Here is a 72089-nt window from a genome sequence, read left to right as displayed (position 1 = left end):
TTCATGATGAGCAATAAACTCATCACACTTGTACCATTGTCACCAAAACAGGTTTATGAGGATCAAGTGAGGAGAAGAAAGATGAATGAATAAAAAAAAGAAAGTAAGAGCAAAAACAAAAGAAGAGAAAATATGACTAAAGATGAGCGAAGAAAAAGTAACACCGAAAAGAGGAGAGAAGAAAAAAAAGGTCAGATTCGACCATGAAAGAAAAAACATGAGAGAAAATAAGAAGCAAAAAAAAAGAGTTTTTATAGGAAGATGATTGATGTGAGGGCTACTCTTGTGACTAAACAATGTCCATTATTGTTAGTTTACAAGGAAAACTTTTTATCTTTCACTAATGCTAACAATTCTCTTTCTATTTTATTTGTTTCTCTTTTGTAAGAGTTTGAAGATGTATTTCTTAAGGAGATTCTCGATAGACTACCTTTAATTCATGGGATCGAGCATCAAATCGACTTCATACTTGGAGTAGCGATACCCAACTGATCAGCCTATAGAAGTATTCTTGATGAGACAAAAGAGCTTTGAAGGCATGTAGAGGAGTTACTAAAGAAGGGATACGTGAAAGAGAGCTTGAGTCCATGTATTGTACCAATGATTCTAATACTTAAGAAGGATGAAACGTGGAAAATATGTGTTGACTATTGAGCCATCAAAAAAATAATTGTAAAATATCTTTATCCCATACCTAGGTTAGATGATATGCTCGATGAGTTGCATGAATCATGTATTTTTTTCGAAAATTGATTTGAAAAGTAGGTATCATCAAATTAGGATGAAAGCAGGTGATGAATGGAAAACTACATTTAAAACCAAGTATACACTATATGAATGGTTGGTAATGCCATTTGGGCTTACTAACACGCCTAGTATATTTATGAGATTAATGAACCATGTCTAATGTGCACTATAGGCAAGTTTGTAGTCATTTATTTTGATAATATTCTCTTTTATAGTCGTAGTCTAGATGAGCATATAGGACACATGCGTGATGTTTTGCTTATGCTTAGGAAAAAGGGGCTATTTGGTAGTCTTAAGAAATGTTCCTTTTGCACTAGCCAAGTTGTGTTGTTTGGATTTGTTGTTTCATCTAAGGGGATTAATGTTGATAAGGAGAAGGTTAAGGGTATTTGAGAATAGTCGACACCTACTTTCGTGGCCAAGGTTAAGAGTTTCCATGGTTTAGATAGTTTTTATAAGAGATTTATACAAGACTTTAGTACACTAGTGACACCATTAACTAAAGTTATTAAAAAGAATGTACGGTTTAGGTGGGCTGAGGAACAAGAGTGTGCATTTGCATTAATTAAAGATAAGTTAAGTTTTTTACCTTTACTTGTTTTGCCTGATTTTTCTAAACCATTTGAGCTTGAGTGTGATGTTTCAGGTATAGGTATTGGAATTGTTTTGATGCCGGAAAACAAGCCCATAACCTATTTTAGTGAGAAACTCAATGAGCCTACTTTGAACTACCTTTCTTATGACAAAGAGTTGTATGCTTTGGTAAGAGCGTTGAAGATGTGGCAGCATTACCTTTGGCTATACGAGTTCGTCATCAGGATAGATCTTGAGTCCTTAGAACATCTAAAGGGACAAGGTAAGTTGAATAAGAGACATGTGAGGTGGGTTGAATACATTGAAATTTTTCCTTATGTCATTAATTACAAGCAAGGCAAGGAAAATGTTGTGGCAGATGCGTTATCACGCAAGTATACTCTAATCTCGATTATAGATACTAAGTTACATGGTTTTGAGTATGTGAAGAATTTGTATGTGAATGATTATGACTTTTCTAGTATTTATGAAGCTTGTGGGAAAACTATATTTGGTAAGTTTTATAGGCATAATGGTTATTTATTTCGAGAAAATAGATTATGTGTGCCTAAGAATTCTTTGTATGAATTGCTTGTGCGGGAAACACATGAAGGGGTGGATTAATTGGTCATTTTGGTATAGCTAAGACTTTAGATGTACTATAAGAGCGTTTCTTTTGGCCACATATGAAACGAGATGCAGAACATATTTGTACTCATTGCATTAAGTATAAGTAGGCCAAGTCTAGAGTTTTACCCTATGGTTTATATACACCTTTACCTATACCTACTGTACCTTAGGAGGATATTTCTATAGACTTTGTTTTAGGGTTACCTAGGTCTAAGAAGGGTAGTGATTCGGTTTTTGTCATGGTTGATAGGTTTTCATAGATGACACAATTTATTTTATGTCATAAAAAGAGGGTGGCCATATATGATGCAACTTACATTACTGATTTGTTCTTCATGGAGATCATATGTCTGCATAAAGTTCCAAAAAGTTTTGTATCTGATCATGATGTGAAGTTCTTAACCCACTTCTAGAAGGTATTATGGGGTAAGTTAGGTACTAAATTATCATTTTCTACAACGTTTCACCCACAGACGAATGGATAAATAGAAATAGTTAACAGAACTTTATCTTAGTTATTACGTGCTGTGTTAGAAAAGAACTTGAGAACTTGGGAGGATTTACCACATGTAGAATTTGCATATAATAGGGTTGTGTATATATCTACTAATTATTCACCTTTTGAAGTTATTTATGGTTTTAATCCACTTACACATTTCGACTTGTTACCTTTGCTTGTTGAGGAACGTACCAGTTTGACAATAAAACAAAGGCAAAATTAGTTCGACAACTTCATGAGAAAGTTAGGCAAAATATTGAGAGAAGAACTAAACAATATGCCAAACAAGCTAATAAAGGAAGACACCTGGTGGTATTCCAACCAAGTGATTAGGTTTGGGCGCACATATAGAAGGAATGATTTCTATCCCAACGGAAATCTAAGTTACACTTGAGGGGTGATGGTCCATTTCAAGTGCTTGAACGTATCAATGATAATACCTGCAGACTGGATCTTTTAGGTGAATATAATATAAGTGTTACTTTTAATGTTTCTGACCTATCTCCATTTGATGATGTAGATTTGAGGGCAAATCCTTCTCAAGAGGGAAGGAATGATAGAGGCATTGTGGGAGCATTGAGCCATCAAGGAGATTCGCTACACATTTCGATTGAGCCAACTACGAGGAGTAGAGCTAAGAAGGTGATTGGGCTAGACTTTAATGGATCCAATTGTCATATTACATTTTAATTAGAGTTTTAGGTAGTTAATTAGGTAATGGGCTTGGGAAGTTTGGAAGTCTATTGGGTCATCGGTAGTTTTAGGATTAAGTTGACACAATGTAAACTTAATTTTTTATCATGAATAAAGAATTTTTGGCCAACTTTTTGCATAGCTTACCTACTATTGAATTACCAACCTTTTGCATTTATCAAGATTCATCTTATGGCATTCATTATTGATGATACCAAAGTTCATTCGATTCTATATCAATTCGGGTCAAAGGTCATCTAAGTGATGAAACCGATTCAATCCTGAGTAAAATATCTTCTTGAACGTGGGTCTTACGTCATATCGTCAAGGTTCGCATCAATCCATCTCACACATGCAAGGACATATGTCCACATCACTACTCATATGAATATAAACCCTAATTCCACACTTTCATACAATCAAAAGACTAGACATGCATATATAACTTATCATAATTGCATACAAAATCAAATACATCATATAGATTATCACTGTTATGTCTAGACAACCCTAGATCATGTGTTTAACAATAAAACTCTTAAAATTTCATGATCAAACAAGGGAAGCTGCATCATTTACTTGGCTTCCAATGATCTTTTTTCTCTCTTACGCAACAATGATGTCTCTGGTGATCAACAATGGCTTCTTCGATGACCATAAAACTCTTCCCTCTCCGCTTTCTCAATCTATGCGACTGGTGTATGCAAAGAATTAAAAGAATTAGGGTTGATCTCGTTTTTATTTTAATTTCAAGATGCGATACACGAGCATGTATAGGTTATACACAATTGTATATCAAGTTGCATAACTAGAATAACTTCCTATTATATTGGGATTATAATCCAATTTAAAAGTTTGACTTTCTAATGACTATACAAGACTGTGTATGTCTACATATATAGGCTTGTACCTCTAAAAAATCATTAATCATTGAATATAAACTGGAGAAGAAGATTGAAATGCCTTTGGGTTTACCTGTGGGTGTTACATGACATTTTGCTGATGCAATCTTTAAGTTTTGTCAAAACTAACACCATGTTGAATGATCTTTCTTTTGTCCAATGCTAAAAACTATTGGGTAGATTTGGTTATTACCATCTAGGGTTATGACAAGAAATAAATGTCTAAGATATTGACCTTTTTAAAAAATAATGTCAATGCAAATAATCGGTTGAAGATATCATCAAAATATAAGGATGGAACAACCCAATGCCATAAAAGCGATACTCCTCATTTATTTGTATATATGTCACAATACCTAGATTAGCAAACTTTAAATTATAGTAATAATCTGATAAGAGCATAAATAACTCTTCTAGTTAGCCTTTTAATAACTACATTGTCTAATTCTTTGCCTACCAAGCCTGTGAATATAATATATCAATTTTATATCTATTGGCGATTCAATAAAGATCTCCTTAGGCTGATATATATGATTAATCAACAAGAACTTCAACTTTATTGGTTGACCTAAAACTCAAGCCCTAACTTGCTTATGTGTGACTTTATCTAATCTGATGTATATTTGGCTACCTCTCTAATTTCGGCTTCCAAGCCTTCATCAACCCCACTTGTCACCTAAGAAGCTAAGGAGAATGAATGTCCAACAATGCACCAACTTAAAGATATCAAATTTCTTCACTTTTGGTCCAAATCCACTTTTAGGTATAGTATCATTGTATACACCTAAGGTCCAAGTGAATAAATTAGTCTCATTGGCCCAAAAGAAAGCTTCAATTAGGAGATTTATTAAGGCCCATCCATCCAAGCATCATTTTGAAGCCCAAAGAGCCCATTTTGTGTGTTTAGTTGACTTGTAACTAGATGAGAGATTGGTTGATTTAGTTAGGAAACATAATTTCTAAAGTTAAGGAAAAAACAACTAACCTTTTTGTCTTTAACTAATTAATAGGTATGGGTTTAATTTAGAATGAAAGGCTTAGCTTAATTCATGTAATTTTAGTTGATTTTGTTAAATCTTGTTAGATCTTACAGCCACCCTTTTTTATATAAAGGGGTGAGCCTTCATTTGTAAAGTTTCGAGGAGCTTGTTTTTTTTTTAAAAGATAATGAAATCTTTGTGAAGTACTTTGAAGTTTTCACTTATCTTTCCTTTATCCAATTATCTTTAATGGAGATTGGTGGTGGAAAGCCCCAAGGTTAGTGGATCTCTTTCCTTTATGCCTTAGTTTTCATTATTGTGTTCCTTAGAATCCAAATTGCATGCATGTGAAGGGTTTTCAATCTTATGATAGAGAGTTGTAGCATAATTACCATTTTTGCCATTGCATTCTATTTGTATTTTGATTGTTTTATTCTATACCAATTGTGTATGTCCAGAGTTTGAAAGAAAGTTTATTGTATTGTGATTATGATGAAATGAATTCGGTTGGATTTGAAGTTGATTTGGTTGGTTGAATTGCAAGAACAAAAAAATTGCACATACCAAATGAACAGTAAAAACTGATTTTGCTATTTGGATGTCTATTGCATTGTTTGATAGGAAATACACCATTTGGTATCAGAGCCTAGGTTGTTTTTGTGATTTGTTAACTGTAATCTTCTTCCTAAAGCAACTGTTCATAATAAAAAATTACTGTTCACAAAACCTTAATTTTGCTTAAGCATTTACCAATACTCACCCCACCCTTAAACACTTTTAACCATTAGCCTTCACAAACCAGTCACTACCAAAAATGTCTTACAAGAGAACTTCATCCTTCTCCTTTTCACCTCTATACCCTTGGGAGTTTGGCCAAAAAAGATTGGAAGGAGAAATCCAAGAACTCAAGAATAAATTTAGAACCTAAATGACTCAAATGATGTAATTGATTAAAGACTTGGCTATCACTAAAAACCAAGTAACTTGCCCATTAAACCAAACCCTACCTCTGCCATAACCAACCCTACAACATCATCTAATGAGACACAATAGACCTTTTCCTTTTCCTCTTAGACATCATGGAGAGAAATTAATTCTCCCTAATGGTTCAAGTGATGAAGAACATGAACGACCACCAAGGAGGAATAATGATAATGATAAAGGCCTAAAAATTGAGATTCTAGAACTTGATAAAAGTATAACTCTGAATGACTTTATTGATTGGCTCTATTCCATTGAAAGGGTATTCGAATTCAAGAACTACTTGAATGAGCATAAATGCAAACTAGCCATGTTAAAATTCAAGGATTATACATCCTTGTGGTGGGAAAAACTTAAGAAACAAAGGGAAAAAAACGATATAGAAAACGTTAGATTTTGGGAAAAACTTAAGAAGCTTATAAATAGGAGATTCTGTTCTAAAAACCATAGATAAGATCTATACCTCTAGTTGCATACTTTGAAGCAAGGAAGTGATAGTGTTGAGCACTATATTAGAGTATTTGAGAAGTTAATGATGAGAAGTGAGCTATCAAAGGTTAAAGAGCAAACAATTGCAAGATTTCTTGGTGGATTGAACCAAGACATTGCTAATCTGGTGGAATTACAACCTTATTGCACTTTTGAAGATGTATACAAGTTGGCCATTAAGGTTGAAAAGTAAAAGAAGGCCCTGAAGCCCACAGTTTCCAAGCCACTCTTTAAAGGGATATCATTTAACAAAAACATATTTTTTACCAAGAAAACTACCTTCCATAAAGGTTCCCCATCCTACACAAAAGCTATCGATTCTTCCTCCAAAGAGAAAGGCAAGGAAAAGACGATAAAAACAAGTAAAGAGAAGCCTAAAATAGTGAAGACCAACCTCTCCAACAAAAAGTGCTTTAAATGCCAAGGCTATGGACATTTCCAATTTGAATGCCTTAATAGGAGAGTTTTATCCTTAATGGAGATTCAAGCCATTGAGGAGTCTTTTCAAGAAGAAGAAGAAGAAATTCTACAAGGAGCTGATGAAGAATAGTTGCTAGTTATTAGGAAAATTTTGCATGCCAAGCCTCTTTTTCATGAAAAGTAAAAACTCTACATTTTTCAATCAAGGTGCACCATGGAGGTAAACTGTGTTTTTTAATTATTAATAGTAGAAGTTGTGTAAACATGGCCTCATCCACTGTAGTTGACAAACTTAGATTATCAACCATACAAACTACAATGTGGAGTAATAGAACCAACCTATAAGTTGTAAGGCAAATGCTTATTTTTTTCTCCATTGGCAAGTATTATAATGATGAAATTTTATATGATATGATTCATATAGATACTTGTCACTTGTTATTGGAAAGACCTTGACAATTTGATAGGGAAATGAAACATGATAACAAAAAGAACACTTACTCCTTTAAATTCAATGGCAAGACTATCACTTTAACTCCTCTTAGCCCAAAACAAGTTCATAAGGCTATCAAGGGAAAAGAAATCAAGAGAGAGAGCTTTTTTATGCATGGTCAGCAAGTAGAGGATAACCCTTTTGAGGATTTGAGGGCAAATCCTTTGCTACTTAAGGAGGATGATGTATATTTGGCCATCTCTCCAATTCTAGCTTTTAAGTCTTCATCAACCTTACTTGCTGCCCATTAAGCTAAAGAGAATGAATGTCCAGTAATGCACTAACTCAAGGACATCAAATTTATTCATTTTTGGCCCAAATCCACTTTTGGGTATAGTATTATTGCATACACCTAAGGTCCAAAAGAATAACTTGGTCTCATTAGCCCAAAAGAAAGCTTCATGAGGAGATTTATCAAGGCCCAACCATCAAAGCATCATTTTAAAGCCTAAAGAGCCTATTTTGTGTGTTTAGGTAACTTGTAACAAGATGACAGATTGATTGTTATAGTTAGGAAACGTAATTTCTAAAGTTAAGGAAAAAGTAACTAACCTTTTTATCTTTAGCTAATTAATAAGTATGGGCTTAATTTAGAATGAAAGGCTTAGCTTAATTCATGTAATTTTAGTTGATTTTGTTAACTCTTATTAGATCTTGCAGCTACCCTTTTTTATATAAAGGGATGGGCCTTCATTTGTAAAGTTTTGGGGAGGTTGTTTTCTTTAAAAAGATAATGAAATCTTTGTGAAGTGTTTTGAAGCTTTCACTTATATTTCCTTTATCCAATCATTTTTTGTGGAGATGGGTGGTGGAAGACCCCAAGGTTGGTAAATCTCTTTCCTTTATGCATTGGTTTTTATTATTATGCTCCTTAGAATCCAAATTGCATGCATGTGAAGGGTTTTCAATCCTATGACAGAGAGTTGTAACATAATTATCATTTCTGCTACAACATTCTACTTTATTTTGATTGTCTTATTCTGTACCAATTGTGTACATTTATAGCTTGAAAGAAAATTCATTGTGCTGTGATTATGATGAAATGAATTCAGTTGTATTTAAAGTTGATTTGGTTGGTTAAATTGCAAGAACAAAAAAACTGCACATACCAAATAAACAGTGAAAACAAATTTTGCTCTTTAGATGTTTGTTGCATTGTTTGACGGAAAATGCACCATAATCTCTTGACATGTGTGCATGGGATTCATAGAATGGATTTAGAATACATCACTTGGTTTTATTCTTCTTTTTTATAGATACCATTCGCATTTCTCATCAATGCACTTAATCTTCCATCTCTCCGTGTTTGACTTGGCCACTTTGTATTGGAATCCTTTCTCCACTGCAAATTGAGCCACTGTATCTTTTAAATGTTTTTTTATTTCTAAAAATGTCACCAATTTTTACAGCTTCTGCTTTCGCACCAATCTTCTACCACTTGATGTTGTTGAAGGTTGTGAAAGAAAATCGATTAGTTATTTGAATGGATCAGTGGGGATATTATCAAAAAATGGACTAACATAATTCCCGTCACCTTGAAGAGGATTTTAAAGAGATAGTGTAATTTGAATATTAAGAAAGATAAGACAATTTTGGATTTTGAGAGAATTTAAATAAATTAAGAATATTGTTATGAAACACATTTTGGCATAGTGTAATTTGAATATTAAGAATGATAAGACAAATTTGGATTTTGAGAGAATCTAAATAAATTAAGAACATTGATATAGAGCTCAAAAAATCAATTTTTTCCTCTCCCTCGAGTTCCCTCTGGGCATGCCTTGGTTACTGTTCCCCCCCGAGGTTTCCCCATCATCTCCTAGGTCTTTACTATTTCAAAAATCGCATTCTCCCTTGCCCACGTGATGTTGTTCCAACTCAAGAAAGATTTTATTTTCCCTGGGGAATCTCGAGGTCCTTTGGGGCGGATCTCCGATCAAACTAAACCATTTTTGGCCAAAAATCATCATTGTAGTCTCTAATTTCAACAAAAATTAAATCTACACATCTTATAACATAATAGCCCTAAAAAATCGATCAAAACAAACAAAAATCAACACATTTTATGCATTGTTAAAACCTGAAACCTTAAATATTCAACGCTCAAAATCTTCATCAAATCAGAATAATCCTAACAATAAAATGATTCAAACAAGAGCAGAGATGATATATACAAGGGCATTTTAGTTATTTTTGATAAATAAAGCATTGTTGCTTAATCTTTAACTTTTAGAGCGATTTCACTCAGACCCCTAATGTTTAAGCTAATTAATTTAATTTCCCAAAGTGTAATATACTTTTGATTAATAATTATTTTATTGGCCAAAAGAATTATTCCTACTTAAGGTTTAGTTCATTGATAAAGTTTCATCTTTTAATTTTTTAAAATCCAAATATTACTTGTCAATTGTTACTGTCAGTGAAATTTATTAATAATAAAAGTTTCATTGTTCTTGTATTTAGTAATATTAAAAAAAAAAAATTATCCTTTTTTTCAGCATAGTTATAGAAACCGACATTTTTCCCAACTTAGTTTTGAAAACTAATTTTTTTCCTTGCCAGGGTTTTATTTTTTCTCAGTACAACCACCCTTTATCTTTCAAAAAATTTTAGCGATACCCTCACAATTGTATTCTCTCTTTACAGTGATGGTTCTTTTGACTAATTCTCTTAGTTGTAGTCTCCATCTTGTACACCGTCTCCTTCCCTTATGATATTTAATCTCTATTGAGTTTTTTCCAATGAAAAATGAATGAGAGATTCACTCTTTTGGCTTGATATTTTGGCATTGGCAATCCTCTCCTTTAGTAGTTGACAATGTCGTAGTGAAGGTGACTTTAATTTTTTTTTTTAATGCGATTTGAATTTTTTGAGTTTCATGTTTTCAATCAGTTGACTCACATGCGGTAATTCAAATCCATGCACAAATAATGAAAGAGCTCTATGAAATGCCATTTTTGGAATGAAAAATGAAGAAAACCTGAACCTAAACCAAACTTTAGAAAAGAAACACCAATTAATTTTGGTGTATCTTTCAAATCGTAATCAAACTTGTAAACTCGACTCACCCGACTTATCCATCTCCTCTTTCCTCTCTCACTTAATGAGTCCAAAAATTGTACCACTTCTCAACTCCAAACCATTGTTAACCCTTCTCATTTTTCTAACATCTTTGTCACCATCTTCACTCTAAGAAAGCTCATTATAAAAAACTCCTACTCTTCTCCTATGAAGTGAAATCATCTCGTAAATTCATTTCCCTCCTCCTTTGCCACAACATCGTCGACCACCAAAGCATTTAAATCGTTACTGCTCTTTTGTTTCTTTATGCATCACAATTCCCAAATTGCAATACACTAAATTGTAGCAATAATCTAGTAACAAACATAAATGACTTTTCCAATGTGCCCTTCAATGCTTGTTATGAGCAATTTCTTGCCTTTCATACCTGTGCATATGATATATCCATTTTATATCTATCGATAATATCAATAATTGTAACATCCTTTCTAGAAGTACTGCTCTCCAGAGGAAGACATCACTAGCTTATACTAATTGACCATACATTATAATAGCAAAATAATTAAAACAACATTCATAATCACATCTTTAGCAAAATACACTTGCATTAATAATCTACGGAAATGTATCAAAGGATGTCCCATTATATCATAATAATAATAGAAGTAATCTTCATATAATAAACATAATGTGTAGTTGAATACATCATATGAAATCCCTAACATGAATATAACATAATAAACAAGAATGCCAAAATTACCCTTTTGCTAACTTTATGCTTTCAAACTATCGCTCGCCCTGTAGCAATCACGATCGTTTGTTCCTATACATATGAAAGTAGGGTGGTGAATGTTAAGTCACTTAGTTAGTAGGAGACTCTATTACTAACTTTTACATCATAGTCAAATTGCTCTTGGCTTGACGCACCATAACTATATCATCTAAAGTCCATCCTTAAACTCTTATTAGGATGATTACGACTCTTATACCTAATATTTGTAACTCATATCTAAACTTGAGAATCTCTATATTACATAATATATCTCTTGGGTCTATTATGTCCTGCTAGATCACAAAGAAATCACTCATAAGATCTCTCACTAGTATGATTATATCATCTTTCGGTGAAAAAACATTAACATTTGGAAGTTATGTCCCATAGTTGTATGCTAGGTTGATCAGATTGGATTGAATATAGAGATTTAACAAATTAGCTATATCATCTCTCATTAGTGCTCGTTGTGTAGTCTACTCATATACAATACTGTCGGACTATCGAACATAATCATATTTAGGCTTTATTGTGAGTAGGTACCCCATTATAGATATGGTGTTCTATTACAGATATGTCTTACTATGGTCAATGTAATGAGTGTGTACTTATAATGTCCCCTTGTAATCACCCTATGATGTCTAGCATACATCTTGAGCCTTAGATCACCTTAGGATCACCTTAGCTTTCACCTTAATTATGAACTTGTGCCCTAACATGATTTTATTTTTTATACACATGAGGTACTACTATATGACCCAAACATCTTTATTGTCTTTCAAGATGACCTATAAACTTCTAACCTAGTTTTCTTTTTTTCTTTCTTTACTTTTCCATTATACACAAAAATCCATCTTTATAATACATAGGAATTTATTTTTCTTGTGTATGAGACATAACTACCTCTTAAAGGTGTGTCACTTTTGTGTAACACTCATTTTCATAAACATACCTCTACCTAAAATATAGACCTAAAGAAAGGTGTCAAATTAAAACTTTTTCCTAATTGCATACAACGAATAATTAAATCATTATAACATTCAAACTCATATAGTGTGCAAAAAGGTGTTTAGACAAACTAAGCCACCTATGTCTTGATATCATAAATGATCCAACTTCAAACATCATAAATCAAATCAAAGTACCCATATGTCTTAAAACCATATTACATAACCAATAATGTATAAACAATACATAAAATAAACATAATGACGATCCACAAGCCCAAATGAATAGAATACCCCTTGCCTCATGTAATATCCTGAGTTGACTAGTTAGTTCTCTCGTCGTCCTATTGCTCTACATACCTACTTGTAAAATGGCATCATAGATGTTTATCATAAAAATGCACCTAGTACACTTATTGGTCGGGCTTCAAGTTAAAAAATATCCTATCATATGAGTAATAAGACTTCGGGCCTTTCTTAATATCACACAAGATCTCATATGCTAAGACGCCCAGTGTTAGTGTGTGAATGAGCATCTCAGATGCTAATACGTCCAATGTTAGTGTGTGAATAAACATCCTAGATGCTAAGACGTCCAACACTGTTGTATAATAATCATATAGGTATCATGGTCATACAGACTAGCCCTAATGCTTTCATTATCATACTACATACATCTCGGTGGCTAAAATAAGGACATATATTGTTTCTTGTTTTTGAATCAAAATCAATAAGATGGGGGTACGTGTCATCATCCGTACAGCTAGACGCCCTTACAATACTCAACTAGCTTATTTTGCCTTCGTTAGAGCCATAATAATATCCTTCCCCTTGTTCTCCTTACTTAGAGATACAATTGTTGAGAGATATTATTGACGAAAGAATTTTATTGCAAGTGACTGTGATGTTATAAAGGCTTAAGAGATATTTGTTGACACTTTTTCAATTGAGTGGCCATGATGTCTTCTTAGAGGCCAATTTGGTTTGGGCCTAGATGTGACCTATCTAGACACTATTAACTCAACAGAAAGCTTATGAGTTACATGCACATAAAAGTTGATTCAAACTTAAAGGTAACGGTCATTTAATGATAATCTTGGTGCTTAGAAATGATGGTGAGACTGCGAATGGATTAGGCTTGTCCAATAAGATTAAAAAAGCATAGTTTGACTTTTCCTTGACGATACACAATTGTGCATTGTAAGTGTCAACCATGTGCCACTGTAAGAAAAGGAACGACATTTCCATGTTAAAGGTGTCATAAAATTAAAAATAGACACACATTCATGACAAATAAATGATAGAGAGTTATTTTCATAAACCCTAGCCATCATTCTCCTTCCAAACATATCCATATTCAATTATAGAGCCTTTACAACCTCTTATGATTGAAGAAGCCTGCAATCAAGTTCGTGCTTTGCATGGATACCAAGGTGTTACCTTTCGTGGTTAGATATTGTCTTCTCTTGCCCTGATAAGAACGAAGGAGACATCTAACATAGGTATAAATTATATTAACAACTTATGTATGTTAATGACATGTCCGTGAGTTGTATTTTCAAAATGGGATTCTTAGCTTAGGTTTTTGGTATTGTCTATTTTATAAAATTTTAATTTTGTTGCACTGTCTATTATCGACACCCTAAAAACTCGACATATATTACCCTTGAGACATACCGATGTGTGTTATAATAATGATCTTTTTAGGTCAATACCCACAATTAACCAATACAAATCTCATCCTTAATAATTACCTTAATGCTCGAGCCCCAACTTGCCTATAATGTGACATTATCTGATTTTTGAGACATGTGTAATTGGTTTCTATACAATGCAGTTCAAAGTAGTCACTGTTTTCAATCTTTGTTGCCCATGTATGCCATTTACATTGCTTATGGAGATATTTAAACTCCTATTTAGATTTCGTAGACTTGTACACTCTTTACTGTTATCCATTCTCTATAACATGTTGATTGAATGTATTAATCGCATTATTTTTACTTCAAAATATGTTACCAACTTTAAGGGAATCTCCATCCTTTTACACTATTTGGTTAGTGGATGGTTGGTTAGGGAAATTGGGTAACCAATGAAATGCGTCTTGTGGAATATTCTTGACATCTAGTCCTTGATTACCTATGGTACTATATAACGGATTTGCATGTTGGAACTACTTGTAACTCTTGTACCATAGTTAACATGTCTCTTCTCCTTGAGTTTCAATTCATTAATAGGAATATCATCCATTTCATCCCAATCAAAGGCACCTTAATTTGGAACTTTTTCTTTGTTGCTAGGAACCTATTCCACTGCAGTATCCAATACATCAACATCATGAAAATTTGTAAAGTCTTTCTCATCAAATTCTTGTTTCAGATTGAACCTAACATTTTGAACGTTTGTTAAACCATCATCATGATTTTGTACATAACTATTTGACTTGACTCCTTGTAAACTATCATTGTGTTGTACATCATAATCTTGCTCCAACCCTTATACATCATCATGTAGCTGCTGAATATAATAATTACTAATTTTTGCTTATACATGTACAAACTTACATGTGGTTCTAGCATAAGCTAGAACACATTCGCTATTAAGGTTAGAAAGGCTATTGAGAACCTTGACATGTTCATTATGTTTGGAATTGACAGGGATGCTGCTATTAAGATTTATCAATTTCATGTTTAGTTAAATGTTGTTTGCTCAACATTTGAATTAATCCCTCTAATGTCATGTTCTTTGGAATTCTAATCACTATTTGTTGACCTTTGACATATTTCATTCTATTTTCATCATTTTCTATCTATTCCCCTTCATATCGAACCAAAACAAAACCCATCATTTCGATCAATCCTACAATGGGAGATATTGATAACAAAATTTATCAGAAAATTTCATAAAAAAGTGTACAAAAATAACCATCAAATGCCATGACTTAAAAATCAATTTAAGGGTTTTTGTGTATTAGGGTTAGTATGGTTTTAGGGTTTTAGTTTTAACGGGGTTTGGATTACATGGTTTTAAGGATTTACAGTTTCATGTAAAATATTAATTACATCTATTCTGATTATACCTATTCTAAAATTCTACTAGATATTATAACTAATAAAATACTCTAGTAATTTGATATGAATTTTAAAAAAATATTGATTTACCCCTTACTTTATATCTATTACACTTATTCGAAAGTTTCTCCATGTTTCATAACTAATTGTATCTCAACCAGAAAACACATGAAATTTAACAAATATCAATTTAGCCCCTAATTTTTGAATAAAATACTATCTACCTTTTACATTGTAAAATATTAAGTAACCCCACATTAAAAAATATCACTTCACCCCATGCATGATCTAATATCTAATAACATCCCATATTATAAAAATATCATTTCACCCCCTCTGGTTATAATTTCGAATTACCCCCTATATTTTTCTAGCATTGAATTTTTAGACAATTCTAACCTAGTATTTGACACACCATAAATTGTTGCATACTAGATAAATAAATAAAATTTTGAGTTAATGTTTATATAGATATCTTAATATTATAGGTTTTTTTCCTTTGAATCGAAATTATAGTGTTAGATATTGAGTAAGACTGCAAATGAAAATGCATTTTTTCTTATGTAGGGATAGAGTTTATGTAGAATACATGAAAGGTAATGTTGGCATTTAGTTAGATATTTGGTCTTTTTTGTTTAACTGAAAAAAAATGTGGTAAATTTAGTTTTGATACATGAGAAATGGTTAATTGATTAATTTCCCATGAAGTTGCATATTTTAATCGTGATTATAATTTATTGAAAATTTAATATTTGAGAGTACAAACCGTAGCTTGGGGCGCTAAAGGCATGTGCAGGGCGTGTGGTCAGACTCGAATTAAATTTTAAACGAGGGCAAATGAATTTGTTGGTTAGTAGGGTGTCATGCGTGTGTTAAGTTAACGGGCCAAACTGGCACGTGTACATATGATGCCGATTTCGGTCAAGTGGTTGGTATCATGCAAGGCCACGTGTATCGTCAAACTCACATTCTTTAAAATTTCGGTGTCTTGACTGAAGAAGGTTTTCGCCATCAGAATTAACGAAGTTGGAGAATGATTAAGGATTTGATAAAACAACCCAAAAAAGAATGCTTACAAAGACAGCCTTTGACGGCACCGTTTCTTTCCATAATTTGAATATTTATTATGTTTACTAAAACTAATGATTACTAAAAAAGAATGCCGAGTTCAATGATTACTAAAACTAACGGCAGTACTAAAATTTTTAAGGCACAAATTTTTATTTGAATATTTATTATGTTTATGAAACTTTAACTTATTTGATATAATAGTTATAAATTTGAGTATTATGCTTTAATTTTACTCATTTAACAAATACGGGCAGTCCCTAGTTACCAAAAAAAAGAGCCTTTTTTCTGGCATTGAATTATCAATGATATTAATTTTTGTAAAAATAAAATTGTGATCATCAAGATTTTATTTTTCAAAAAAAAAAAAAAAAAGAGTCGGATTCTTCAACAATTACACACCACTCAAAACTAAGGCCTAAGTGGATCCGGCCTACAAAAACAACAGAAGCCCAATATGAAACCCATTTTTAGGCCTAAGGGGCAATCTCACGGGGAGCCCAACTGCGTAATGCTGAGTGTTAGCTATGAATATCTTAAAAGAATGCTAGTTCTCCGTGGTATGTTTGTCACAATTGGTTGCTTTAACTGAATGTTCAAGCTAACAAGTAAAAGTTTAATGCTGTTTTGTTGAGTTGCTTAATCAAAAAGAAAGGTTACACCTCCTTTAGTGTAACTGAATTTTTTTAGTTTTTAGTGATGATTCAGGATTGTGGGGTCGTCTAATATTAGAGATATTTCGACTTCATTCAGTCCTTTGGACTATATTGCTATATGTGCAGCAGATGCTCGAATCAAGGTACTTAATTTTTTTTTTTTTTTTTAATTTTTGTGTTTGTTTATTTGTTGTTTTTAGACAAAGGTTCTTCGGGTTTTGCTAGATATGGGATACTTTAAAGGGCCATATTCAGACAGAATTTGCAGACATTGCATCAACTAAAATGACTAGTTTGTACACTAATAAACTGGAAAGAGGCCATCTTTCGGTTGATCACACATGTATGAAGTGGTTGGCATTGATAGAAAGGTTGATTGAAATCAAAATGAGTATTTGCTTTGTGCTTACATTTTGTATCTTTCATGTTTGAAAATAAGTTTTTGCAAATTTATTCCATGATCGCAGCAGAAACGAAAGCTTGGGAGTTAATTGTTAGTGTTAGGAACTGGTTGAAGGGATATTTTAGCTCTTGATGTAGCTGGTGACAAGTTGAAGTGGAGAATAAGCTACTGCCATTCTGGGTGAGTCACTTTTTGAACCAATCATTAATTAATAAGGGTGGGTGTGGTGGCCATAAATATATGCTCCAGCCTCTAGATATTTATAGTGGCATTGAAGGGTTTTGAAACTTACTCAAGACTTTAAATCTAATGGGAATATCATAAGCCAGACATGTATTGGAAAATGAAGACATCTTGTTGAGCCACCATAACAAGAAGCAGTTATTTCTTGGAAAAAGTAAGTTTACTTGTATGCTAGCCAGAGGCTATATCGCCTTATATTTTTTCCATTTTGTTTACTAGATGCCTCATGTGATGGATAATGCTATGTCATGTCTGATTTCCTACCAAAAAAGGACAATGTTAGTTATGTACGAAATATTAACTTGTATTTTTAGATATCTTAATCACTCTTTTTTTTCTATTTTTCCCTTGCATACAGAAGGGTGTTAGTGATATTTCCTTTGCTACCTTTGGTTCGTGTGTTACAGTGCCGGTGCTGATGGAATAATTTGCAAAATTGGTTCACTGACAGGAACTCTGTTAGGGAAGCTCAGAGCTTCCATGAATAAAATATCCTGCATGGCTGTTTCTCCTGGTATGTATCTTTTACTGTTTTTGCTGTGCTATTCCTTTATGTCCACAAAATTCGTTCATGCCTGGATCTCTGCCTGAATTAATTATCTTGGGAAGCATTCAGTCTAGAATTGTGAAGTTATGCAATTAGATGAGTTATCTGTTGTTTATGCTATTGAATTGAAGAATAAGCTCACTGGTTTCTGCTCCTTATTATATGAAATTTATTTTGTCACTTTGTGGCATCAATTTTTTCTTTTGTTCTAATGCCATTATTGGATGGCTGTTCCTCAATGGTAGATGGTAAGATGTTAGCAACTGCTGCTGGACAATTGAAGATTTCTTAACTGTTCCGACCACCAAAAGTTACAGAAATTTTCTTGCCATCCTGTGGGTTTTATATGAATCTCATGTTTCAACTATTCAATTTCTTAACCAGTGATTTGATCTGCATCTGGTCATATTCTTTCTGTTGATGTTCTTGGTAAAATAATTGTTTTTTATACTATATTTAATTGGGAGCTTTTCACTTTAAGATGTTTAATGAAGATGGGAAATATATCCTCTTGTCCGCCATTGGAGAAAGATTCATTGCACTATGGAGAATGGATGGTGGAAAAAGACAGTTAGGTAGCTGTGTTCTTGTAATGGAACACCCAATTGTTTTCATTGATAGCTGGTGCACTGATAGCAGGGAAGTTGATGGCACAGGTCTATGTATTTTGGCTATCTCAGAAACTGGTGTTTGTTATTATTGGTATGGACAGAATATTGATGAGTTACGCAATACCAAGGCCACAAAAATTACAATTTCTTCTGAAGATTTTATCACTCAAAATTAGAAGGGTGCATTTCCTTCAATTTTGCTGCAAAATTACAAGGCATTGCCAAGCCAACTTCTGCGCATGCATTTGTTGCACATGGCTTGCTAGTGAACCATCATTTCAGAAGATTGTTGTGTGTTATGGGACGGATATAAATTTGCATACTTCTCAGGATGGTGTCCTCCTGCCAATCAGCCAGTCTGGCATCAAATCCAAGTAAGGGCTATTTGTACAGAATAGAGGTCAGCCCTGAACATGAATGCCAGTCTTTTTTGAATTATTATGTATTATTAAAAGAAAATTTAGCAGCACATAAAAATATTTATGTTATCAAACATTTTCTAGTTTTAATTCTATGAAAATTTGGATATTTCTAGTTCAAGGAGGTTTTTTCTCAATATCAGAATTTTTTTTTTTTGGCAATAATGTAATGATAGCAATTTTTATTTTTTGTTTGCTTTTCAGATTTTGCACATATTTGTTGGAATATCTGTGGACTTTTCTTTCGTTCTTTTTTATTATTGGTAATTTTCCTTGTGACACATGCTCTTGATTTGGAAAGAAAGAGTAGGTTCTTTGTGTCTAATGAGAGTATTATTAAGATGGATTTTCAAGTATGCAATGCTAATACTTACCCAAAAAAAAAAAAAAAAGGAAAAACGTATACAATGCTAAGGGGTTGAATAGTTGTGAGTGGAATTCTTTTCCCATGCCTTAGAGTATTTTTAATTGGCATCTTGTTATTAAGGAGGAGGATAGTGAAGGGATGGATGTGGAGATGAAGAGATGGTTATTGGGGAAATCCCAAATTTGTAGGAATTTTGGTGTAATATTCCATTTACTTCTTAGTTTTTATTTAGTCAGCTTTTTTCTGTAATAAGAATTATGCCTCTATAGAATTTTGTTTATGTTTGGTAGGTTTTTTTTTTGGTATTATGAATTCCTCTATAGAATTCCAGGGGGAATTCTACCTTTAAATATAATTCTAATTTGAATTCATTTTTTGGCATGAATTCTTCTATGAAGGTGTTTAACCATGGAAAAATAATAATCTTTTTTCTTATTTATTTATTTATTTTCTCTTTTCCTTTCTCTTCTTTTGGTGGTTTTCTGTTTTTTCCTTTTTTTAAATTTTTTTAACAAAATATTTTTTTTATTTTTTCCCTTATTTTTAATCATAGAAATTTTTTCTCTTTTCCTTCCCCTTCTTTTGATGTTACTGCACTTTGGAGCTTGATTTGAAGTTCTTTATAAACTTCTATTAAGCAACAAAACTTCTGAGGCTTGTTGCTGTTTTCAGTTTTAAGGTTCAAAAACTATATATGGTTGTGCCCCTTGTGTTGGTTTAAGTCAGAGAAGCTTTGTCTGATGAGGGCTAGCTGTCCATCATTTTGCACCAGCTTGTTGACTGGTCTTGGTGGTGCAATTTTGGTAATGTTCAGCTTTCCATGGTCTAGCTCTGCAAGGCTCTTGTCCTATTCCTATTTTTTCTTAAAAACTGTATCTATTCTTTTTCTGTTCACTAACTTTTATGGATCATGCTCATGGGGCGAAAATTCTTCTGTTCTTCCGGGTAATTATCAACAGAAGGGTAGATGTAACTTGAACAGATTTTTCCTTTTTGAATTTGTTGTCTCATTGCTGTAACCTTTTTGTCCCAAACACAAGTGCCAGTGTAAGAGAGTCCTTTTGTTATGAGATACACAAGCCAAGCATTTTTGCAATTTATTCTATCACTGCTATTGTATGTGCTTTCCTGTGTTTAGTGCAGCCGTGCATACCTGAAGCCAGTTAAGTTGGGTTTCTGCACATTCACTTCTTGTTGAGGGGACTTTATTAAAAATGGTGTAAGAAAATTTTATACTTCGTCAAGTAACCTACAAGATTAGGAAGTGCACACATGTCTTTTTGTCTTTGTACCATATTTTTATGTGTTTCTGCTTAAGGTTTTTGCTGAAGGCTTGGTCAGTTTGTTGAATGCTTGTAGTTGGATTTATTTCTCTTTAAGTTCTGTGTTCTTGAAGCTGCATACACCTGTTTAGAATTACATTTTTTGCAGTTTATCTAATGTTTTTTTATATCCACCAATGTGTGAATTAAGAATATATGTGGTGTTTGGTTCATTTTTGGTGTACTGGATTCTTGTTTTAGTGCTTGTATGAATGTGAATCCAAAAGTGAGGAGGGAAGAACATGCTGTTTTATAAATAAAGGACGGGAAACACTGATTTTTAGTACCTTTTAGTTTTGTGGTTTGGATCTGGTTGATACTTAAGCATTTGCGATCCTTGAAGCAAACTCAGGGTCTTTAGAATATTAATTTACATGATTCCTCCATTATTTATTTTACCCTTGTCAACATCCTACTCTTGATCCGCTTATTAGTGTTTCTGAACACTGGATTCCACCATGAAGATTTACCAATTTTAATTGTTTTTTCTTTGTGTAATTATCAGTGTTTCTCTTGGGGCAGAATTGTTTTGCCTTTCAAGTAGATAAACAACCCTGCTACAAACCATAGGTAACAAATGTTCACAAGGCACTGCAGCAAAACAATGTTCTTGATCCATCGTCTACATAAAAATTGTTGCAGTGCCTTATATAACATGCTTTCTTAAATATCTGTGCCCAGTTTTGATTAGATTGCTTCTGTTTTAAATAATTGAAAATTCTGTGATATGGGTTCCCTTTTTTTTCTTTAAGTTTTTATGATCATCTAGCAAAGATTGTTGATGCGAAAATTTAATTGAGAAAAATGCTGAAAAGAAGGGGGTGGGGGGTTTGTGTGGGGGGGTGTGGAAGCTTTAGGGATTACTTGTTTGAGAACAACACAACTTTGTTTTGGAAGGGCATTTTATGAAAACATTTTTATCTTTATGGAATCTTTTGACATGGCAGAAGCATGGAGATATAGATGATATATAATCTGAAGGATGTTAATTTTTCAAAAATGGAAGGCTGATCAGTGTTTTTGTAATCTAATAGCATCTTTAATGAATTCTTCTACAATAAAGAAGTACCTAGCCAGGGGTGTCTTAGTCGTTGGCTATGTCAGAAGTAGAAAGAGGAATCAATTCTCCCAGCACTTAAGAAGCTTAGAATCTCATTCTTCCCTAGCTAACTAAGTATTTTCACATGCTCATTACAAAACATTACTTCCACAGGACAGTTTTATCATTTATTTAGGTATTCTTTTTCAAGTTTCTCCCTCTGAAGCAAACCAACCATAAATCAGCTATGTGTTCAGACTGATCATCAACCCCTAAACCCTTCTACATTATCCTACATGCATTCGGATATTCATTGCTAAACATTGATGTGATAATTCCATTGTTGTGATAGCTATTGTTGTTATGATAATCTTCATTGTAGTGGTCCACCTGGCTGTAGTTTACACATCTTGGTGGTGACCTGACATATTCATATTCTGTGACATAAGGTGATGGCTTATAAGTGTTGTAACTGTGAGTGACGTAGATGGGTTGTGGATCTTGAGGTGCAGCTTGTTGAAACCTCTGGCCATTATTGTATCTGTTCCAGTGTCCACTGTAGCTGGGTGCGTAACCATATCCGTAGGTGTAGTCAGGAGGGTGGTGGTGTATAACATGAACCTCTCCGATATCTTTTGGCCCGGAGGGACCTGCTTTTTGGCTGGTGTTGGTTTCTGTTGCAATGGGTGAGGGATGCACCTCTGGGGGTGGTGGCAGATTCTCTGGTGGAGGTGGCGGATTCTCTGATGTTGGTGGTGGTGGTGCTTGATCTTTTGGTGGTTCAGGTGGTTTTGCTGCTTCTGCTGGTGGATTGGCACCCTCTGGTGGTGGAGGGGGAGGGTTTGCTGCTTCAGGGGTTGGTCCACCACAGCTACCCTCTTGGGGTTGTACTGGTGGCTGATTGCTAGATTCTGCTACTTCTGAGCGGGAACATATTGTGGCGATCTTCCTTGTTTTCTTTATCGCTTTCATTATCCTTTCAGGGTCTGCCCACCCTATTATTGTTAATTTTTGTTGGGGGAAATCAATATAGAAATCATATATACCTGGAAAGAGAAATGAGTTTTCATAATTATGTTTCCATGTTAATACTGCAGAAATAGAATGAAAAATATTAAAGAAAGATAGTTGCAACTTACCATTGATGCCATGTAAAGCCTTCTTGATCTTCTGTACACACCCATTGCAGTCCATTCGAAGTTGTATCTCAGTGACTTTAGGTTTCTGCATTTAAGGAGAACAGAAATGGTTAGATACCGTTGCACAATGTATGAATTTCATTGAAATCTACATTAATGACAGGAAGTGTACCTCCAACTCTGGAATCATTAGACAATTGGAGGAAAAATGGAGGAAACCAAGAGAAATGTATTGTAGGGAATGGAAATTGTGGAGAGTGAGAATGAAGAATCAATAGGTGGCATTTATTTGTACCCGGGGAAGGAATATTGGAAAGGCAAAATGATGTGGGACATGTAAGGAATCACTTTTTCTCAAGGCGAAAGAGAAATGAAAGAAATATTGCTGCTTGATTTGCTTTGAGAAGTCATTATCAAATCCTAAAGGGGCAAGGAGAGCAGAGGTTGGCCCCAAAAGAGGGGTCAGTGTGCTTTGTATGGACCTTGACATAGAGTGGCAAAGGGAATTTGTTTTTGTATGGATGGCCATTTATAATTGAGAGATGTGTATGCAATTTTGGATATCCAAAACCGACCATAAAAAGGGAAATTAAAAGTGAAGAACAGATGATAGTTGTTTTTGTTTTTTACATTCATTGCTTCATTATCAGCATTGAAAAGAGTCAAAGTAGCTTTTTAGATGTAAGGATATCCACTCTTGGAGAATCCTTTTGTCACAAGTAAAGGTGTACTAATTTCTTGTTTATTTGTGCTGGAAAGCATAAGTCATCTTTCAGAAAGATTGATGGAAGGTTTTAAGGGAAGATTTGTTTGAGAGTTCTATGGGAACTTTACCTTGTGATTGAGACATAAACCACACTTTGATGACCTTTTGGTTTAGATATCAAAGACAAAGAAAAATACTGGATGGTCATTTGATTCCAAACAATTCTTCGACTTTTATTTTGAGAATAAAGAAACTGCATTTAGGTTACCAAGCATCTAATCTAATCCCTTGTTTTGATTAAATGTTTTAACTTAATTAGTGAGCTTGGTCAATGCATTAGTTTTTACTGAAGTATCTCCCATTCTGTAATTATTGCCTGAAATGGTGCAGGTATATGGTGCTTTGAGGTTTCCATCTCAGCCAATCTTTGTAAACTTTTGAAGAAGGTGCAACACTTTGATGTAAAGGTCCCTTTAGATGGGACCAGATCACTGTTTCTCCAGGACAATTAAAAAACTGCTGAGTTCTCACTTATAATATTGATTAATGAAGATTAATTGATAACCTTTCCCAGGATCACTTTGACTGAAAGGCCAAGTCTCTGCACAATACAGAAGAAAAAAATTGCACCTAGAGAAGCTTTTGTGCCTTGGTTTTAAAATAATGGGTTTGGCAGGGAGATCTTAAAGTTGGATATTGTTTGATCTTGTTGAAATTTTTTAATCTAAAGAAATATCTTTTCACTGAGCCACTAAAAAATTTTGTCCTTCTACCTTTCAGAATAGCATGAGGTGCAATGAATGACTGATATTAATGAAATTTTACAGTTACCAAGTCCAAAAAGCAGACAACAATTCTGTCACAATTTGTATGGCACAGAAAATGATGGAAGCCTAATAACAAAAGTTTATACGCGCAGGACCCCAGGTGCAATTAAAGGAAGGAAGCAAGAAAATTTAGGAAAATCAGAAGGAGTCAGCTTGGGAAATTCAGAAGATATGGAAGCTACCAGTTTAGAGAATCCTGATGTGATATTCAGCAGTAGCGTATAAAGGAAAACAGAGAAAGAAATAGGCAACAGAATATTCTGCAACAGCATATATTGGAAAGCAGAGAAGAAATATGCAGCAAAATATTAGTTGACTTAGGAAATATTTTCTTTAAGATTTAAAAATATTATTATTAATATTATTCCTAAAATAAGTTAGTATTACCTCTTGGTGGCTATTTAAAAGGCCTTGTTGAAAGAACTTGGGAGATGAATCAGATGTTGAGTTAATAATATTAGTATTGAGTTATTATTTTTATAGTTTTACACCTTCAAATTAGTTGCATTATCCAATTAATTTCTTATTTACTTTCCGCTATCAACTTGTTTGCGTTGTATGGAAGATCTTAGCCTGAGACCTTTCTGAAGGAGCTGCTGTGCGTGCTGGAACCAACAGATTGGATTGCAGGTTCGTAACAAACTTGGTATCAGAGCCGTCGATAACGGGGTATGGTAACGACAAGAATGGATTCACGAGTGGAAGAAATTGAGAAGAACTACCGTAATTTGGCTGAACGAGTGGCTGCTATTGATGACAAATTCACTAATGGGGAGGCAAATACGGCTGCTCAATTTGAATCGATCAATGAAAGATTGCATGAAATCAAAAATCTGTTGTCTCGGGAACTCAAAGGAAAAGAGGCGGAACACACAACGCCCTCATCCTCAATAATGCAGGAGCAGCATCCATTCCCACATGAAACTGGAGGAATCACAGGGGAAAATTTCCAACCTCAATTACAACAAGTTGACCAACAATTCCCACCACTTCCCATGGTGAATGGCGCCAGGATGAGGAATGCAGAAAACTTTAGAATACAACCTCCACCACGGCGTTTTCCTTACGAACCAGGGTGGCGTCGCGATAGTCACCCACGACGGTTAGAGCTCCCAATATTTAATGGCGAAAATCCATGGGGGTGGATAGCCAAAGCAGAACGTTATTTCCAGATGTATGGAATGGATGAAAGAGAGCGGATACCAGCAGTAATCCTCTGTTTCGAAGGGGAAGCTTTAAGCTGGTTACAATTTCGGGAACTGTGGCAACCATTCCGAGAGTGGAGAGAGATGAAGGAAGAATTGTTGCTCCGTTTCGGCTCGTCCCAACATCGAACACCCTACGAGCAACTGATTCTCCACCGGCAAACGGGTACTGTCGCAGAATACAGGGCACGATTTGAGCAGCTAGTGGCCATGCTACCTACAGTGTCTATGGATTGGTTGAGAGGGGCCTTCTTAGCAGGGTTGTCAGAGCGAATTCAAGCAGAAGTAAGACTTCTATCACCTCCAGATTTGCGCTCTCTGATGCAGTTGGCGTTGGATGTAGAACAAAGAAATTGGGCCATAGCTGGGTTAGTCTCCATACCAAACCCAAATTACACAACCCAACTCCAGCCTACTAATAACACAACGTCTCCCAAGCCACACCAATATAATAGCCCATCTATTTCCTCAAATATAAACCCAATTCCTAACCCAAATAATAACCCAAACCCTAAACAATATATTCACCACATTCATCAAAACCAAAAACAATTACCTTACCCATCCCAGCAACCAAACTACACCCAACACCTTGACCCAAATTCACACCCGACACAGTTTTTTAATTCACCACAAACACTGCTCTCTCCACCTCTCCACCAGCCAATGCAAAAGTGGAATCAACCACCACAGCCATTACAGCCTCCACAGCCCCCCACCCCTGATAACTCGTCCTTCCTCAATGACCGACCACATCAATCCGTAAATCTACCTGCCCAATCAACAACCTCTACAGTGCAACAACGGCCATCGTCGTCATCTTCTTCCGGTTCACGTCGTCTCTCCCAACCAGAGATACAATCCAGAATTGCTCAAGGGTTATGTTTTAAGTGTGGAGAAAAATACGGACCTACTCACCAATGTCGTTACAGGCAACTTCGGCTTATGCTTTGTGAAGAGGAGATTGCAGAGGATGATGGAATACACAAAGAAGCCAATGACGTTTTACCAGCAACAGGGGCGACGATTGAACTCTCCCGACACTCTGTCGCTGGCATTAGCTCTCCAAAGACACTAAAGCTTCGGGGAATCATTCATGGAGTGCCAGCAGTGGTATTGGTAGATAGTGGCGCAACTCACTGTTTTATTTCTCAGAAATTGGCGACTCAAATTAAGCTTCCTGTGCTTCAATCAAATTTTCAAGTAACTATTGGAAATGGAGAAAATGTTAAAGGGGGTGGTATCTGCTCAGCAGTCTCGATGCAGCTAGGTGAAGTAGAGTTCACGCACGATTATTATGTCTTTCCGTTGGGTAATGTTGATGTGATTCTTGGAGTAAATTGGTTGTCTACCTTAGGGGTGGTTCGCACGGATTGGCAGGCCCTCACTATGAGTTTCGAGTGGGACGGCAAAATGGTAACTCTCCACGGAGACCCATCCCTTATTACCCAGGAGACCACTTTTAAAGAGATTTGGAAAACCATCCGAACTGGAAGCCTTGGATACTGGATAGAGCTGGCAGTAGCAGATGTTCAAGAAACTAAGGTTGACTCCCCTGAAATTGAAGCACTATTGGATCAGTTCAACCATTTATTTGTGGCACCTACAGGACTACCACCACACCGCTCACATGACCACGCCATCAAATTGATCGAGGGTGCTATTCCACCAAATATTAGGCCATACCGTTACCCTCACCATCAGAAGAATGAGGTGGAAAGACAAGTCAAGGAGATGCTCCAGGCAGGAATAATTAGATCAAGCATTAGCCCTTACTCCAGCCCGGTTTTATTGGTTCAAAAAAAAGATGGAGGGTGGCGTTTTTGTGTGGACTATCGCGCGCTTAACAAGCTTACTATTCCAGATAAGTTTCCTATACCAGCCATTGATGAGTTACTTGATGAACTTGCAGGAGCTTCTATTTTCAGTAAATTAGATTTGAAATCAGGATACCATCAGATACGGATTATTGATAGTGACATTGAGAAAACTGCCTTTCGAACACATAACGGGCATTATGAGTTCCTCGTAATGCCATTTGGATTATCAAATGCCCCAGCCACTTTTCAGGCCTTGATGAATGAGATTTTTCGAGACTACCTTCGTCGATTTATTTTAGTGTTTTTTGATGATATTCTGATTTACAGTCGCACCCTAGCTGATCATCTTAGTCATTTACAAACGACACTTGAGTTACTTTCTGCACATAACCTGGTGTTGAATAAAAAGAAATGTTCCTTTGTTGTCACTAAGTTGGAATACTTGGGACATATCATTTCAGTTAATGGGGTTGCCGCCGATCCCAAAAAGATTCAGAGTATGGTTGATTGGCCTTTGCCACGGGATATCAGTGAACTCAGGGGATTTTTGGGACTCACTGGATACTATCGCCGGTTTGTTCGTAATTATGGTAAAATTGCTGCCCCACTTACACACTTACTTAAGAAAAATTCTTTCGTTTGGACGGAGGCAGCTACTCAGGCATTTCAAGCTCTTAAACTTGCCATGACAACGGTACCAGTGCTTGCTATACCTGATTTTGCACAAACATTTGTTGTTGAGACTGATGCTTCGGCCACAGGGATTGGGGCGGTGTTAATGCAAGGTGGACGACCTATCTCTTTTATGAGTCAAGCTTTGACTGCTAGGGGGAAATCAAAATCGGTGTATGAGCGTGAATTAATGGCTATAGTACTTGCATTGCAGAAATGGAGGCATTATCTATTGGGAAATCATTTTGTAGTTCGCACAGATCAAAAAAGTCTTAAGTATCTCATGGAACAGACTATTATCAGTGGAGATCAACAACGATGGGTGATGAAGCTTTTGGGGTTTGATTTCGAAATTCAGTATAGACCTGGGGCGGAAAACAAGGCTGCAGATGCATTGTCTCGCTTATCAACTGACTCGGTTACCTTATCATTTATGTCTACAACCCACTGGGTAGAAGGCGATATCTTGTCTGAAGAGGTCAGATCCGAGGAGTATTATAAGGGAATCATTCATGGACTATTACGTGATCCTACTAGTTATACTAATTATACCTTGAAGAAGGGCACACTATTTTATAAGGGAAGGTTGGTAATTTCACCACGATCTAAGCTCCTTCCTACAATTTTATCAGAATTTCATTCTTCTCCTTTTGGGGGTCACTCAGGATTTTTTCGTACGTACAAAAGAATAGCGGCAGTATTTTATTGGGTTGGCATGAAGAAAACTATTCAGGATTATGTAGCTTGTTGTGAGGTATGTCAGCGGAATAAATATCAAGCTATGAGCCCAGCAGGACTATTGCAACCACTGCCTATTCCGGAGAGGGTTTGGGAAGATATATCTATGGACTTTATTGGAGGTCTCCCTCGTACCAAAACAGGTGACACCATTTTGGTGGTCGTTGATCGCCTCTCCAAATATAGTCATTTTTTCCCTCTTTCACATCCGTACACTGCTAAGGAGGTGGCTGAACTATTTGGTAGGGAAATTGTTAAACTCCATGGATATCCTAGGACAATCGTTTCCGATCGTGATCGTTTGTTTATGAGCCAGTTCTGGGGCGAATTATTTCGCTTAGTGGGGACCATTCTGAAATTTAGTAGTGCTTACCATCCACAAACAGACGGACAGACTGAGGTGGTTAATCGAGGCCTTGAGACGTATCTCCGTTGTTTCTGTGTGCAACAGCCAAAACATTGGCCCAAATGGCTCCCTTGGGCCGAATACTGGTATAATACCACCTTCCAAAGCTCCATTGGTATGACCCCATTCAAAGCCTTATATGGGCGAGAGCCCCCAACGCTTTTACGTTGGGGAACCGAACGATCTAAGATTGATGACGTGGATACCTACCTTCAACAACGCGACATTATTTTAACAGAATTGAAAGATCAACTCAATCGCGCAAGGGAACGTATGAAACGACAAGCTGATTTACATCGACGAGAGATTCATTTCAACATTGGGGATAGAGTGTTCTTGAAACTTCAGCCGTATCGTTTTAAGACTCTGGCTCGCAGACCAAATGAAAAATTAAGCCCGCGCTTCTATGGCCCATTTGAGATTACAGAAAAAATTGGATCGGTTGCTTATCGGCTTGCCCTACCTTCAGGGAGTAGGATTCATCCTGTCTTCCATGTTTCCCAATTAAAGAAAGTTATTGGACCTACAATTCAGCCACAGCCTCTCCCAAATTGCTTGTCTGAAGACCTGGAGTTACAATTGCAACCAGAATCTCTATTGGGTACTCGGTTCTCTCTACAAGGACGTTTGGAAGTTCTCATTAAATGGCACCAGCTACCTGATTACGAAAATTCTTGGGAGGATTATGACGAGTTGAATGAACAATTTCCCCTTTTTCACCTTGAGGACAAGGTGCGAGTCGCTGCGGGGGGTATTGATGGAAGCCTAATAACAAAAGTTTATACGCGCAGGACCCCAGGTGCAATTAAAGGAAGGAAGCAAGAAAATTTAGGAAAATCAGAAGGAGTCAGCTTGGGAAATTCAGAAGATATGGAAGCTACCAGTTTAGAGAATCCTGATGTGATATTCAGCAGTAGCGTATAAAGGAAAACAGAGAAAGAAATAGGCAACAGAATATTCTGCAACAGCATATATTGGAAAGCAGAGAAGAAATATGCAGCAAAATATTAGTTGACTTAGGAAATATTTTCTTTAAGATTTAAAAATATTATTATTAATATTATTCCTAAAATAAGTTAGTATTACCTCTTGGTGGCTATTTAAAAGGCCTTGTTGAAAGAACTTGGGAGATGAATCAGATGTTGAGTTAATAATATTAGTATTGAGTTATTATTTTTATAGTTTTACACCTTCAAATTAGTTGCATTATCCAATTAATTTCTTATTTACTTTCCGCTATCAACTTGTTTGCGTTGTATGGAAGATCTTAGCCTGAGACCTTTCTGAAGGAGCTGCTGTGCGTGCTGGAACCAACAGATTGGATTGCAGGTTCGTAACAGAAAACAACACAGAAAAAAATATAGAAAAATAAAAAAAACAGGGATTTGGGAATTGAAAAAATCATTGATATAATCTTGATTCAATGTATGTTCTTATATAAAAAAATTTAAACATACAAAAAAAGAAAAAAATCTACGGATATAAAGACATGACTAACAATTTAAAAATAAACAACTTCCTAAAGACATTATTAGTCATTCTTCATTTGCAGTTCAACAATATGACATTTTCACACATTACCAGATCTGCGAGAGAGCAGCTGCTGAGACATTTTTTCAACATATATATATATATATATTTTAAATAATTAATTCGAAGGTTTCATAAACATGACAAAGAGAGTTAAGAATTCTTTTTAAAGTTTTAATACCCTTCCCGTTTTAATGACTCCTCTTTTGTTTTAAACATATACTTTCACACCACTGAGTATCCTGACCTGTCAGTCATACCAAATGGAGTTCTTTTGCGAGGTAGAAGAGAGAGTCGAAAAAAGATTTAAGGAATTGCCGATCCTTGTTTCAGTTATTTTAAACATCACTTGGTAACATGCTGAACATGAAGAATACTATTGTGGGTCAATGAAATGTATTCAATCAGTTGGTGATGGCGCTCTTTATTCCTTATGTTCTGTGATTCTCGGAGTTCAAGTAGAGGGATCTTTATAGTCTCGGCCTACAGTCAGTGATTCCCTAAGATTGAAAGCACGAGATATTTGGCACGTTGTTACAGGCTGGCTCTCATGTCAACATTTGCTTTACTAATTTGCATTCAGGAGATCTATACGAGAAAAAAAATGAAAACACTGTATTCCTATTCTTGATTTGACTTAGATTAAAGTTTTGTCTTATGAAAATCTAATTTTCTTAAGAATTAAAGTTGATCCTCTTGAAGTTGTCTTTATAGTAAAATTGTAATTACACGTGCTTCATAACCCACTTTATGTTTTCTTAACAACTCTAGAAAAGGAGAGGCAAAAAATCATAAACTTATCGAATATATCAAATTTTCTACAAAATAAGATATTAAATTGTCCTTGTCTGACTCTCAGAGTTAATTTGAATGGTTAAATAAAAGAATCTTTATAAACAAAACCTTGAATTACCCGACTTAGGTTTACTTGTCTACTAAAATTGGGCAAGGTTCAGGGAAATAAAAAAAGTTTGTCAAGTTCCTGATTGATTTTTACTAAGTTCTAGAAGGGAATGGTTGATAAATTTGTCAAAATCTTGATGCACTGGGGCATTGCCCTTTATTTTCACTGATAAAAGTGGGAATTCATTGGTATACATGGATCCCGGAAAAGAAATTCATAGCGACATGTCACAAGAGAAACAACACACATGCTTAGAGATCTAGAACAGATAGACAAACTGAAGAATAATTATTAAACTATGCATAGACTTGAGGGTTATCCAAGAGGTAGTTCTCCACCATCTTGTAAATTCCGGCAACTTTATCTTTGCTAGCCTCAATTTCCTCTTTTCTGATCTCAGACTCCCCCACCACGTGGTAATGGCTCGTCATCTTGCAGATGCAACCGCCACCATCACTATCTACCTCAAATTTGACCTCATAAACAATAGACTCAAGCTTATCTCCTAATGCATCTCCTTCAATCATGGTATACTTGCACGCCAAGTTCTTTTCATCGATTTCGTCAATTCGATGCTTCACATATTTGAATCGAGTACCTGAATGTTACCCAAAAGAAAAAAGGCATCTATTAGTAGTATGAAAAGCAATAGCTTAATGTAAATAAGTTTGATTGGTCTGGTAGCAAAGATTGCTAACCGTCAGTAAAGTTGATTTGCTCAATGCTTCCAGCAGCTCCAACATCACCTTGAATCACGTTGATGCTTTTGATATATTGTGGAAACAGTTTTGGAAACAGATTGTTGGAGTCTAAGATCAGGGCATTAAACATGCGCGGAGCCGCAATCGGGCACTTGTACTCTTGTGTAAAAGTACTTACTGTCATGTTTGTTTGTAGATTGAAGTAAAGAGAAGAGAATATCACATAAAATTTTTTTTTGCAGTGTAAGGGATTACTCTGAAGTATTTATAATGGTGGGTTGGTAACAAGTTCCCCTAAGCATGATTACAAAGACGAGTTACAATGCAACTACAGGAAACACAAGCTTTTCAAAGACTTCCTTTTGTGGCTGCTGGACATCTCTTGTATAAACTTTCAAAGATTTTATTCAACGGAAAACAATGGCTGCGCCGACTTACTTTGGCTGGGGCTTACCAAACTGGGGCATTGCTTTGAACAGCCCGAGTAGTAAACCTGAAGAGGAGGACCTCTTGACGAGAATTTTGTGACTGATTTAATTAATGTCAGAAATTTTTTTAAATTTGTGGAATATTTTGGCTTTCTGCCTAATCGGTAATCACTAACAATCACAGGAGAATATCCATATGTTTATTAACCCACGTCCGGTGACAGACCCAGAATGTGAGAACAATATCCCTAAACTTACAAATAAGCAATCCCATGTTTATTTTATTAAATGATTATTCAACTCTTAAAGTTACATATCTAAGACATTATAAAATACTTTAATACTATAATAATGCATGTTTGTGATATTTTAAGTCTTGCGTTGTGATTGCCCTTAAATAAAAAAATTATCATTCATATTTGGAACATCAATGTCATGATTGGTACAAAAAGAATAATATTTATTTAACAAAATCTCTCATCCATTGTCTCTTATTACTTGTAAAATTTATTTACACTCTTCAACCTAATTCATATAATTTATAATATTTTGATTTTTTCTTGGTAATGCTTGAGAATGTTTATTTGTAAAATTAAATATTTCATTCATTAGAAATAGACCAAACACAATCATCAATGTCATGATTTGTACAAAGAGAATAAACTTTATTTAATAAAGTCTCTCATCTGGTATCTCTCATCACTTGTAAAACTTATTTACACTTTTCAACCCAATTCATATCATTTACAATATTTTGATATCTTCTTTATAGTTCTTGAGAATGTTTATTTGTAAAATTAAATATATCCTTCATCAGAAATAGACCAAACGTAAAATCAAATGATTGCATTAATTTCAATAAATAAATAAATAAATATATAAAGGTAAGTCATTTATGTAGTTATGCTTATTGTCAAATAACTATTCATAATCTACCTAAGTGATCTTTGCCATATCTTATGTCTCTGTGGTCATCCTTCACAAAACGCAAGAGTCTCCCTTGAGAAGGTAGTTGATATAGTTGACTTTCTCAAATAACTTTTTATAATCTACTTAAGTGATCTTTGCCATATCTTATGTCTCTATGGTCATGTTAGAAACAATTAAACATGCCAGGATCCGAATTCTGTGAAATCTGTAAATAGAATTTGCGTACCCGTTTATGTGTTCGATGAAGCGTCTTCGAATTCTACGCGAGGTGTTGACGTTAGTTTGTTTCCACGACGCCATTTACCCACGTACTGATTTCCATTTGGGAGACTCATTTACTGTGCATTCATTTTGGCAAGGAAGGGTTCTCTGTAAAAATAGTATTCTCATTTCATCTCCTTACCCTTTGGGAGGCAGTTAAGACTTTTTATATAAAAGTCCAACCGCCAATAACCGCTAATAACTGCTCTTTGGCAGTTAATCAAATTGGGTCGGGTTGACCCGTCATGGGTGGACCCGGATCCAATATCTCCTACTCACACATGATGGAAGACCCAAACCAAATGCTTAGCCACAAAAATCTCATATACCAGTACGTTTCATACTTGCAAATGTGTCGTGCGACCTCGCGAGCAACCTGCACTTGGGAGCTAATTACTATGCATCTGTTAGGAATAGCATAGCCGCTTCAACTCGAATAAAACAAAAATAAAGCGTTAGGCTCGCAGCACCCCAGACTTACTCGATAACACTAGCTCCCTTTAATCCCTCATTTTTCATTGTGTTATTTTCCTATATATCCATGATCAAGTCCAATCTCCATATGAGTCACATGATCGGCTAGCCAATGGACACACATAATATATATAAGTCTTCCTTTTCTATTTGAAATTCTCAATTTAAACTTAGCTGTTTTTCTAGTCATGTTCCATAGACCGAATCATGCGTGGCCATAGGTTCCAAGCTAAGATAGCAACACTACGAGTAAATATCGAACAACAGTAAAAAGTCAAAGGGTACTAACATGAGTTAATCCTCATAAAGTCTCATATAGTGAAGGAGCAGGGATTCATCCTTCCACTACTTTAACTGGTCGTCTTACTTATGCACACATGGTATGAATCATGTGCTACAGTGTGTATTTTCTCAAATGTCATTCACAACACTGTACAGATCTTAGTTCAGTCGCTACCCTGAGCGCCTAACCTGAGTTCTTAATCATCTTCACACTTGCAGGTATTTATTTATATTAAGAACTCACATCTGGCATTCACAAGTTATTTGGACGTGGGGAATCCAAATCGGTCATTTTCAAATATATCTATTTATGACCTCATCTTGATCAATCATCAAGGCGACATTTTTATTTCAATAAATATTTTCTTGAGAAATTTGTCTCCCATTGGTATGCTCTCTCAGTATCACAATTCTCAAGAATAATGTCTCATCTTTGCTCGCTTTCTCAGCACCAAAGGCGATTGCTCGTGTGAGTGAGCCAATCTCTAACTTGTGTGACATTACAATCTTGTTGAGCTAAAAACGATGTGTATGCAGTGAAAACCCAAGAATTTTGGGACATAAGTTCAAAACATAAAATGAACTTAAATTTATGGTTTTCGACGTTGTGTCATTAGTACAATATATAAGCTCAACACTCATCAATCATTGTCTACGCAATCCAAGAAATTTAACATGTACAAGATATACTTTTCTTGGAAGAATCTCAGTCAAAGGATCAGTGACTATACAATGCGTAGAATTATATTGTACGTTCATTTTCCTCTTGGAAATTGAGTCTTTTATTACGTTGTGTCTAGTGTCGATACGTTTGGTTATCTTATAAAAAAATTAAGATCTTTCATTTCAACAGACAACCATTGCTCTAACAATATTGTCATGTTTACTCAGATTCACAAAGAATCTTCTTAACCAAATAGTTTCTTGCACATTTACTGAATAGGCTATATACTAGGCTTCCAATGTGGATACGGCTACGCATCTCTGTTTCTTATCGCTCCAAGATATGAGTCCTTTTGGAGTAAGAAAAACTTAGCTGTTATCTAATTTGCGTTGGTTTAAAAACACTTCCCCAATTGGCATCTCAATGGCCAATCAAACGCAAGTTTGATCCTTAATCACATAATCAATCATCCACAGAGCCTTAAAAATATCAAAAATTCTACAAACAGCCTTTCAGTGCTCTTTTCAACATTTACTTATATCGACTAACTAGCCCAATAACAAAATAAATATCTGGGCATGTACGCATCATAGCATACATAATACATCTGATGACATCTGAATAGGTAACCTTTGACATCTCTCTGCTTCTATCTTAAGTTTTGGGACATATCTCTTTTGGCTCAATAATTCGTCATTTGTCATAGGAATATCAACGGATTCACAATATACCATATTGGATTGTTCTAGAACATTTTGAATATTACGCTCTTATGACAGAGTCAAAAGTTTCTTTGAACAATTCCTCTAAATGTAAATTCGTAATATATATTCTGTTTACCCACATCCTGCAAGTCACAGATATGGACAACCATCCTTTGATGATTATCACTTACTTCAAATCATTTCTAGCTATTTATACATCATCACACATATTGATAGAATTACAAATTTCTCATCAGACTTTGTCACATAGACATGACGGTCTTGATTAATCATTTTAAAATTCAAGTACTAGTATCTAGATGACAGTTTTAGGTCATTCAATGTCTTTGAAGCTCGCACACTCTGCGCTTCAGACCTATAACAGTAAGATCTATATCTCATTTCATGCAGATTTCTTTGTCAAGTTTTCCACTAAGAAAAATTGTCTTGACAGTCATCTGGTGTAATTCTAAATTCAAATGTGTTATTATAGCTAAAACCAAATACATTGAAGTAAATATTATAAATGACGAAAATATCCTTTTACACAATCTATACCTTCTTATTGGGTATAGTTTTTCGCTATTAAGCGAAATTATATATATTTATTGAGCCATTTGCCTTATGACTAATTTAGGAAACTCATTTATTCCCAATAAATTTTCGATCTAGCGATAAGTCAACCAAAACCTAGAATTGGTTTGTTTTCTGAGTATTCTATTTCTTCTTCCAATGCATTTCAAAAATTTTCTTATCAAAGGATGAGACATTTATTTCAGGTTCTTTATCATCTTGGGGAGTGGTTATGAAAACTTTGTTTTCATTTAAAAAAAAAACGTCACTTGAATACTTTTGGACGTCCACTCCAATGCAATTGAGAATTAATGCTCTCACTATCCAAAATAGATTAAAGCTTAATCTCAATGCTCCCACTAGGGTGAGATGAATGAAACAAACAATTAAAGATCATTACTCCCACTATCCGAAATAGGCTGGAGCTCATTTGCATTTGCTCCCACTAACTAGAATAAGTATAGGTCTTATATCTTAGGACTCAACCAATGGTCGTTAAGATATACCCATCTTCATTCTTTTCTCATCTCATTCAGATGAAACCTATTATCAACATCATCCTTATTAAGAAAAATATCCTCTATGAATGTAGTATCTCTAATACAAGTTCAATTAATCTTCCAACGAAATCCTCCCTTATGAACACATACCTTTTGGAGTGCTCAGCGTATCTGATAAAGATACATTCATTTCTTCTCAGTCCCAATTACTCTAACTTATGGGAAAAGTTATGGATTGATATTACTAACCACTAAGGTTGCAATCAATTAACTTAGATTTTTTATCTGACCATAACTCATAGGGAGTAGAAGCAACTGGATTAGTAGGTAATCGGTTAAGTTCTCAAGCAGCAATAAATATCATATCATCACAAAGTGACTTGACGTTTTGCTTGCGTTTTCACTGACTTAACCATTTCCAATAGAGTTCAATTACTCTTTTTCGCTACACCGGTTGTTGCAAAGTTTTTGGAATTACTGTTTACCATACTATTGATTTCATTACTCAGTTCCTTGAACTATTGGAACAAATGCTCAAGATCTCGATGAGTTCATAAAACTCTTATATATTTTGTCTAATTGATTCTCAACCTCAATTATATAGTGTCTAAAGCAGTCTACTGCTTCTGACTTATGGGAGATCAAGTAGACAAGACCAAATCGAACATTGTTATCATCATTAGTGATGAAAAATGAGATACATTCTCAAACTTTACATTCATAGGAAAATATATATACCTAAGTATATAGATTGCAAAGGAAGTCAAACTCATATAGTTTTGTCAAATGGTTTTTAGAAGTTTTTCTAACTAGGCAATCCTTACATATGGACAATTCTATTTATGTGAAAGTTCCTAATAAACTTTCATAAGCCAATTTATTCAATCCATCTTGGCTTACATGCCCTAATGTAACATGCCATTTATTTGCATTCATTTCCATATATATAAGAGAAGCAAATAATGAAAAACTTAACATTATCAAAAATGTAAGGTGATAAACACCATATAACCATTCAACCAACAAACCAAATCTGTAGAAATCAATTCTATCACATTTCAATAAAACACCCAGAGAAATTCAAATTATATCCTAGTTTAAAAAGAACAAGTACTTTGACCAAGATTTACTGAATATTTGGAGCATATTGGATTTCGTGTAGGTATAGGATTCAATCATCTGCAAAACTTATTTGCTTGTGTCTATTCCTCTTACTACAAACTTTGTGTTGTTGCCTACATATATCCAATTCACTTTATTCAGAATTCGATAGAAATCTACTAAAAATCTTCTATCATGAACTACTTGGTTGGTGGCTTCAGAGTCTATAATCCACATAGGATAATACTCAGTTAATATCATAGTACCAGAAAATCAAAGTTACATCACTTGATTTTAAACAAGACTATCATTTTCATCTCTGTTCATTCACAGGCGATATAATTCTTGTTGCTTCTATTGCAACTACTCATCTTGTTTTCATCTCTTTTTTTAGTACTTTTGCCACTCTTCTCATTTCAATTCCTTGTTCTTATTCTTTGAGCATTAAACGATCTCCTTCTTATATAAGGACTTGAGCCACTCACTTTTGAAAATTGATTCTGTAACGTATGCATGAGCATAAAATTCAGCTACCTCATAGGCGTTTATCCTCAAATTTTATGTGGCTAGAATAATTGACAAAAGTCCTTCTTTTCTCATTATAGGTCATATGTACCTTGATACACTCCCACTTTCGAGAAGAAATCATTTTTCTAAATGAACCTCCTATTCATGTATCAGGTTACACGTAGCTGACTTTAGTTTCATAATTAGATTTGACATTCAATCAAATTCAAAAATCAACTGTCATCAGTTGAGGACTGCAGTTCCTCCAAACTTTTCAACTAAAACCAGACTTATGGCATATGCAGTTAAACTTTCATGGTACTTATATACCAGATTGATAATCATGAAACTAATCAAGATATCACACGAAGTGGATCTTGCTTCTTACATGCGTGATGTGCGTCCACATCACGTTTGTGTAAGACACTGATTAGGTTTCTATCCCTTAGTCAGCCACAACTAAATCTTAACCTGATTCACAGCCTCTAAAGCCTTTTGCTCACCTAGGATATTGTGCATTTCAAATGCCACATGGTTTAATTCTCTCTATTCAGTATCATTCTCATTCAAATCAGCCATCATTTTCTAAGATGTTATGGTTAACTAGATCACAGAGACATCTATCAGACACAACGTTATCAATGCAATCAAATACACATCAATTGTCGCAATTACGTATTAAAATTTTAAAATATCTTACATAAGGCACAGAATCGAAAGTTCACTATGTTCCCAATCATCTTTCATGACACAAATGCTTGACATTTTAAACTTTAATCTAATTGGGCCAATATTAATTCTAGATGAGAATTTCATTAAATTCTACCAATCTCAGAATTCCTACACTTAACAAATACATATGATACAACGAATGTATCATCTATTTTGACTAGGACCATTTCATCAACCCGTATCGATCTTTGAGTCACTTTATCCATGATAAAGTCTCTATTACATTTGTGTTAGGTCAAATACCTCACATTACGATAGTTTTGGGAATAACGATAAAATAATGAATATTTTATCATACATTACTAAGCGTCACTCTATAGCAAGCTGTAATGAATCCACTCAGTCCCAAAAAGTTTCAAATTCTTGTCCCGAATAAGATCATTGATAACGGGGATCATATTTACGTATAGATATTTTCTCTTTCCCAATTAAGAGAATTCAATAGGATATTGATAATTTCTACATGCAACGTGATGGTCTCTAATCAATAAATTTGCATGAAGTAGAAACATGTATCCTAAAACACCAATATGTGTTTTCGGGAATTGGAATAAGATATTACATGTCATTATACGCCGTAAGACCCATGGAACACATCTCATATACCGATTCAAGTATTACACAACTTCCAAGGACTAGAAAACAAGATTCAAGTGCCAATGCACACTGAAAGTGGGTGTTTATGCGCGGAAATAAGCTCATAAGCTCCTTCACGCGCCAAGTAAACACTGCACGCGCCTCCACATGCCGTATATATATCTATACGCGCCCTCACGCACCATTGATGATTCAGACGCGCTGTCACGTGCCTTCACGTTCTTACATGTGCCTTCACACGCCAGAATTGGTCACCACGTGCGGTCAAATGTTGACCATTGATTGGTTAACTATTTGACCGTTGACTAGTCAATAGTTGACCGGGTTATCCATGGGTCATGATCCGGGTTGGGTGACCCGGTTGATTAAACGGGTTAACCCGTTGACTGGTTCGGGTCTTGACCAACCCGTTGACCTCCGGTTTGGGTAATCAGGTTTTTCCAACCCGATTTTGACCCGAAACTCACGATGAACCCTAATCTTGTTGTCCGTCTAATTGGCCATTTTCTGACGATTTTTCGGTGACAATACCATAGGGCTTTTGAAGCCCAGTCAACGCAAAGTTCAATCGTTCCAAGTTTCGATGCCGATGGCGCCGGAATCCATCGAAATGGTGAGCAAGAAAAAACACACCTTGGGTCTCGGATTTGGGTCTATTTCGATCGATTCCAGCGTTAATTCGAGTTGATTTTCAATTTAAAACATGTAATATTATTCCTAGCATTCATCCAACATGTTTCCCAACACCAATTTCATGCAATTTTGGCCGAATTAAATTCATCCCCAAAAACGAAATTTTAAACAAATTTCTATATTCAGATTCTAATTTGTATAATATACGCAATATCATTTATAGAAAACATAACAAATATGTATCCTAGGCTCTGATACCGATGTTAGAAACAATTAAACATGCCAGGATCCGAATTTTGTGAAATGTGTAAATAGAATTTACGTACCCATTTATGTGTTCGATGAAGCGTCTTCGAATTCTACGCGAGGTGTTGACGTTAGTCTGTTTCCACGACGCCATTTGCCCATGTACTGATTTCCATTTGGGAGACTCATTTACTGTGCATTCATTTTGGCAGGGAAGGGTTCTCTGTAAAAATAGTATTCTCATTTCATCTCCTTACCCTTTGGGAGGCAGTTAAGACTTTTTATATAAAAGTCCAACCGCCAATTAAGTGCTAATAACTGCTCTTTGGCAGTTAATCAAATTAGGTAGGGTTGACCCGTCATAGGTGGACCCAGATCCAATAGGTCATCCTTCACAAAACGCAAGAGTCTCCCTTGAGAAGGTAGTTGATATAGTTGACTTTCTCAAAATCAAACATTTAGAACAACAACAACACACTCTCCATTACTTTAGGCCAACATGGATGGGTCATTTGTTGAAGGTTGGTGTATACTTGGCAAACCATATATCGGGTGTAGTTGGGTCTAGACTGACAACCGATGTCATCTCTTGCTTTTCTGTTGTCCTCTTTGGTACAATAGACACTAGTGGTGCCACAACCCGCTTACTAACACTACATGGAGCGCTAACTTGCTCCCTTAATACCTCATGAATAATGTTCTTGATATTAGTGGCATTAAGACTTTGCTAGGAGGTCAAAGTAGTTGTCCTCGTATCTTGTGCATTCTATGGGTTGGTAGTTGGAGCATTGCTATTTAATCTTTTCGATCTCCTAATTATGAACCTATAAAACTCATATTCATTATTTTATAAAAATAATTTTGTATGTAAGAACTTTAAACTTTATTTATTATGACCAACTTGCAAGTGTGGTTAGCATAACATAAGAGACCTACTTAACTTTATTCAACTTTCTATATACACTTAGACATTTCTTGGATACCAAAATTATACTTTGATAACAACTTGTAACATCTCTCTCTAGAAGTACTATCTTATAAAAAAAATATTATTATATTTGACTAAATAAGTATGAAATTCTTAATTTAAAATGCAAATCTTTAAAAAAATGACTAAAGCACCTTTATTCATAAATACTCAACAAAAGTGTCAAAAGATGTCCTCATAATCACTTACGTTAAGTGTGTAGAAATCATAACATAAAAGGTTTGTCATCAATTACATAGATATAACTAAAAATACCAATTTCAATAAAGCCACAAAAAAATTTTGACTTTATCAAAATGAAGATGAATCATGTGTATACAAAATTTAGAGGAGTGTTCTAACATTTATGATACTATATATCAATAACATATCAATCATTAGTATTGAAATACTGCACTTGTCAATGGTAAAAAACTTGATTATACAAATGTTTTTTGATAACAGATTAATAAAGGTAGTCTATATTGATAATATTGCGATTTATTGTTATAGATTGTATAGATTACAAAACATTAGTAAAAGTGTATACCTAAACAAGATTTAACATAAAAGAATCTGAAAGTATATCTCTCTATGTCACATTATGTATGTTTTTCTTAGAGATTACGATTTTTAACACAAGAAGTAAAAAGAAAGAATTATTTTAATTTTATTAGCATCTACTATTTGATTCATCACACTTACCAATAAAACTATTTGATTCATCACATACACCATCTTATATTCTTGTTAATTTCTTAGGTTCTTCGAGAACTTATAGAGGATATTGATCGTGTCTAAACTACTGTTAATGGATAACTATCAAGAAATAAAATTGAATTCTTGAGAAAGAATATGGATACTTTCTTTGTTTGTAGAGAAAATGAAATCACTATTGGAGGACACAATGATACCTAATTCCAAGTTGTGAATTGGAACATTGATTGAGTAAGATTATATGTATTAGTTCAATGTGGTTGCAACGAATTCTACTTCTGTAACCAAGTATGATGCATTATTAATTGTAGTTGTAAAGGTGAATTGGATGATAAAACTCATTTTTTAAGTTGTTGTGATTCTGAGCATAGTCAATCCAGTATTGTTGTACTGTGCCAATACTTAATTATAGAATCACGATCTCACCATATGATCTAATCATATACTTATGTGATTTCACTTGACCAAAGTGTTTGAGTAATGAAAGATTCACTAACCTGTTTAATACCAATGACTTGTGATGTCTCTATAATATTAGTATTGCTATGTCGCAACAAAAGCATGTTAGGCACATACAATCATTCGATGTTGATTGCATGAATGATTGGCTACAGTCCAAGAGACTGATTGTTGGAGTTGGCACTCTACAACCAATCTTCTTGGCAATATACATCCATGATGAGTCATATTTATACAATTACAAGCGGTATACATTATATATAAGCACATATGTTTACATGTATATCAAGATAAATATTTTTTTAATGGTAAAACTGTGACAAGGAGATCAACATGAATTTTTATCATGAGAACCCTACATGCACATTAGCGATCATTCTAGAAATAGTTGCAGCCTCAATATTTCTTGAATTAGGGCATATATAATACGATAACACTATCACTGTATTGAACTGCTCTACAAAAAGGTAGTAAAAAATCTCATGTGCCAAGGTTGTTTTCAATAACTTGATGCAACACATAGGTGCATATTAATTGCATATTTACTAGGCTGACCCACCAAAGGATTTTACATATATGGTAACCTAATATTTGTGGAACAAATCCTCTGATGGATTATGATGCATTTGATCATATGAGTTGGGATCACTAAAGTGTCACGTATATCTATCAACTTAGATTGACTCTAGTTAATGTAGTCTTTTATTAGGGCTATCAATATGGTAGTCGTTGATTATATTAAAAAGGGTATCAGAGTTATAGTGGATCAACAAAGGATACATCATTGGGGTATAAAAGCAGATATCTCATATAACAATTTGGTTATGACAACATTTTATAAATCTATGACCATAATTAAAATGGGTTGGTGTCCAATCTAGTATTAGTTCAATCGTTGCATTAGTAACCAAACATTAACAACAAGGATAATTTGAGGTAAACAATATTTTTATACCTCAGTTTTAATGAGATATCGATTGATAAAAGGATTTAATTGTATAGTAACTATACCATTAAAAGGTAAAATCAGTGTTCTATTGTGCTTTACTATTTGGAAGACCATAGTGGTGTATATAATTTGGTTCAGACCATAAAACCAAGCCGAACTGTTTAAAAATTACAGTTTAGTTTGGTTTGGTTTGTAAAATGATTTGGCTTACGTTGATAAATTTTTGATGAATAGTTTTCAGTTTGGTTTACGGTTTGAACAATTTTCAAACTGCACCAAATCATAATTCGTATTTTTTAAAAATACATGTATATAAATATTTTTGATAGAAATTTTCAATAAGTAATTAGGTGTGCAACTTGTTTTTTTCATATTTATTTTGTCATTTTCTTTACATATATATTGTATGTATATTTCATATTTATTTTACATGTTTATATTAAATTATAGAAAACTATAATTTAATTAATTTTATCAAATAATATATATTTAGAAATGAATGATTTTAATAGGTTCAAATGTTAATTTAAACTGAATTAAACCATATTTTTTTAGTTTGATTTAAAATCTAAAATGGTTTAGTTTGGTTTGAATTGAAAAATTTTTAAGTCATTTTCTTCGTTTAGTTTGAAAAAGTTCTCAAACAGCACCAAACCAAATAGTGCACACTCTAGAAGGCCATGATGTTCTAATAAAGTTTGCTCATCATCTGTAAATAAAGGGATGATTAATCCCAGATTGATCACGATTATATTTGCTGCTAATTGGATAAAACACCAATGGAACACACACATTAGAGTCTTGAGTGCCAAAATTGAGAAGTATTGGGTATATTGCATATGAAGTGAATCATGCAGGGGTTTTACTAGATTTTGATCATTTTGATCTCTGTTAACGAGTTGTATGAATCTAATCCATACTGGATTGATTCAACACTTAATTTTGAGCATACTTATAATATTTCAAACATTAAGGGGCTAAATAGTAATAATTCAAAAGTTAGGAGTTTACAGGAATATTTGTGAAGTGTGATTAAGGTTAGGTTTAATATAAATTAAACACTTATTTCATAATTTCTCCATTCCTTACACAAAATCATCACATATTCAATTTAACGCAAACTAGCATTCGCCTGTATCCCCAACAACTTCATCAACTTCGTGTGGTTTTATTGATACTTTTGTGTGAATAGAATCCTTGCTACCTTGTGAGGACTTGTGAAAGAAAAGATTTTGAGTTTCTACATTGGTGGAGCTGCCAAACATTGGTATGATCCTAAACTTGATTTAAATGTCATAAATTTCGTGTCCCTTGATCATGCAGCAATTTGAATTTTGAAAATTCGTTTCAAGGCCAATTTTTCCACTGCTTTTATCCTATTTGGATTTAGAAATCCCTTTGGGCCTTGGCTAACTTTGATTGAGCAATCACATTATGATTTGGCTGTCCTATGTAAACAATTGGTGCTGGCTGACTTTATTTTGCAAGACTGGGCTGTTCTAGGCTACTATCTAAATCCTCGCATGACTAGTTATCCAAAGAATTCACGTGCCACCTTCCACAAGCCATTGGAGGAAGCTAATTCCGAAATTATATGGTGGCTAATTATGACATGGTTGTCATTCCACTGTTAAGTTGTTGGTAAAATTTTTCCTCACCAATTGTAGTACATAATTTAGAGCCTTACATAAGTAAGACTACGGTAATACTGATTAGAATTCAATTAGACTCCGATGTATGTTACTATGTGATAGGAATAAAATTATAGAATAAAGAAATTGAGACACAAGATTTTTAACTTGATTCAGCTTGATGGTCAAAATGTCTACATCTACTATGTAGCTTGTTGATTTTTCTATTATATATGATGAATACAAAAGGCAACTGTTATAGATCTAAACCCCAAGATACTCTGATCCAAACAATATCAAAACGAAAAAACAAAAAAAATAACAACACGATATACTTGGTTTGGATTTTGTAAAAAAAATCCTACATCCAAGGTAGAGGTATTCCTCTAGTCAAATCTACTATTTATCAAGTTTGATTACAAAATACAAACACATGGATCCCAACCTTTATACAACCAAATAGTATACAAAACCATATATAAGGTAAAAACAAAGTTAAAGAGAACCTGATTTCACTAGAGAGATGCCGTCAATCGAACTCAAGAAGCCAAAACTTTTTCACAGCACCGACAAATGAAAGAAACCAAAGAAGAAGAATATACACAACGCCTCACTACTATTCTTTCTTCTCTTGTGAAGTTCACGGTAAAAGGAGACCTAGGTTAAAATGAGTGAAAACCAAATAAATGACTGAACTGACCTTACTTAAAAAATGCAATGATTCATGCATCCTTAGATAAAGAATTACAGCTATGCCCTTATAGTTTGAAACACAACATTACAGTAATGTATATGTGCATGTGTGCCTATGTGTAGGTGTCTTTTAGCCTCCCTATGTCTCTTGGTGATCCCAGGTATTTATAGAACTTTTGAGGAGAAGTTATAACTAAATATGATTCCAAGGATTCATGTCTACTCTAATTAAATTAAAAGAGAATATTACAATATAAAAAATATCCCAACTAGGAAAAACAAGATAGTTTTCCTTGTTGTCATGGAAGGGAATAGGACAATGCTTGTGCGAGATTCTAAACAGAATCTCTGCAAAACAGAGGTCTTATCGCCACCTTAAGCTGAAAAATGTACCTGCATTCTTCGTTGTTAGGGGGACAAGTGATACTTCCTTCATTTCTAGTATTGTGGCTGGTTGTTGGACATGTTGGAATGGAAAGCTTTCTTCAAAATGATGTTTCCTGTGTAGATATAGTACAGGATGTCGTATAACACCTTTCTTTTTTTTAATTGTTTTAACTTCTTCCAACTAAAAACCATCTCTGAAAACCGCCCTGTCAGTGTTGTTCGGTAGATTGTCGAGTGATCTATCAATGATAAACAATGTCAGCGAATGTACCATCGATCCTAATATTATGAACTAGAACAACCCACCAATTATGAACTTATTTTAATATTATACATAATTATTTAAAAACAATTTAACCCAAAAAAAAAAAAAAATGTAGAGTTTCAGAATTATTTAGTGCATTATAAACCCATAAGCAGACTAGTGCTTGAGGATTTTTAATTTTAGTGTGAAAAACTTTGCCAAACTTGATAGAAAAAATACCGTCACAGTGCAGACAACGAAGCACAGCCGTAATTAACAATTTTCTTTAATACACCTAGCACACTTGATTCCCAAGCTTGTTTTTTGTGAAAGCATTAAAAAATTATTCCACTTAACTATAGTGAAAAAAATATATATTAATAGCCGATGATTCTTGCTCTTCTTTTCCATTGTTCTCCTTTTCAAGTTCTTTCACTTGATTATTTTTAACTTTGTTTAACATGGACTACGCACTTTGATGCCCAAATTTGTTCTTTGAGCAATCATTCTGGAATTCCAGTTAAATGTTCAGAAAAAAAGATGCAGCTTAGTACAAAACTTGGAATCACTTCATGCAATTACAGAAAAATATATTACTTGAAGAACTATTATAATAATCTAGTCATATTGGCAGTATCCACTAGAAGTTGCCTAAATTTTCTTGCATTTCCCAGGGAAATTGTGAACTCAGTGTATAAATAAGGCTTTACTTTCCTTGATCTCTCACCATTAAAACTTTCTAAGAACCAATCAATCTTCCTCCTCTTTGTTTCAATCATTTATGAACACAGAGATTATAATGGGTGTGTTTACTTATGAAATGGAGGTGGTTACGAAAATTCCACCAGCTAAGATATTCAGCGCCCTTGTCCTTGATGGTGACAAACTCATCCCCAAGATCGTGCCACAGGCCATTAAGACTGTTGAGCTCATTAAAGGAGATGGAGGGCCTGGCAGTATCAAGAAGATTACTTTTGGCGAGGGTTTGTTTTACACTATAATCACTTAATCCTCCTGTGTCATATATTTGTAAATAACATAAATGCAATGTAACTTGCTTACTGTCAATTGCAGGAAGCCAATTTGACTATGTGAAGCATAAGGTTGAAGCATTAGACAAAGAAAATTTCATCTACAATTACAGTGTGATTGAGGGTGATGCATTGATGAAATCATTAGAGAAAATCACCAATGAGATTAAATTAGCATCTTCTCCAGACGTGATTCAAACTGAACGACAAAGGAAGTAGAAACAGTGAAGCAGAAGCAGTGGAATGAAGAGAAGAAGCAGTTGAATAAAACTAAAAACGCAGAGATTGTTGTCGTTGAATAGGAATATGGTGCGCGATGTCGTTTGGAGCATGAATTGTAATTAGTGTGCGACATTGTTTCACGTAACTGATGTTGCGTCTTGGCCATTATAAATTGTAGAGAAAGGAAACGGGAAAAACAGTTTTTTTGGCGGATAATAAAATTGTTCTTCTTCTCTTATTCTTCTCTATGTCTTGTGTTTCTTTCTCTTATTATGTTATTCTTGTTCTTCTGTGTGTGTGTTCTTGGGTCAATTCTGTAGTAAACTGCATCATTGGTATCAGAGCTCCTATCCTAGCTATGGTAGAGACTCGTAATCAAGAATTTCGTAGGGAAATTGCACAGATGATTTCCCAAGTGGTTACTGAAGCTAAGACGCGACAACAGTAATCCATGGAAGACCTCAAGAATCTGATTACTGGCTTTAGTTTACAACATATTGAGGTAGTGTCAACTATGGCTAATCGCTGAGATGGAGGGGGGTCACAAAGTGGTTATGATCTGAGGCAACAATGGGAAAGATAGACGAGAATAGATTTTCCATGGTTCGGTGTTGAGGATTTTGAGGGATGGATCTTGAAGGTAGAATATTACTTTGAGGTTGATGTTACTCTTAATGACGACATATTGAAATTGGCAGCTTTACTCCTAAGGCGATTTAGTGGTATCAAAGTTTCATGAAAGCAAAGGGTGGAGCACCAGCGAGATAGGAGGAGTATGCTCCGACAATGAGAGCCAGGTTTGGCAACTAGGGATATGATGACCTATTGGCGGACTTAAAGAATTTGAAACAGGTGAGCACTCTTCAACGTTACCAAGATACTTTTGAAAAGTTATATCCGAGGACAGGAATTAGAGAAGACCAAGCCTTGAGTTTCTTCTTGGAAGGCTTAAAAGACTCTTTACAGATGCTTGTAAGAATGTTAAAGCCAAAAACGCTAACAAAAGCTTACTCATTAGCAAGGCTTCAAGAAATTACATTGGCAGTCGTGAATGACCAACCCCGACTTGCATTTAAAACCCCCTAAATGTTGACAACTCTAAAGAGTGTAAATCATAATTCTGTTGAAAGAACGACACAAACTAAGTCCTATAACTCTGCTGGTTTACTACCAAACCCAAATGTTCTAAAACTACTATAACCTACAAATTCCAGGTCAACTACCAGTAGAACCTTTGATGAAAAAAGAGCAAAAGGACTATGTTTTTGGTGTGATGAGAAGTATACTTTAGGCCATAAATGTAGAAGGAAATAAGCTTATGTGATACAATTGCATGTTGAGATAGAAGGTAATGAAGATATGAAAGCAATGAGTGAAGTTAGGCCACAAGAATCAGTCTTAGAGGAGCATGGGTTGATGCAACTCTCCTTGCAAGCCTTACAAGGATTAATAGGAGCTAGAACTATGAGGCTTAATGGAATGCACGATAGAAAGAGGTTATATATTTTAGTGGATTCGGGGAGTACTCACAATTTTATCAATGAGCAGACTGCGCAAAGGCTTAGCTGTCTTATTCAAGAGGTGACTGGTGTGCATGCTACAGTGGCTAACAGACAGGAATTACAATGTAGAGAACTTTGCCGAGGGTTGCATGTTAGCGTGCAAGGGCAGATGCTATCCATCATAGCTTATACATTACCCTTGGAAAGTTATGACTTGATATTAGGAACCCAATGGTTGGTTGGATTGGGAGATATCACATGGAAATTTGAAGCACTAACAATGAGGTTTGTTGTGGAAGGACAATAATACCATTTGTAAGGAGAAAGAAAAGAAGAGTTGAGTGTTATAAGAAAACCTCAATTATGTAAACTTCTTTGTAAACAATACTAGTTGGCTTTGATTAAACTATTATGGACTGGAAGTCAAGCAGACGAAGGAAAATTGTATGAACTCCATGTGACAGAACCTGCAGGGGTAAAGGAATGGAAAGAATTAGAAGAATTGTTGGACACATATAAAAGGATATTTGAGGAGCCAAAAGGGCTACCACCTTATAGATTCCAGGACCATAAGATTATTTTGCAAGAAGGAGCACAACTTATAAATCTTAAGCCTTATAGATATGGGGGAATACAAAAGGATGTTATAGAAAAAATGGTTAAGGAGATATTAGAGGCGGGAGTGATTAGAGATAGCTTTAGTCCTTACGCAAGTCTAGTGGTGTTAGTAAAGAAGAAAGATGGTGCATGGAGAATGTGTATAGACTATAGGGCATTGAATAAAATGACTATCAAGGATAGATACCCTATTCCTTTGATAGAAGAGCTTCTGGATAAGTTGAGTGGGGCTGCCATCTTCTCAAAATTGGATCTTCATTCAGGATATTGGCAAATACGTATGCATCTGTCTTCAATTGAGAAAACAACTTTTAAGACACATGAAGGGCATTATGAGTTCTTGGTTATGCCATTAGGACTCACAAATGCTCTTTCCACATTTCAAAACATCATGAATTGCATCTTCAGACCATATTTGAGGAGATTTGTTTTGGTTCTCTTTGATGATATACTTGTTTATAGCAAGAGTAAAATTGAGCATTTACAATATTTAGAAGAGATACTAAAGTTACTTCACAAGCATAAGCTTTTTGCAAAAAAGAGTAAGTGTACCTTTGAGGCATCTAGTGTTGAGTATTTGGGGTATGTTATCAGCAAGGAGGGTGTCACTACTGATTCCAAAAAAGTACAAGCAGTAAGGGAATGGCCTGTCTCGAAGACTATGAAGCAGTTAAGAGGGTTTTTAGGCCTCTTAGGTTACTACATAAGGTTTATTAAAAATTATGGGTAGTTGGCTTAACCTTTGACTGATCTACTCAAGAAGGAATACTTTGAATGGTCTTTACAAGCTCAAGAATCCTTTGAGACGCTAAAGGATCGTCTTTGCATAGCTCCAGTTCTAGTGCTACCTGATCTAAAACAGCTATTTCAGAATGAAGCTGATGCATCAAATGGTAGCATTGGGGCTGTTCTTCTGTAAAATGGACACCTTGTGGCTTATATTAGTAAGGCACTTTTACCCAAGAATCAATTGCTATCAGTGTATGAAAGAGAGATGCTTGCAATTCTATTCGCTTTGAAGAAATAAAAACATTACCTTCGTACCCAACACTTTGTGATCAAGACTGATTATCAAAGTTTAAAGTATTTGTTAGAGTAAAAACTCACCACCCTATCCCAATAAGCTTGGGTTACAAAATTGATGGAGTATGATTATGAAATCTGTTATAAGAAAGGTAAGGAGAATACAACAGCTGATGTACTTTCCAGAGTTTCAGATCTGAGCTTCACCAACTTACTATCACAATATTACCTGAAGAGCTGATGTGACAGATTTAAGAAGGTTGGGCTAATGATGTTAAATTATAAGCTATTATTGCAAACAAGGAAAAGGATGCTAGTAGCCATGCCCAATATGAGTGGGTTAATCATCAGCTAAAGAGGCACAAAAAGCTTGTGGTGGCTGCTAACATACAACTGTAGACTTAACTACTTCAATTGTTCCATGATTAGCCAATGGGAGGGCATTTTAGAGTCACTGCAACAATGAAGAAATTGGCCTTATTCGTGTATTAGAAAGGCATGTGGAAGGTTGTTAGAAACTAAATCAGATGGTGCATAGTCTGTCAACAATTTAAGTTTGAGAATGTGCCTTCCCTTGGACTGCTACAACCCATTCCTATACCGTCAAGAGTTTTTCAGGATATTACTATGGACTTTGTAGAAGGGTTGCCTAAATACCAAGGAAAGCAAGTTATTATGGTTATTGTTGATTGTCTGACTAAATATAGTCATTTCATGGGCCTCGCACATCTTTTTTAGTTCATACAATCACTCAATTATTTTTAGATCATGTATATAAACTTCATGGTAATCCTACCAGCATTATTAGTGATAGAGGGGCTCTCTTCCTAAGCAAATTCTAGCAAGAATTATTTCGGTTACAAGGTGTGGCTCTCAAATACACTACTGCTTACCACCCATAGTCAGATGGACAGAGTGAAGTAGTCAACAAATGCTTAGAAGGGTACTTACGTTGTATGGCTGGAGAAATGCCTCATACGTGGTTCTATTGGTTACCACTTGTTGAGTATTGGTATAACACAAACCATCACTCCAGTATTGATATGTCTCCATTCCAAGCACTTAATGGCTATTCCCCACCCCTGCATATTTCTTATTTTCCAGGGGATTCGAAAGTGACTGAAGTTAATACTATGTTACAAGCCAGAGAAGCTACCATTCACATTCGACAGAATAACTTGAAAAATGCATAACATCGCATAAAATTACTATCTGATTGAAGGCGGTCTGAAAGGCAATTTAATGTGGGAGATATGGCTTACCTTAAGCTACAACCTTATTGCCAAATTAGTATGCACAATGGCAATCAAAAGTTGCAACCAAAATTCTTTGGACCATTCCCTATTATAGAAGCAATTGGTAAGGTTGCCTATCGTTTACAACTTCCTGCCGAGGCTCTTATACACGATGTTTTTCATGTGTCACAGTTAAGACCTGCTTATGCTCATGTGGCGGCCTCTCCTACCTTACCACCCCAGTTCACACCTCAGCGCTACACTCATTACATTCTCGATAGAAAGCTTGTCAGGAAGGGTACAACGCCAACAGTGAAATTGCTTATTCAGTGGCGTAATGAAACCCCTGCCACTGCCACATGGGAATTTGCTAATACGTTACGAGCTCAGTTTCCTTCATTCTCCCTTGAGGACAAGGAAGTCAAGAAGGGGAGTAATTGATACAAACTGAACGACAGAGGAAGTAGAAACAGTGAAGCATAAGCGGTGGAATGAAGAGAAGAAACAGTTGAATAAAACTAAAAACGCAGAGATTATTGTCGTTGAATAGGAATATAGCGCATGACGTCATTTGGAGCATGAATTGTAATTAGTGTGCAACATCGTTTCATGTAACTGATGCTGCGTCTTGGCCATTATAAATTGTAGAGAAAGGAAGCGGGAAAAATAGTTTTTTTGGTGGATAATAAAATTGTTCTTCTTCTCTTATTCTTCTCTGTGTCTTGTGTTTCTTTCTCTTCTTCTGTTATTCTTGTTCTTCTGTGTGTGTGTTCTTGGGTCAATTCTGTAGTAAGCTACATCAGGACGTTGGATCCATCTGCAAAAGTATAAGCAAGTACTATACCATTGGTGACTTCTCGATTACGGAAGAGCAAATCAAAGCTGGCAAAGAAAAGTCTTCAGGATTGTTCAAGGCCATTGAAGCCTACCTTCTGGCAAATCCTGATGCCTATTAAAGTTACCAATATTAGGATGTTCAGATTTGTGTTTTGGTTAATAGGGCTTGGGGTCAAGTGTGGCATGTAATTTTCACTAGATCAAAGAGTTATGTATTGTTAATAAGGCTTTGGGTCAACTGGCTTGTAATTTTTAAGAGTCTGTATTGTATCATTTCACAAATAAATATAAAGAACTTCTTGTTAAGCTATCTATCTATCATGACCAAATGTACCATTTTGACATTACATCAAGAATAATTTACGTAGATGAATCTGGGAATATTATTAATATGTCCGACAGGAGGGCAATTTTCTAGAAAACATCTTGTAATGAGTACAAATTTATTCAACGAATTCTAGCCATCAGGCTTCAAGCTGACATTCAAATCACACTACTGTAAAATAAAGCAGAAGGAAGGGAAAATATCACAGTACAACAAAATCCTTAATAAGAACCAATTCGGAAATTGGTTTAGAGTGATAAGGCTTTAAACCTTAGGCATAGAGATCAGGGTTTGCCAAGAGATGTGCTTCCACGACCTTGTACAATTCAGCTGCTTTTTCTTGGCTCGCCTTGAAGACTTCTTCTTTTATTTCATGATCACCCTTTGTGTGGTACTCACTGGCCGCCTTACAAATGCTTCCACCGTTGCCAGAAGGCTCGAATTTAACCTCGAACACAATTGATTCAAGCTTCTCCCCCAAACTGTCGCCTTCAATCAAAGTGTACTTGCACATAAAGTTCTCTTTGTCGAGTACATCGATCCTGTGTTTCACATACTTGTAGTAACTTCCTGTCAATCACATACTTAAATCAAATTGCCATCTGTTCATGTAATTGTTAAAGAATACAAAGAAATACATTCGCTAAGAACAATTTATTAACAGGACTGACCATCAGGGAAGTTTATTAGCTTGATGCTGCCAACGCCTCCATCGCCTTCAATTAACCCGATGTTCTTGAATGATTGTGGCACCAACTTTGGGAGAAGATTGTGAGAATCAAGGATGAAAGCCTGGAACATCCTAGATGGAGCTACAGCTGTTGTCGTCTCTGAGTTATGGTGAAGAACCCCCATTTCTTTTTTTCTTCAAAAAACAGAAATACACCGAGGAGTCTAGAAGATTGGCTTGAATGAGGGTAGTTTTGAGTTTGTGGAGATGAAGGACAACTGGAGCGTATATATAGAATTTTTGTCTACAGTTCAATACCTTCAAAGCACCCTATATGGACTGGTCACAATTCTAGAATGCATAGAATTGTCTCTTCAAATTTGAGCAGAAAAAACAAAACTGATAGTTCAAAAGTTGAATGCTTAAATCTGCCCCATCACAAGACTGAAGTCAACCAAATTATAGAATAATGAAAATTTCAAATTTGCCAAATTGATGTTGATATAAACTTCGACGTAACACTTATTATTATGTTCAACGAATATGAAAATTCTCATATTTACATGTCTTTCAAATACCTGAGCAAGTGGCCAACTTTATAGAGGAAAAGACAACAAATAGCAGACTGCAGGCTGCAGACCGCAGACATTAAAGTAGAATTTTAGTTTCTAGATTTTAACTACTGGGAATTAATTGTGACCGATCTGAGTTATTTAAGTCCTAGTGAAATAGAAAACCAGTAACAATGTAGCCGTTACGTTTTAGTTACTGCTTTCTACAAAAGCGAAATCGGTATTTTTTTTTTAATTTTAAAAACATACAATAACGTAAAACCTCCATATGGAGTTTTTGAGTTTATATCTCTGCGTTTGGATGCTCTTCATCTTTCACAGTTGTTAGATTGTGTGATATCACTCTCAATCCAAGTATAGAACTGTACCCTGATATCCACATGAAACATGGACGGAAGGGGTTTGAAGCCCCACTAAAACATCACAATTTCGTAACTCATTCAAATTGGAATGCTACTTATTTTCAATGACTTTATTCTAAAATAAATTATTTCCACATAATAAAAGTTTTTCCAACCCTCATAAATAATACTCCAATAAATTTAGCATATTGAAAATCTTACATAATCACATAATTTCATATTCATTTTCGTAAGAACAACAATACAAAACAATTTCATATTCATTATCATAAGGAAAAGTAAATATGATCACTTTTATATTCATCGATGATAAGGACAGACAACATTCATCCTTTTCTATAAAATAATTTAAAAAAATTCATTAATGTTGCTCATAAATAGAAAACATGTCATTCGTAAGCTTATAAATAGAAAATATAAAATTTATACTGAACCTTTGCCGCATAATGTCACCTGTATTTTTGGTGATCCGATTGTATTCTTATTTGTATTCATCGTAAGTTCACAAACTTTTTATCATTCATATTTATATTCGTATAAGTTTGTAAACCTTTCTTCGTATTCATATTTATAATAGATTTGCAAATCTTTCATCATATTCATATTTATAATATATCCACAAACTTTTTATCATTCGTATTCATAATAGGTATGTAGACCTATTATAAATATTCATTTTCATAATAGGTTCGCAAACATTTCATCATTCATATTAATAATAGATTAGCAAATTTTTCATCATTCAGCATATGTCTTTGGATATTTTATCATCCGGTCATATATATATATATATATATATATATATATATATATATATATTGATTCTTAATTTTGTCAATTCCTCATCTTGCTATGTACATTTAGCAAATAAAATATCAAGTTTCCTTTGTAGAAATATCCATTAAAAAATGCTTTTCAATATATTTTAGATTAAAATAAAAGATACTTTTGAAATATGGTCATATACTAAATCATAAAATAGTTCATTCATCTTTATAAAATGATTTCATAACATGGTTCATCATATAAACATTTTTAATATGAAACATAGTTCATTACAATATTACATATTTTGTAATCTTTTACTTACCATAATAGTAGATAATTTCTAATTATGTTATCAATTGTCTAAGGAGATGCAAGTATCTCCATGTTGTCCTAGAAATTATAAATCAAACTTAACACTATCAAATCTTAATCCTAAACTATGCATTACTAACCCTTCTGTAACACCCACAAGTAAGCCCAAGGGCATTTTAGTTTTTTTTTTTTTTAAATGTGGCTATTAATGAATTCAGGGGTACACGCTAGTGTATGGAGGCATGCATAATAGTGTATGGTCAATAGAAGTAAATAAGTGGATTATATTGGGATCGTAACAAAACAGGAAGTTGCCTTAGTTGTGTAACTAGACACACGACTCTGTGTAGTCTATATACGCCCATGTATCGAGTCTTAGAGATAAAAAATAAAATGAGATCAATCCTAATTTTCTCACATTTGTTTTGTTTTCTAGTCGTTCAAAAGTGAAAATGTGTAAGAAAGAAGTCTATGGTTGCTTGAGGAGTCGTCGCCAATCACCAAAATAGTAACAGTCATGCAAGAAAGGCTTTGTTGCCTGAATCCAAGTAAGTGGAACGACTTCCTTTGTTTGATCATGTGGTTTTGTAGAATAGTTTTGTTATATGCATGATTCAAGGATTATCAAATAGAGTAGTGATGATTTCTATTGATGTAATTGATGATGAATATGAACATGGAGTTATGCATACTTAACCTATTGATTTTATGAAAGTTTAGTTTTTGATTGATTGATGTCTTAACATGGTTACTTTGTTTAAATAAATCTTATGAATATTATGCTTAAGGTGTGTAGAGACTTCTGTGTATGCCTTAGAAAGAGTAATTTTACTGGATTTATGATTAGAAAAGTGTAGAAACCATAGGTGTGATTTATAGATCATGACACACGATTGTGTATTGTCCCATACACGTCTATGTGTTGTTCTAGAAATTTTGAAGGTTTGAAGATCTTGTGCTCATTTTAAGTGGAGAAATGTACGATCATGTGGTATGAAATATACGCTCATGTATCGCTTCCCAAAAGTGGATGCCATGCAGCAGAGGACATGTGGCTCGTACAAGTGGATTGAAGTACACTAAAGTGTGTTTAGGTTAACTCTCTGTGTGCATCCGCCTTATACACGATTGTGTGCTAAGTGTCACATGCTCGTGTATATGGTTTAAGAGGCACACGAGCATAGGTTGAAAAGCATATGATCGTGTACCCTTAGACAAAGTCAAAAGATGATTAGACCCTAATGTTATGTGCATAAGAGAGGAGAGTTAGATAAGAAGAATAATAAGCTAGTAGAGGTTATAGAATTCAAGAGAGACATAAATAAAGTGTCTGACTAATATGGACGATGACACAAACTCAGATTAAATCGAATTCGAGTTAAAAAGTCAACAACCTTAAGGCTAGTGCCACATAACTAGATAGTCACCAATTATGTGCTTAAGTGATGATATTTGTGAAAGTAATAGGGCTAGATACCTATGAAATTCATCATGAACTTGATGTCGAGACATATAGCCACCTAGTTCAGTTTATGTGTGTATAGTAAAGATATGGCTTTTAGATAATTCTCACGAGATTAGCTAGATGCACCACATATGTACCTGAGATAAGGGCTATCTTTAGATGGTTAGTCAGTAGTTTTGATTAGCTTTTATGATAAGGGAAGAAACTACTATCAAAGATTTTCCCATGTGATTAGGGTGTCCAAGTTAAGATAACTTGATAGATCATTTGACATATGCATGAGTCACCATAGTAGCTTTTACCAAAGAATCAAATATGTCAATTTCAGCTTAGGTCAACAGAATTTTCGTGGTTGACCTATGTCAGGATACTAAGATGTTGTAATGTTACTATAGTTAGCTTACAAAATGAACATGAGTTTTACCACCAGATAATTTATTAGCTATGGACGCTAAAGGGTCTCTACTTATTAAGTTTTCTTACACATTTCTTTTATATGCTTTATAAGTAGAGGTGAATAGCAAGGCAGACAAGGATCCAATAGTCCAACTAGTAGTTGGACAAAACGAGGGGTTGCCATTCAGTTTGTTAGCTTGTATTATTTATATTATTATTATTTCTTTCAGACACATGGGTTTACTTAAGATTTGTATAGCTATTTTATAGCTGAGGTTTTAGATACTTGCTAATTTTTGAGTTTGATTTTTAAAGCAGTTATTTTTATTATATCACATTTTTGCATGCTTTTATAATGATGATCATGTGTTAAAGCTTTTAAATAATTCAATTGTGCATGTCTTTTTTGGTATATTCCCATAAGGGATATGTATATTCCTATAAAGAGGGTTGTTACATTAATGGTATTAGAGCATGATCTTGATACCTAAAAGGGTGAAAATTTTTATGTGTTTGAAAAATGCATATAGATATTAAGTAAGAAAGTAGCCCCTCGTGCAGTGTTGACCATTCCCACATCTCTACCATTGTATGTATAATATACCTGCTTTGAGATTAAAAGTAATTTATGCCTAAAGGCTATTATGATTTCAAGATGAAGAGATCCAAGAGATTAATTAAAGATGCCCTAAATATCCCTAGTTAGGAGAGAAGCTAAACAGATACACAGGGACAGATATTCAACACACTGATTGTGCTCTCTATTGATAATGTTATTATCCGCCAAATTGTTGGTTAGTGTAGGGCATGCAACTGAGATCTTATCGATGCCAAAGTAGTAATCATATATAAAGACACCATCCTAAGAGAGTAGGGGGAGTGTAGGAGCACCTTAAATTGATATTGGAGGTAGTACTAAAGAACATGCACATTTTATTTATAGCTTGTCAAGTTGTCATCAACCCCTAGATTTTAAAGGTAGTGCAGTGTCAGAAAGACTACTAGTTAAGGAGTGGCTAGAGGTAGTAAAGGATGTCATAAAGATCTACTTGATGACAGATGCTGATAAGATCCAGTATGGCAGTCTCTTATGAAGGATGATACTAAGATCTAGTGGTAGATACTATATAGGACCTACTGAGTTTTAGAGATGTCATCAATAGATTTCAAATAGCCTTTGAGTTAGATTATGTTTCAGTTAATATCATGTACATAAAGACTCAAGGGTTTCTCTATCTAAGATAGAGAGACATGTAAGTTAGAGAGTTCTTGACTAAGCTGAACTTGTTAGCCTAGTATGCTCTTAGTATAACTAGTTTAGAGAGAGGCAAGCTAGATGTTTTCATAGGAAGACTGAGGCCAAATATAACCAATGATGTGATGATAAGAGATAATCCTCTAAAGACTTTTTTAAAGGCCTTTGGTTGAGCCTTAAGACCTGAGGCTATAAGATAACATATGGCCAATGATAGAGAGTTATTAGAAGAGCTTGCACCACCCACTTAGGTGTAAAGGTAGAGTCACCTGACTATTGGTGACAATCGAGAAGGAGGCAGTAGAGATGGTCTTGGCAAAAATAGTTGAGGCAAGATGCCTTTCCAACTTAAGAATAAGAAAAACTGGAAGGGTAAGAAACAAAGAAAAAAGGAGTAGCTTAGACATGATGATTCCCTTGCATGTCATAAATATGGTAAAAGACACACTAACGAGTGTTTGGCTAGGCAAAAGATGTGCTATAGATGTAAACAATTAGGACACTTTGCTAGGTAGTACACAACCCTAATAAAGTAGACAATTGGAGGAGGACAAACCATGTATTCATAGTTTAGACACAGACAGATGCTAGCCCTATGGTTATGACGGGTTAGTTACTATTTTATGTTTGTCCTTTATATCCTTTAATTAACTCTGGTGTCATGCATTGTTTTGTTGCTAGAGGCATAGTTGAAAGATTAAGATTGTTGCCTTCAGTTGTTCCCCAGATCAGAATAAGGATGCTAGATAAGGATTGAGTTCACAATAATTTAATATTGATAGAAGAGATAGTCTTCCTGAAAGGCTATGCAATAATCATAGACATGCTAGACTTCGATGTGATATTCGACATGAACTTCTTGACTAGATATATAGTTGAAATAGAATACAAGAAAAATAAAAGTTAGATTTAGTATGGATGATGACAAGTAGTTTACATTCGAAGAGGTCAAATCCTTAACATGATGATTAGCAATGTCAAGGCTAAGAAGATGCTAAGTAAGGAGTGTATAAAATATTTGGTACATGTGGTTTAGAAATTAGTAGACATAGTTTCGGGCATAAAAGATACTTTAGTAGTGTAAAAGTTTTTAAATGTATTCCCTGATAGCCTTCCAGGGTTAGCACCAAAGAGAGAAGTAAAGTTTATCATTGCATTGGCTCTAAGAACAATATCAATTTCTAAAGCTCCCTATAGAATGGCCCTAACAGAATTACAAAAATTAAAGAAATAATTACAAAAATTGCTAGATAGTAGGTTTATTAGATTGAGCCATTCATCATGGGATGCACCAATCCTCTTCATAAAGAAGAAAGATGGATCGATAAGGATATGTATTGACTATAGGGAGTTGAATAAGGCTATAATGAAGAATAAGAACCCACTCCTAAGAATTAATGATTTGTTTGACTAGTTTAAGTGTGCTTTAGTGTTCTCTAAGATACATCTATGGTTTAGATATCACCAAGCTAGAGTAACAAAGCAAGATATACCTAAGATTGCTTTCAAAATCAGATATGGGCATTATGAGTTTGTGATCATGCCTTTTGGATTGACCAATGCCCCAATAGTATTTATAGACCTTATGAACAAGGTATTCCAAGATTGTTTGGATAAATTCTTTGTGGTATTCATTGACGACATTCTAGTTTACTCTATAACTCAAGAGGAGCATAAGAGTCACTTGAGATTTGCACTCCAAAGGCTGAGAGAGTGGAAATTGTTTGCAAAGTTCTCTAAATATGAGTTATAGCTGGATAGAATGACATTTTTGGGGCATGTAGTTTCAATAGATGATATATCAGTAGACCCTAGTAAAATTGAGATAATGCTGAAGTGATAAAGGCCTAAGATAGTTAAGGAGATAAAGAGCTTTTTGGGGTTGGTAAGCTACTATAAACTTTTTTTTAAGGGATTCGCCAAGTTACCTCGGCCTCTCATATAGTTGACACATAAAGAGATTCCCTTTAGATGGTTAGAGGCCTATGAGCAAAGTTTTTAGGAATTAAAAAAAAGATTGGTCTCAACTCTTATCCTTGCCTTGCTAGAAGAGGGCAAAGATTATAATTTATACATAGATGCCTCACATTAGGGTATAAGAACAATATTGATATAGAAAAGCAAGGTGATAGCTTATGCTTCTTATCAGTTAAAAGAGTATAAAACTAAATACCGTACTCATGATCTTGAGTTAGCAATAGTGGTGTTTGCACTCAATATATGGTGACACAACCTATATGGGATAAAGATTAACATCTACACAAATCACAAAAGCTTTAGATATTTTTTCATTAAAAAGGAATTGAACATGAAACAAAGATAGTGGTTAGAGTTGGTAAAGGACTATGATTGTGAGATTAAGTACCATTCAGGTAAAGCCAATGCAGTTACAAATGTCCTAAGTAGGAAAAGTGTTTTTATCACATATTACCATTCACTATGAGTTACAATAAGAGTTGGTGAGAGAGCAAATTGAGATTATGATTGGGCAGTTGGTAAATCTCTAGATCTAGTCGACTCTTTTGGATGAGATTTGTATAACACAAGCTTTAGATGAGAGATGTCTACAGATCAAGTAGAAGATGACTGTAAATACTAAGACTGAGTTCAGTATAGTAGAAGACATCTTAAGGTATGAAGAGAGGATATATGTTCCTCGAGAGTAGAATTTAAGAGATAAAATCTTAGTAGAGGTACATAATTTCCTTTACATGACCTATCCTAGTAGTGTAAAGATGTACTAGGATTTGAGAAAGATGTTTTAGTGACCATGAATGAAGAAAGTCATTTTTGATTATGTGGCTAAGTGCCTAGTATGTCAACAGGTTAATAAGGAACATGATAAGCCATCTGGACTTTTACAACCCTTTAGTATTCCTAAGAGGAAGCTAAAACACATATCAATAAATTTCGTGGTTAGATTGTAGAACATCAGATGTGGCTATAATGCATTATAAGCCATAATGGATCGGTTGACCAAGTTAACACATTTTATAGTAGTTAGAGACACTAGAAGTATATATCAATTGGGTCAAATCTATGTGAGAGAGATTATCAAACTTCATGAAGTACTTAGAACAATAGTATCAAATTGAGACACTAAATTTGTTTCAACATTTTGGTAGAGTATGTAGAAGTCCTTGGGTACGAGATTGGCATTTAACACATCGTATCATCCCTAGATTAATAGACAGATTGAAAGAGTTAACTAGGTGATTGAAGACATGTTAAGGGCTTATTGCCTGTATAGAGGATTAAGTTGGATGGATGTATTGTCATTGATAAAGTTTGCTTACAATAATAGTTACCAAACAACCATTAAGATGACTCCTCATGAGGCTTTGTGTGGTAGGAGATATAGATCACCACAGCATTGGGATGAGATAGGAGAGAAAGATGCCTTAGCTTAGTCATGGGGACCCAAACTGACCTAGAGGATGATTGAGGATAATCAGAGAGAGAACGAGGCAAGCCCAAAACAATTAAAAGAGTTAGATAGATCAGCAAAACTGTGATTTTGAGTTTTAGATGGATGATAAAGTGTTCATCAGAGTAGCCCTTATAGGTATGTTATGAGATTTGACAAGAAAGGCAAGTTTGCTCTGAGATTTATGGGATCCTTTTAAGTATTGAAGCATGTGGGTAAGGTTGCCTACTTGCTTTCATTACCAGCAAACATGAATCATATTCATAACATGTTCTATGTATCACTATTACAAAAGTATAGTAGTGATCCCACCCATGTGCTTAGTGTTGAATATGTTGAGCTCGAGAATAATCTGGTCTATACGGAGTGGCCAGTTCATATATTAGATAGATGAGTTAAAGAGTTTAGACTTAAGTAGATTCCTTTGGTAAAGGTTCTTTAGAGGAATCATCGAGTTAAAAAGGCCATATGGGAGGTTGAGCAAGATATATTTAGTAGATCTGCCCACACCTATTTAAGGACAAAATTTATATTAAGGGGGAGGATTATAGCACCCACAGGTAAGCCCAAGGGCATTTCGATTTTTTTTTTTTTTAGTTTTTAAATATGACGATTAATGAATTTAGGGGTACATGTCCATGTATAGAGGCATACATGATCATGTATGGTCAGTGAAAGTCAATAAGTGGATAAGATGGGAACGTAGTAAAATGGAAAGTTGCTTTAGTTGTATAACTAGACACACGACCGTGTATGGTCCATACACACCTATGTATCGCATCCTAGAGATAAAAAAATAAAATGTGATCAACCCTAATTCTCTATCATTTGTTTTGTAAAAAAATAAAATGTGATCAACCTTAATTTTCTCACATTCGTTTTGTTTTCTAGTTGATCAAAATTGAGAAAATGTGAGAGAAGAGTCTGTGGTTGCCTAAGGAGCTGTTGTTGATCACCAGAATTATAATGGCTGTGCAAGAGCACTGGAATCCAAGTAAGTGGAGCGACTTCCTTTGTTTGATCATGTGGCTTTATAGAATAGTTTTGTTATATGCATGATTTAAGGATTTTCAAATAGGGAAGTCCTAATTTTCTGTTGATGCAATTAATGATGAATGTGAACATGGAGTGTTATGCATACTTAAGCTATTGATTTTGTGAAGGTTTAGTTTTTGATTGATTGATGTCTAAAAGCCATGTATGTGTACTTTGTTTTTGATGAGCCATATTTATCTGTAAGCACATATATTTACACATATGTCAAGATAAATATTTTTTCAATGATAGAACCGTGATAAGGAGATCAATATGAATTTATATCATGAGAACCCTATATGCACGTTGATAATCATTCTAGAAACATTTGTAGCCTCAATATTTCTTGAATTAGGGCACACATAATACAATAAGGCTATCACCGTGTTGAACAACCTTACTGAAAGGTAGTGACAAACCTTATGCAACACATAGGTGCATATTAATTGCATATTTACTAGATTGACCCACCAAAGAATTTCACATAATTGCTAGCCCAACCCATCAACTTAGATTGACTCTAGTTAATGTAGTCTTTTATTAGGACAATCAATATGGTGGTCATTGACTATATTAAAAAGGGTATTACAATTATAGTTGATCAACAAAAGATTCATCTTTGGGATATGAAAGCAAATATCTCACATCACAATTTGGTTACAACAACGTTCTATAAATCTATGACCATAATAAAAATGGGTTGCTGTCCAATCCAATATTAGTTCGATTATTGTATTAGTAACCAAACACTAACAACTAGGATGATCTAAGTTAGACACTATTTTTATGCCTTAGTCTTAATGAGATATCGATTGATGAAAAGTTTTGATTGCACGGTAACTACATTAAAAGGTAAAATCAGTGTTCTATTATGTCTTTATAATTTGGAAGACCATAATGGTGTATATAATTTGGTTTAAACCATAAAATCGAAGTAAACCGCTTAAAAATTATAGTTTAGTTTGGTTTGATCTATAAAATAGTTTGGTTTACATTGATAAATTTTTGACAAATAGTTTTCAGTTTGGGTTACGGTTTGAACGATTTTCAAATAGAATCAAATCGTAATTCGTATTTCTTTAAAAATATGTGTATAACTATGTTTGATAGAATTTTTCAATAATGCACACCCTAAAAGACCATGATGTTTTGCTAAAGGTTGCTCATCATCTATAAATAGATGGATGATTAATTCTAGATTAATCATGATTATATTTGCTGCTAATTTGATAGAACACCTATGAATCACACACGATAGAGTATTGAATGCCAAAATTGAGAAGTATTGGGTATATTGCGTATGAAGTGAATCATGTGGGGTTTTACTCGATTTTGATGATTTTGATCTCTGTTAATGATTTGTACGAATCTAATCCATACCATATGGATTTAATACTTAATTTTGGGCCTCATTGTAATTTTCAAATATTAAGGGGCTAAATGGAAATATTTCAAAAGTTAAGAGTTTAATGTGATATTTGTGAAGTGTGATTAAGGTTAAGTTTAATATAAATTAAACACTTATTTCACAATTTCTCCATTCCTTTCATAAAATCATCACATATTCAATTCAGTGCAAACTAGTATTCACCTGTATGCCCAACAACTTCAGCAACTTCATGCGGTTTTATTGACACTTTTTGTGTGAATAGAATCCTCACTACCTTCTGGGGACTTGTGGAAGAAAAGATTTTGAGTTTCTACATTGGTGGAGCTGCCAAATATTTGTATGATCCTAAATTTGATTTAAATGTCATAAATTTTGTATCCCTCGATCATGTGGCAATTTGAATTTTGAAAATTCTATTCAAGGCAAATTTTTCCATTGCTTTCACTCCATTGGGACTTGGAAATCCCTTTAGCCCTTGGCTAACTTTGATTGAGCAATAACATTATAATTTGGTTATATGATATTAGCAACTGGTGTTAGCTGACTTTATTTTGCAAGACGAGGCTGTTCTAGACTACTATCTATATCCTCGCACAACTAGTTATACAAAGAATTCATGTGCCACCTTCCACAAGCCATTGGAGGAAGCTAATTTCGAAATTATATGGTGGCTAATTATGACATGGTTGTCATTTTACTGTTAAGTTGTTGGTGAAATTTTTTCTCACCAATTTTAGCACATGACTTAGAGCCTTACATAAGGGAGACTACGGTAATACTGATTAGAATTTGATTAGACTCCATGTATATTATTATGTGATATGAATAAAATTAGAGAATAAAGAAATTGAGGCATAAGATTTTTAACTTGACGGTCAAACTATCTACATCAATTATGTAGCTTGTTGATTTTTCTATTATATGTAATGAATACGAAAGGTAATGTATATGTGCATATGTACCTATGTGTAGGTGTCTTTTAGCCTTCCTATCTCTCTTGATGATCCTTATATTTATAGAACTTTTGATGAGAAGTTATAATCAAATCAAGATAACAAAATACGATTCTAAGAATTTATGTCTACTCTAATTTATAATATAAAAAATATCCCGACTAGGCAGGAGAAGATATTTTTCCCTTGTTGTCATGGAAGGGAATAGAACAATGTTTGTAGGAGATTCTAAACAGAATCTCTGCAAAACAGAGGTCTTATCACTACCTTGAGCTGAAAAATGTACCTGCATTCTTTGTCGTTAGGCAGACAAATGATACTTCCTTGATTTCTAGTCTTGTGGCTGAATGTTCGACATATTGGAATGGAAAAGATTTCTTCAAAATGATTGTCGAGTGATCTACCAATGATAAACAATGTCACCGAATGCACCATCGATACTAATATTGGTGACTAACAACTAGGACAACCCATCAATTATGAACTTATTTTCATATTATACGTCATTATTTAAAAACAATTTAAAAAAAAAACTGTAGAGTTTCAGAATTATTTAGTCATTATAAACCCATAAGCAGACTAGTGCTTGAGGATTTTTAATTTTAACTCAGTCGGTTAGCGTGAAAAACTTTGCCAAACTTGATAGAAAGAAATACTGTCCAGTGCAGACAACCAAGCACAGCCGTAATTAACAATTTTCTTTAATGCACCTAGCACTCTTGATTCCCAAGTTTGTTTTTTGTGAAAGCATTCAAAACTTATTCCACTTAACTATAGTGAAAAAAAAAATATATATTAATAGCTGATCATTCTTGCTCTTGTTTCCCATTGTTCTCCTTTTCAAGTTCTTTCACTTGATTATTATTAACTTTGTTTAACATGGACTACGCACTTTGATGCCCAAATTTGTTCTTCGTGCAATCATCCTGGAATTCCAGTTAAATATTCAGAAAAAGATGCAGCTCAGTACAAAACTTGGAATCCCTTTATGCAATTACAGAAAAGTATATTACTTGAAGAACTATTGAAATTATCTAGTCATATTGGCAGTATCCAATAGAAGTTGCCTAAATTTTCTTTCATTTCCCGGGGAAACTGCGAACTCGGTGTATAAATAAGGCTTCACTTTCCTTGATCACTCACCATTAAAACTTTCTAAGAACCAATCAGTCTTGCTCCTCTTTGTTTCAATCATTTACAAACACAGAGATTATAATGGGTGTGTTTACTTGTGAAATGGAGGTGGTTACGAAAATCCTCCCAGCTAAGATATTCAACGCCCTTATCCTTGATGGTGACAAACTCATCCCCAAGATCGTGCCACAGGCCATTAAGCTCATTGAAGGAGATGGAGGGCCTGGCAGTATTATGAAGATTACTTTTGGCGAGGGTTTGTTTTACACTATAATCACTTAACCTCTTGTGTCATATATTTGTAAATAACATGAACGCAATTTAACAAATGCTTGTAAATTTTACTTGCTTATTGTCAATTGCATGAAGCCTATTTGACTATGTGAAGGATAAGGTTGAAGCATTAGACAAAGAAAATTTCATCTACAGTTACAGTTTGATTGAGGGTGATGCATTGATAAAATCACTTGAGAAAATCACCAATGAGATTAAGTTAGCACCTTCTCCGGACCATGGATCCATCTGCAAAAGCATAAGCAAGTACTATACCATTGGTGACTTTGCGATTACGGACGAGCAAATCAAAGCTGGCAAAGAAAAGTCTTCAGGATTGTTCAAGGCCATTGAAGCCTACCTTTTGGCAAATCCTGATGCCTAAGTGTGGCTTGTAATTTTCAGTAGATTAAAGAGTGTGTATTGTTAATAAGGCTTGGGGTCAAGTGTGGCTTGTAATTTTCAGTAGATTAAAGAGTGTGTATTGTTAATAAGGCTTTGGGTCAACTGGCTTGTAATTTTTAAGAGTATAATTTTCTGTAGATTGTGTCACTTCACAAATAAATATAAAATACTTCTTGTTAAGCTATCTATGTATCATGACCAAATCAACCGTTTTCACATTACATCAGCAATAATTTACGTACATGAATCTGGGAATATTATTAATATGTCCGACAGAAGCGCAATTTTCTAGAAAACGACTTGTAACTAGTACAAATTTATTGAACGGATTCTAGCTATCAAGCTTCGAGCTGACATTCAAATCACACTATTGTAAAATAAAGCAAAAGAAAAGGAAAATATTACAGTACGACAAAACCCGTAATATTAACCAATTTGGAAATTGGTTTAAGTGATAAGGCTTTAAACTTTAGGCATAGAGATCAGGGTTTCCCAAGAGATGTGCTTCCACAACCTTGTACAATTCAACTGCTTTTTCTTGGCTTGCCTTGAAGACTTTTTCTTTTATTTCATGATCACTCTCTGTGTGGTACTCACTAGCCACCTTACAAATCCTTCCACCATTGCCAGAAGGCTCGAATTTAACCTCGTACACAACTGATTCAAGCTTCTCCCTAAACTGTCGCCTTCAACCAAAGTGTACTTGCGCACAAAGTTCTCTTTGTCGAGTACGTCGATCCTGTGTTTCACATACTTGTAGTAACTTCCTGTCAATCACATAATTAAATCAAATTGCCATCTGTTCATGTGATTGTTAAAGAATAGAAAGAAATACATTCGCTAAGAGCAATTTATTTAACAGGACTGACCATCAGGGAAGTTTATTAGCTTGATGCTGCCAACGCCTCCATCGCCTTCAATTAACTCGATGTTCTTTGAATGATTGTGGTGCCAACTTTGGGAGAAGATTGTGAGAATCAAGGATGAAAGCCTGGAACATCCTAGATGGAGCTACAGCTGTTGTAGGCTCTGAGTTAAGGTGAAGCCATTTCTTTTTTTTTTTGTTGGAGCAAAAACAAATACTCTGAGAAGTGTTGAAAATTGGCTTGAATGAGGGTAGTTTTGGGTTTGTGAACATGAAGTAGAGATGACAATTTCGGCTCAACTTTAGGGGCCCCGACCCTCTCCGACTTTAACGGGAAGCGGATTCTCTGATAGAAATGAGAAAGGTGATGGGAACGAGGATTAGAAAATCTCTATAATAGGAGACAGATCAGGGACAAGGATACATGTGTCATCTCCCTGCCTTGCCCCTTCCCCATCCTGCTCGGTCTTGTCCCTTTATATTAATATATTTACTTAAAATACTAATATATTTTTACAATTTTAGAGTATTTATGTTTTTCAAATTTATTTAGGTTTTTGTTGTGTATATTAAAGTGGTTAATATATTATATTTATGACATTCGAAATAGTGAGTTGGTTTTAATTTTATTTAATTTTGTTATTTAATATATTTATATTATGTTTGTAGGATATAAGGGTGAGATTTTTCTTTGTGGATATGGGGAGGGGATGGAAAGGTGATTTTTTTTCATGGAGAGGGGATAGAGAATAATTTTTATCCCCGTAAAGCGGATGAGGATGAGGATTGAGATCTCCTCTCTTGCCCTCCTTGTTGCCATCCCTAAGATGAAGGACAACTGGAGGGTATATATAGAGTTTTTCTCCACAGTTCAATACCTTCAAAGCACCCCATATGGACTGGCCACAATTCTAGAATACATAGAATTGTCTCTTCAAAATTGAGCAGAAAAAACAAAACTGATTGTTCAAAAGTTGAATGCTTAAATATGCCCTATCACAAGACTGAAGTCAGCCAAATTATAGAATAATTAAAATGTCAAATTTGCCAAGTTGATGTTGATATAAACTTGGACGTAACACTGCCGATTATTATCATGTTCAACGAATGTGAAAATTCTCATATTTACTTATCTTTCAAATACTCTGGCAAGTGGCCAACTTTATAGAGGAAAAAGACAACAGATAGCAGACTGCAGACCGCAGACCGCAGACATTAAAGTAGAATTTTAGTTTACAGATTTTAACTACTGGAAATTAAATGTGAATGGGCTGAGTTATTTACGTCCTAGTGAAACAGAAAACTAGTAATAATGCAGCTGTTAGGTTTTAGTTACGGCTTTCTGCAATAACGTAAAACCTCCTTAGGATTCCATTGGTAGTTTTGTTGATTCACAAACATACAAAACATCCATATGAAGTTTTTGAGTTTATATCTGCGCTTGGATGCTCTTCATCTTTCACAATTGTTGGATTATGTCTATATCGTTCTTAATCCAAACATAGGATCACACATTGGTATCCACATGAAACATAGGTAGAAAGAGTTTGGAGTCGCATTGTAACACCACAATTTCGGAACTCATTCAAATTTATATGTTACTTATTTTCTGTGACTTTATTCTAAAATAAATTATTTCCACATCATAAAAGTTTCTCCAATCCTCAAAAATAATAGTCCAATAAATTTATGATATTCAAAAACTTACATAATCATATAATTCATGTACATCAAGAATTTCCTCGACCTCTCTCTTTCATTGATTTCTTTTTGTTTTATACCTCCTAACTACTTTAAAAAATTTATTCTATAAAATGATAGAGACAGAGAGTGGGCCGTCAACTCAATTAGTAAAAAGAAGCGTAATATATAACTTCTTATAAAATTTATATTATAAAAATTTATTCACTTTCAATATAATTAGTTATAAGGAAAAACAAGAATAAAACTTTTCATAACAATAACCAATTATATGATGACACATATGAGTGTGTATACATTTGTGTTCCCAAAGTGAGTACACATAGTATTGCTCTTATTAATTCAATAAAACTATGTGTACCCACTTTGGGTACACAAATGTATACACATTTATATGCGTCATTATGTAATTGGATGATTTTGAATTAAAAATAAAACAATAACCAATTATATGATGACACATATGAGTATATATATATTTGTGTTCCCAAAGTGAGTACACATAGTATTGCTCTTATTAATTATAAGAAAAATAAAAAACTTCCATATTCATCAATCATAAGAAGAACAATATAAAACAACTTCATATTCATTATCATAAGGAAAAGTAAATATAATCACTTTTGTATTCATCAATGAAAAGGACAGACAACATTTGTCCTCTTTCATAAAATAATTTTAAAAGAATTCATGAATGTTGCTCATAAATAGAAAACATGTCATTCGTAAGATCATAAATAGAAAATATAAAATTGATACTGAACCTTTGCCATGTAATGTCACTTGTATCCTTGGTGATCCGATCGTATTCTTATTTGTATTCATCATAAGTTCACAAACTTTTTATCATTCATATTTATATTCGTATAAGTTTGTAGACTTTTTTTCGTATTCATATTTATAATAGATTTGCAAATCTTTCTTCATATTTATATTCATAATATATCTGCAAATTTTTCATTATTCATATTCATAATAGATATACAGACCTATTAGAAATATTCATAGTCATAACACGTTTGCAGGTCTTTCAACATTCATATTAATAATAGATTTGCAGATTTTTCATCATTCAACATATATTTTCAGATATTTT

General features: G+C 34.5%; 5 protein-coding genes and 2 pseudogenes across 6 annotated transcripts; 3 read left to right on the top strand and 4 right to left on the bottom strand.

Annotated features, from left to right (window-relative positions):
* The first annotated feature begins 17529 nt into the window (after positions 1-17529).
* LOC123211399 lies at positions 17530-19561 on the top strand (annotated as a pseudogene).
* Positions 19562-21859: 2298 nt separating this feature from the next.
* LOC123211397 (leucine-rich repeat extensin-like protein 3) lies at positions 21860-23550 on the bottom strand. 2 transcript variants are annotated; one of them, XM_044630097.1, is made up of 3 exons: positions 23202-23550; positions 23030-23114; positions 21860-22936 (listed from the first exon to the last, which is right to left on the bottom strand). In XM_044630097.1, the coding sequence occupies exons 1-3, from the start codon at positions 23217-23219 to the stop codon at positions 22173-22175; spliced, it is 867 nt and encodes a 288-aa protein (XP_044486032.1). In that variant the 5' UTR covers positions 23220-23550; the 3' UTR covers positions 21860-22172. The 2 variants fall into 2 exon arrangements, with proteins under 2 accessions (XP_044486032.1, XP_044486031.1); XM_044630096.1 differs by having other exon boundaries at positions 21860-23114.
* An 8408-nt stretch (positions 23551-31958) lies between these two features.
* LOC123212235 (major strawberry allergen Fra a 1.08-like) lies at positions 31959-32809 on the bottom strand. The gene is made up of 2 exons (XM_044631322.1): positions 32536-32809; positions 31959-32435 (listed from the first exon to the last, which is right to left on the bottom strand). Exons 1-2 carry the CDS (start codon positions 32720-32722, stop codon positions 32134-32136), a joined length of 489 nt encoding a protein of 162 aa, XP_044487257.1. The 5' UTR covers positions 32723-32809; the 3' UTR covers positions 31959-32133.
* A 15207-nt stretch (positions 32810-48016) lies between these two features.
* LOC123212209 (major allergen Pru ar 1-like) lies at positions 48017-53804 on the top strand. The gene is made up of 3 exons (XM_044631283.1): positions 48017-48200; positions 48292-48437; positions 53652-53804. The coding sequence occupies exons 1-3, from the start codon at positions 48017-48019 to the stop codon at positions 53802-53804; spliced, it is 483 nt and encodes a 160-aa protein (XP_044487218.1).
* Positions 53805-54044: 240 nt separating this feature from the next.
* Positions 54045-54958, bottom strand: LOC123210423 (major allergen Pru ar 1-like). Its single transcript, XM_044628767.1, has 2 exons — positions 54682-54958; positions 54045-54580 (listed from the first exon to the last, which is right to left on the bottom strand). Exons 1-2 carry the CDS (start codon positions 54863-54865, stop codon positions 54282-54284), a joined length of 483 nt encoding a protein of 160 aa, XP_044484702.1. The 5' UTR covers positions 54866-54958; the 3' UTR covers positions 54045-54281.
* Positions 54959-67830: 12872 nt separating this feature from the next.
* LOC123210422 (major allergen Pru ar 1-like) lies at positions 67831-68407 on the top strand. Its single transcript, XM_044628765.1, has 2 exons — positions 67831-68009; positions 68119-68407. The coding sequence occupies exons 1-2, from the start codon at positions 67831-67833 to the stop codon at positions 68405-68407; spliced, it is 468 nt and encodes a 155-aa protein (XP_044484700.1).
* Positions 68408-68816: 409 nt separating this feature from the next.
* On the bottom strand, positions 68817-69565 carry LOC123211591 (annotated as a pseudogene).
* Positions 69566-72089: the final 2524 nt, after the last annotated feature.

Source organism: Mangifera indica, chromosome 3, assembly GCF_011075055.1.
Source record: "Mangifera indica cultivar Alphonso chromosome 3, CATAS_Mindica_2.1, whole genome shotgun sequence".
Lineage (NCBI taxonomy): Eukaryota > Viridiplantae > Streptophyta > Magnoliopsida > Sapindales > Anacardiaceae > Mangifera > Mangifera indica.
Note: the sequence above shows the minus strand (reverse complement) of the source record. Positions and strands in the feature narration are given on the sequence as shown.

Coding starts and splice junctions, on each gene's coding strand:
- LOC123210423 (XM_044628767.1), bottom strand. CDS start 54,865: ATGGGGGTTCTTCACCATAACTCAGAGACGACAACAGCTGTAGCTCCA. Junction 54,581..54,681: donor GCTAATAAACTTCCCTGATG/GTCAGTCCTGTT, acceptor TGTGATTGACAG/GAAGTTACTACAAGTATGTG.
- LOC123212209 (XM_044631283.1), top strand. CDS start 48,017: ATGGGTGTGTTTACTTATGAAATGGAGGTGGTTACGAAAATTCCACCA. Junction 48,201..48,291: donor GAAGATTACTTTTGGCGAGG/GTTTGTTTTACA, acceptor TGTCAATTGCAG/GAAGCCAATTTGACTATGTG. Junction 48,438..53,651: donor AATTAGCATCTTCTCCAGAC/GTGATTCAAACT, acceptor AAGCTACATCAG/GACGTTGGATCCATCTGCAA.
- LOC123212235 (XM_044631322.1), bottom strand. CDS start 32,722: ATGACAGTAAGTACTTTTACACAAGAGTACAAGTGCCCGATTGCGGCT. Junction 32,436..32,535: donor GCAAATCAACTTTACTGACG/GTTAGCAATCTT, acceptor GGTAACATTCAG/GTACTCGATTCAAATATGTG.
- LOC123210422 (XM_044628765.1), top strand. CDS start 67,831: ATGGGTGTGTTTACTTGTGAAATGGAGGTGGTTACGAAAATCCTCCCA. Junction 68,010..68,118: donor ATTACTTTTGGCGAGGGTTT/GTTTTACACTAT, acceptor AATTGCATGAAG/CCTATTTGACTATGTGAAGG.